The sequence below is a fragment of the Heterodontus francisci genome, chromosome 9 (genome assembly GCF_036365525.1).
Source record: "Heterodontus francisci isolate sHetFra1 chromosome 9, sHetFra1.hap1, whole genome shotgun sequence".
NCBI classification, from domain to species: domain Eukaryota; kingdom Metazoa; phylum Chordata; class Chondrichthyes; order Heterodontiformes; family Heterodontidae; genus Heterodontus; species Heterodontus francisci.
Genome location: NC_090379.1, coordinates 12,676,951 through 12,749,039, shown reverse-complemented (window position 1 = coordinate 12,749,039; position 72,089 = coordinate 12,676,951). Strand labels below are relative to the sequence as shown.

General features: G+C 43.5%; 2 protein-coding genes across 2 annotated transcripts in view; one reads left to right on the top strand and one right to left on the bottom strand.

Moving 5' to 3' along the window:
• The window catches only part of nrde2 (NRDE-2, necessary for RNA interference, domain containing), a 94,613-nt gene extending 87,881 nt beyond the window's left edge, over positions 1–6,732 (bottom strand). The window contains exon 1 of the mRNA XM_068038569.1: positions 6,628–6,732. Within this exon, the coding sequence (XP_067894670.1) occupies positions 6,628–6,700 (73 nt within the window). The 5' untranslated portion in view covers positions 6,701–6,732. The remainder of the gene's footprint in view (positions 1–6,627) is intronic.
• A 22,039-nt stretch (positions 6,733–28,771) lies between these two features.
• On the top strand, positions 28,772–51,809 carry LOC137373584 (calmodulin-1). Its single transcript, XM_068038568.1, has 6 exons — positions 28,772–28,882; positions 32,394–32,424; positions 36,956–37,099; positions 44,925–45,031; positions 47,147–47,282; positions 50,953–51,809. Exons 1-6 carry the CDS (start codon positions 28,880–28,882, stop codon positions 50,979–50,981), a joined length of 450 nt encoding a protein of 149 aa, XP_067894669.1. The 5' UTR covers positions 28,772–28,879; the 3' UTR covers positions 50,982–51,809.
• The last annotated feature ends 20,280 nt before the right edge of the window (positions 51,810–72,089 follow it).

Genomic DNA, 72,089 nt, shown 5'->3' with positions numbered 1-72,089 from the left:
TCACTTTCTTACTAAGTCCCATTTGAGTGCCTCGAAGCTGCTTGTCCAAGTCCTGATGTTTCTGCCTCTCCCCGTGTATAGTTCAGGGACAAAGAGGTGCAGCAAGAAGAACAAGGAGGAGAAGAAAGAAAAGGAAAAGTAGAAAGCTGGTAGGTGAGAGAAACAGAAATAGAGCAAAATAAAGGTTAATTCAGTACGCAAGACTTTTCATGATTTTTTTTGGACATTTTTTGCAAAGATTCGCAGGATGAAATCATAGTGACAAAGCACAGGTCTCCCAAGCAGACTAAAGGAAACCCATCTCCAAACATGGAGCAGACAACTAGCAAACTGCAGATACAGCAGGACAATCTGACAAAGAATAGGAGCTACAAAAGTGAAACACTGCAGGTGCTAGAAATCTGAAATAAAAACAGAAAATGCTGGAAATACTCAGAAGGCCTGGCAGCATCTGTGGAGAGAGAAAATCAGAGTTAACGTTTTAGTTCTGCAAACTTTCATCAGAACTAGAGTAGGAACTGACCCTTGCTTCCTTACAATTGGGTTATGACAGGAGGTGGGGAGTTTCCTAGCACAGCGAGAGGTGAGCTAGTTGGATTGATAGGCCTTCTTGATGCTGCATTCCTGAGATTTGTGAATAGAGTATTTTTGACCCATCCTGGAGGCTGCGAAGGGCGTTCTGCATATGCTGTTACGAGATTACTTGTATTACTTTTAAAAAATGTTATGGACATTGATTCATCTGGAATCTTGAAGAAGCTGAACTTTGTATCTTTTTTTCAAAAAAAGGTCACCAGAAGGTTTGACCTGAGAGTAAAGTGTTACTGGAAGACATCTGTTTTCAAAGAATCCATCAGGAGTTGTTTTGGCTTGAGATGTTTGCAGAAGAGTGACAAGCCAAGACTTACAGATGCCACAGTACTTGCTTCTGGAAAAGTTTTAGTTTCATTTTGAACTGTTAAAAAAGCCAGTTGGTGTTTGGCCTGAAACAGAAGTTGGCCTTTTGATGTGCTAGGAGACTACCAGCCATTTCTCTCGTGACAGGAATCCATATCAAGGGTGTTCCAATTTCCTCCTGTAGTTGAAGAAAGCCTGCACGACTAAAGAACTTGCATGTCAAATGTGTGGAACTAAAACCTTTGTTGCTGCATTTCTGCTTTAAGACCTAACTGAAGCCTTCTATAGCTGCATCTCTTGGAAAGCCTACCTAAACTGAAAGAACTGTTTTAGGAAGATCCCATTGTCAGCCGTTAATGCTTTTTGGACACTTCACCGAAACAAAGGACATATTTACATACCTTCTTTTCAGCCTAAGTGTTTTTTTTATTCCTTCTATTTCTTTATAACAGCAGTAAACAAAAATCCATTTTTATTTTTTCCCGGTTAACCAGTTGTGTATGTAGGTGTGGGGGCATGACAGCTAGGATAAATATGGGGGTTTAATATTTCAATTTGTGTGAATGTTTCACTTTATTATTGGTTAAGACCATTTATAATAAATTAATAATTTTGTTGTTTATTGAAGAAACCTGGTTGGTGTGCTTTATTATGGGGGAAAAAAAAATAGAGTATCTGATTGACTGTTTTGGTTATTGTGAAAATTTAAATATAAAGTTGTGACCTTTGGAGAAGTGGGACTGAATTAATAGTGCACTCCTCCCGCCTAAGTTGAACAATGCTGAGGGAGTGAAAAGCTTGAAAGCTGTGGCATTGCCTTTATTTTCCCTTTGAATCTGTCCGGGTTACTCAACACTACCCCAATCACTGCAAAAGACAAGTGCTGTTCTGTGATACCAAATGCACAGAAAGTGCCTTTTCTTTTCTGTTTGCTAATCTCACCTTCAGGTGTCCACATCAAAGTCCAAGGGCTCCCCCGCAAAAAAAATGGGACAGTTGGACATCATTTTTAAAATTATGACTAAACTCTCATATCCAAATCCCCCCATGACCTTACGCCTCTCTATTTCTAACATTTTCCAACCCTAAACCTCCATAACCTCCAAGATCTCAGCATCCTCCAATTCTGGCCTCCCACGCAGCCCCAATGTTCATCATCCACCATTGGTGGTCGTGCCTTCCGCCTAGGCCCTAAACTCTGGAATTTTCTCCCTAAATCTCTGTCTCTCTTTCTTTGTCATCCACAGTTCAGTCATTAACACTCTCTTCTGAGTCAGAAGGCTGTGGGTTCAAGTCCCACTCCAGGGCTTGAATACAAAAATCCAAAGCTAACACTCCCAGTGCAGTACTGTGGGAATGAGACGTTAAACCGAGGCCCCATCTGTCCTTTCAGGTGGACGTAAACGATTCGATGGCACTACTGTGAAGAGCAGGGGAAGTTACCCCACGTGTCTTGGTTTTCGTAATGTTTATTGAGGGATTATATTATAGCAATGTAGAGGGGCATCTGTTGTTCACGGCATTTCTCCTGTATCTGACGAAGGGAGAACAGCATGTCAACGGTCGATCTCTCTGCACGAAAGCCACACTGTGCCTCAGGGTAGACGCGCTCGGCCAGCTTCTGGAGCCTGTTCAGAGCGACTCGAGCAAAGACTTTCCCCACTATGCTGAGCAGGGAGATTCCACGGTAGTTGTTGCAGTCACCGCGGTCACCTTTGTTTTTATAGAGGGTGATGATATTGGCATCGCGCATGTCCTGTGGTACTGCTCCCTCGTCCCAGTACAGGCATAGCAGTTCATGTAGTGCTGAGAGTATAGCAGGCTTGGCACTCTTGATTATTTCAGAGGTAATGCTGTCCTTCCCAAGGGCTTTTCTGCTGGCTAGAGAATCAATGGCATCACTGAGTTCCGATTTGGTTGGCTGTATGTCCAGCTCATCCATGACTGGTAGAGGCTGGGCTGCATTGAGGGCAGTCTCAGTGACAGCATTCTCCCTGGAGTACAGTTCTAGGTAGTGCTCAACCCAGCGGTCCATTCGTTTGTGTTGGTCAGTGATTATGTCCCCTGATTTAGATTTGAGGGGGGCGATCTTCTTGATGGTTGGCCCAAGAGCTCTCTTCATGCCATCATACATTCCTCTGATGTTTCCGGTGTCTGAAGCCAGCTGAATATGACTGCATAGGTGTTGCCAGTAGTCGTTTGCGCAGCGCCTAGCTGTTCTTTGTGCAGTGCTTCTAGCTGCTTTAAGTGCTGCGGATGTTAAATCGCTGGGGGCTTTCTTGTAGTTCAACAGTGCAATGTGCTTAGCGGCTATGACAGGTTCCAGCTCTTCATTATGAGATTGAAACCAGTCTGCATTTCTCTTCGCACTTCTCTACATTGCTTTCATTGATCTCACCAAAGCCTTTGACCTCGTCAGTAGACGTGGTCTTTTCAGACTACTAGAAAAGATTGGATGCCCACCAAAGCTACTAAGTATCATCACCTCATTCCATGACAATATGAAAGGCACAATTCAACATGGTGGCTCCTCATCAGAGCCCTTTCCTATACAGAGTGGTGTGAAACAGGGCTGCGTTCTCGCACCCAGACTTTCTGGGATTTTCTTCTCCCTGCTGCTTTCACATGCGTTCAAATCCTCTGAAGAAGGAATTTTCCTCCACACAAGATCAGGAGGCAGGTTGTTCAACCTTGCCCGTCTGAGAGCGAAGACCAAAGTACGGAAAGTCCTCATCAGGGAACTCCTCTTTGCTGACGATGCTGCTTTCACATCTCACACTGAAGAGTGCCTGCAGAGTCTCATCGACAGGTTTGCGGCTGCCTGCAATGAATTTGGCCTAACCATCAGCCTCAAGAAAACGAACATTATGGGGCACGACGTCAGAAATGCTCCATCCATCAATATTGGCGACCACGCTCTGGAAGTGGTTCAAGAGTTCACCTACCTAGGCTCAACTATCACCAGTAACCTGTCTCTAGATGCAGAAATCAACAAGCGCGTGGGTAAGGCTTCCACTGCTATGTCCAGACTGGCCAAGAGAGTGTGGGAAAATGGCGCACTGACACGGAACACAAAAGTCCGAGTGTATCAGGCCTGTGTCCTCAGTACCTTGCTCTATGGCAGCGAGGCCTGGACAACGTATGCCAGCCAAGAGCGACGTCCCAATTCATTCCATCTTCGCTGCCTCCGGAGAATACTTGGCATCAGGTGGCAGGACCGTATCTCCAACACAGAAGTCCTCGAAGCAGCCAACATCCCCAGCTTGTACACACTACTGAGTCAGCGGCGCTTGAGATGGCTTGGCCATGTGAGCCGCATGGAAGATGGCAGGATCCCCAAAGACACGTTGTACAGCGAGCTCGCCACTGGTATCAGACCCACCGGCCGTCCATGTCTCCGCTATAAAGACGTCTGCAAACGCGACATGAAATCCTGTGACATTGATCACAAGTCGTGGGAGTCAGTTGCCAGCGTTCGCCAGAGCTGGCGGGCAGCCATAAAGACAGGGCTGAAACGTGGCGAGTCGAAGAGACTTAGTAGTTGGCAGGAAAAAAGACAGAGGCGCAAGGGGAGAGCCAACTGTACAACAGCCCCGACAAACAAATTTCTCTGCAGCACCTGTGGAAGAGCCGGTCACTCTAGAATTGGCCTTTATAGCCACTCCAGGCGCTGCTTCACAAACCACTGACCACCTCCAGGCGCGTATCCATTGTCTCTCGAGATAAGGAGGCCCAAAAGAAAGAATATTATAGCATAGTGGTTGCCATGTCTCCTGCATGACAGCTGTTCTTCAAAAGCACTTCATCAGTTATGAAGCACTTTGGGACATCCTGTGGTCATGAAAGGCACTATATAAATGCAAGTCTTTTCTTTCTTTCCTCAATTAAGTTGCTCCTTAAAACCTACCTCTGGCAAATTTTTGGTTATCTGTCATAACATCTCATGTGGTGCAGTGTAAACACCCTGGGACATTTTACTGTAGTAATATTGCTATGTGGGTCAATATTGAGTGCGCACAGATTTTAAGTGATTTACAAAAGAACCAAATGCAACAAGAGGAAAAGCTTTCTCACGCATTAAGTGGATAGGATTTGGAATGCACTGCCTGTTAGCATGGCAGAAACAGATTTGATAGTAGCTGTCACAAGGTAATTGTATAAATATTTGAAGGAGAAAATACTGCAGAGATATGGGGAAAGAGCCAGGGAGTGGGAATAACAGGATTGCTCTTTGAAAGAAAAACAAGAAATGCTGGAGATACTCAGCAGGTACGGCAGCATCTGTGGAGAGAGAAGCAGAGTTAACGTTTCATGTCAGTGACCTTCATCAGAACTGCTCTTTGAGTCTGTGCCAACTCTTTCAACGGGCTGAATGGTCTCCCTCTGCTTTTTTCTATGATTCTATATAAATGCAAGTTGTTTACATTATGTAGCCACAACCACATTAAACCGAATTCAGCAGCTCATTCCTACCAAAGACTAGACAATGCTGCTGTAAATCTAGCAGTAACACTCATTTGTTACAGACAAAATTAAGAAAGACTGCAGATGTTGCAGACACATAGCGGATTAGTCAGCACTTCCAGAGAGAACAGAGTTAATGTTGCACACGTAGACTATTCTCCCCACAGGTGCTCACTTACTAGTTTCACAAGATACTTACAGATGGGGAAGACCATTCAGCCCATCTTAATTCATCCATCCAGAAGAGGCCTACATTCCTCCCATTACTGGATCTAGTTGCTTCTTAAATCATTCCACAAGTTTTCACCTCCATCACTTTGCCCAGAAGTGTCTATTAATATCAGAAATTAGTGCTTCACAGAGCAATCATAAAGTTATCTATTAACAGTATGGATCCACATTCCTTTGACCTACACCTGTGGTTTACTTGACATTTTATACTATCTGGAAACAATTAATTCAGACTTACTAGAACAGTACCAGGGATGAGGGACTTCCATTATGTGGAGAAACTAGAAAAACAGTTGTTCTCCTGAGAGCAGAGAAGGTTAAAAAGGAGCTGGCGTAGACGCAATGGGACAAAAGGCCCATTCTGTGCTGCATCACTTTATGAAACAACTTTATATTAGACTGTGGGGTTAGGACAAGGGGACTTTAAGGTAAAGAAACAAAGACTTGCATTTATATAGCACCTTTCACAAATTCAGAATGTCCCAAAGTGCTTTACAGCCAATAAAGTACTTTTGCAGTAGAGTGACTGGTGTAACCCTGGAAACAAAGCAGCCAATATTCACACAGCAGACCCTGACAAACAGCAATGAGATAACAACCAAATAATGTTTTTTGCGATGTTGATTGAGGGATAAATAACGACCAAGACACTCTTCTTTCATCTGAAAGACAGCTTTGACAGCACAGCACTCCCTCAGTACTACACTGGATTGGGACATGAATCCATAACCTTCTGATTCAGAGGGGAGCCACAGCTGTCGTCCAAAAATACCAACCAGTATTCCCACAGTAAACTCAGCTGGCCCACTATCACCACATGATCCTGGATTGTAAACCAGGTACAGGGCTGCATGAAGGGAAAGAAAATGTCAACAAGGCCCAGATGACTGTCAAGGGCCAAGCCTGGAATAGAGTGAACAGGTTGCTCAAGGCTTCCCTGTAGGAAAAGGCCTTTAAATTGAAGGCACTCGTCCTAGCCCAGCAAACACGCAAATAGGGTGGCCAATAATCCCTCATTTTATTCCAAGCGCCTACCTTCGGAACCGCTTCCACAAGGTACTTTCCACTCATCAAACGCCGGAAATAAGGAGCCTGACACCGGCTCCATCCTGTGGAGGCCGCGCTCATTCCGAACTCGGTCGCCGCGTCCCCTGAATATGACGTCACGCACCAACGGAGGCGCATTATGGGAATTGTAGTCTTTAAAGGGGCGGGTCTTCATTGGAACAAATGGCAAGCCATGGAATCAGGGACTACAATCTGTAGGAAAAACCTGAAGTGCTGGAAATACTCTGAGAGCTGTTTCTTATTTAATCTTTCCTGCCCTCTTCCCCACCACTTGCTTAAAACCTAATACTTTTCTAACTTTTGCCAGTTCTGATGAAAGGTCACAGACCTGAAATGTTAACTCTGCTTTTCTCTCCACAATCTCTGCGTGACCTACTGAGTATTTCCAGCACTTTCTGTTTTTATTTCAGATTTCCGACATCTGCAGTATTTTGCTTTTATTTTACTACAATCAGTAGCACTGCTAGTCTTCAATTTTTGTACTCCTCGAGCAATATGCTGCTAATGTATTGTAATAATATACTCGCAGAGCAGAGACTCGCATAGAGCCATAGAGTTATACAGCACAGAAACAGGCCCTTCGGTCCACTGTGTCTGCGCCGGCCATCAAGCCTATCTATTCTAATCCCATTTTCAAGCATTTGCGGCCAAATTATGATCTTTATTGCAACAGTACTTTTTAAAATACAGGATTTTTAGTTATTTAGGTGCCAGCTGTGACTCACTGGATAACAGTCTGGTCTTTGAGTCATAAGGTTCTGGGCTTAGGGCCCACTCCAGGGATTGGGCATAGATCAAGGCTGACACTCCAGTACAGTATTGAGGGACTGCTGCACTGTTGGAGGGCCGCCTTTTGCGTAAGACGTTAAACCAATGTCTTATTTGCTCGGGTGGTTGTAAAAGATCCCATGGCACTATTTTGAGGAAGAGTTGGGGAGTAAGCTTCGGTGTTCTGACCAGTATTAATTCCTCGATTAACATCATGAAAACAGATTATCTGGTCGCTATCACATTGTTTTTCTTTATTCTTTCGTGAGACGTGATGGTTGCTGGCCAGGTCAGCATTTATTGCCCAATCCCTAATTGCGCTTGAGAAGGTGATGATGAGCCGCCTTCTTGAGCCACTGCAGTCCATCTGGTGCGGGTGCGCCCACAGTGCTGTTTGGGAGGGAGTTCCAGGATTTTAACCCAGCGACAATGAAGGAACGGTGAATGTAGTTCCAAGTCAGGATGGTGTGTGGCTTAGAGAGGAACTTGCAGGTGGTGGTGTTCCCATGCATCTGCCGCCCTTGATTGGAAGATGCTGTTGAAGGAGCTATTGCTGCAGTGCATCTTGTAGATGGTACACACTGCTGTCACTGTTCATCGGTGGTGGAGGGAATGAATGTTGAAAGGGGTGGATGGGGTGCCAATCAAGCAGGCTGCTTTGTCATGGATGACGTTGAGCTTCTTGAATGTTATTGGAGCTGCAGTGTGGTGGGGGGTGGGGGCGTTGGTGGGGAACAAAAACAGCAGAAGTTAATGGGAGAACAACAACAAAGTTACCCTGGCTGGAGAGACTGTTTCCATAAGGGAATGGATGGGATTGAGGGGAGGGATGGCGATTGCAAGAGCAGGATGAGGATGCATGGGAAGGATGAAATACCATGGGATGGGGATGCCATGGGAGGGATGGATGAGATGATGGAATTGATTAAGTGTGGCAAAATGGTGGGGACAATTCTTAGATACAACTGATTATTCAAAAGCTTTTGTTTGTGCTAAAAATGAAAATTCACTAGATTTGAATGAAAATGTTTTAGCAAAGCTGTCAGATGAATTGAAAGTATATATCAGTGTTGATTCTATAGATGAAGAAGATGATAACAGACTATACCCTCCACAGTATCTACACAGTTTAACTCCAATGGGCATGTCACCGCACAAACTTAAACTCAAAGAAGGAGTATTTATAATCTTGCTGCAAAACTTAAAACCTGTATAAGGACTTTGCCATGGAACAAGATTGGTAGTTAGGAAGATGTTTTCTTCGATGATAGATGCTGAAATTACAAAAGGCAGATTTCAAGGAAATGGAGTTTTTATTCCTCAAATAAGATTGACCCCCATCAGATGTAAACCTGCCTTTTCAACTCAGGAGAAAACAGTTCCCAATTAAACTTTCATAGTCAATGATTGCAAGCAAGTAACAAGGTCAGACTCTTGACACAATTTTTATTTATAACAATAGGCCTGTTTTTACAAATGGACAGCTTTATATAGCTTTTTCCAGAGTTAAAGTCTTTGGTGAAAAAAAAACTTGCATTTATATAGCACCTTTCATAACCACCAGATGTCTCTACGTGTTTTACAGCCAATTAAGTACTTCTTGAAGAGTAGTCACTGTTGTAGTAAGGATACGCAGCAGCCAGTATGCACACAGCAAGCTCCCATCATAAGGTCAGAGGTGGGAATGTTCACTGATGATTGCACGATGTTCAACACCATTAATGACTCCTCAGATACTGAAACAGCCCATGTCCAGATGCCACAAGACCTGGACAATATCCAAGCTTGGACTGTAACAAATGGCAAGTAACATTCGCGCCACACAGTACCAGACAATGACCACCTCAAACAAGAGAGAATCTAACCATCTCCATTTGACATTCAAAGGAACAGTAATATATTTCCAAGTTAGGATGGTGTGTGCCTTGGAGGGGAACTTGCAGATGGTGGTATACCCATGCGCCTGCTGCCATTGTTCTTCTAGGTGGTAGAGGTCGCCGGTTTGGAAGGCGCTGTTGAAGGAGGCGTGGTGAGTTGCTGCAGTGCATATTGTATATGGTACACACTGCTGCCACTGTGCGCCATGGTGGAGGGAGTGAATGTTGAAGGTGAAGGATTGCATGCTGGTCAAGTGGACTGCTTTGTCCTGGATGGTGTCGAGAACAAAGAGTACCATCTCTAATAAAGGAACCCAATGAAACATTAACCTTTCAGCTGCTGTCTGGTCAATTCCTGCATTTTTTTATTTAGATTTCTAGTACAAGGTTTCTGTTTATTCTTGGTGAGAATAGGATTTCTTTTATTAAGAAGTCAAGGCCATAGTGTAGGGAAATGAAAAACAGAAAATTCTGGAAACACTCAACAGGTCTGGCAGCATTTGTGGAGAGAGAAAAACAGAGTTAACGTTTCAGATCTGTGACCTCTCGACAGGTTCTATTTTTATTTCTGATTTTCAGCATTGGTGGTATTTTGCTTTTGTATTGGTATAGGAACCAAATACAATTAAAAAGAATTAAGAGATTTTAACTTAATTGGGAAAAAATCCAGAGGGAATGAAGAGACATTTTTATGCAGCATGTTGTTACAATCTGGAATGCACTGCCTGAAAGGGGGTGGAAGTATATTCAATAGTAACTTTCAGAAGGGAATTGGATAAATGCTTGAAAAGGAAAAACGTGCAGGGCTATGGAGAAAGAGCAGGGGAGTGGCAATAACTGGATAGCTCTGAAAGAGCTAGGATACGCACAATGGGCCGAATGGCCTCCTCCTGTGCTGTGTAGTTCTAAGAGTCGATGTGTTAGGATCTACAGCTTCTCAGATCCCCAAGACCTGCACTGTTAGCATAGGAAATCACACAGCCATTTCTGTACCCCTGCAGTAAAGTGTTAAAGTTAAGGCCCCTGTTCATAATCGTGGCTGAGTAACCGTTCTGTAACTATTCAAAGGTTACCTTTTCTTTTTAACCTTGAGAGCACTTGCTTGACAGATTGCACAGAATTAAAGAATTTTTATATGAACACAGGAGTAAAGAAATGCTCAGTGAACAACCCACACTCAATAAACACAGGATCAGAGCCAGAACAAATCAAACAAGTGAAATCAGGTCTGCAGAAAACAAGTCTCCTGCAGTGCCTTTCCACCTGATTTCGACAATACAAATTATGCTACTCTCCTCAGTGATTCTTGGAAACCCTTTCAATAGAAAAAATTAATTTGCCTTTATATAGTGTCTTTCTCAAGCTCAGGATTTCTTGAAACGATTTACAGCAAATTATGTATTTCTGGAGTGTAGTGCTTGTTATAACGTAGGAACCTTTTAGAAAAGGCTTTCTAATATTCCATCTTAAAGGTGCATAATCAAGCTGGTTCTACACCTGGCAGCACCACACTGTCGCCTCACTCCAAATGGACATTTTCATGTGTGAGCTAACTGACTGTGATGGGCATCACAACCAAGTGTGAATCTGTCCTCACCTGAAGTCCAAACTTATTTTAAAGAGTCAGTGGGTAACACTTTAACCTCTGAGTCAGAACATCATGGGTTCAAGTCCTGGTTCAGAGACCTGAGCACAAAATCTAGGCTGACACACCAGTGCAGTACTGAGGGAGTGCGGCACTGTTGGAGGTGCCATTTTTCAGATGAGATGTTAAACCAAAGCTGTACCAACCGTCTCAAATGGAAGTAAAAAATCCCATGGCCTTATTTGAAGATGAGCCAATGTTCTGGGCCAATATTTGCCCCTCAATCAACATCACTAAAACAGATGATCACATTGCTGTTTGTGGGAGCTTGCTGTGAGCAAATTGGCTGCCGTATTTCCTACATTACAACAGTGACTGTGCTTTAAAGTACTTTGGGAGGTTACGAGCAACGTTTTCTTGAAGCTGCACGAATCTGCAGCCACTTCACAATCTAGAACATACATGCAAGGAACAAACAGGTCGCGCACAACCAAAGTTTCCTTTAAGGTGTGCACATGCACTCCCCATGTCAATCTTAAAGGGACCGTGCAGTGCAACAAGCAGGATGCGCACAATAAAGAGAAATTTGAGAGAACATAGGTCCTGAGGTCGCGATATAAATGCATTTTCTTTCTTCCTTTACCTCACTGGATGTCCACTGATGCGCTCACCCCAACAGGAACCATGGATGATTTATCGTTACCTACACCCAGGAGCATTCACATATTATAGTTCTCAACATAACACTTTAAAGAGCTGATTGACCCAGAAGGACATTTATTGAGTTCAATTAAAAGGTCTGTAGCACAACTGATCTTCAATACATTTTTTTATCTGACCCAATCTATTTTTTTAATGCGTTCATGGGATGTGGGCATCATTGGCTAAGCCAGTATTTGTTGCCCATCCTTAATTGTTCTTGAGTGGTTTACTAGGCCATTTCAGAGTCAAACACATTGCTGTAGGTCTGGAGTCACATGTAGGCCAGACCAAGTGAGGATGGCAGATTTCCTTCCGTGAATCGACAATGGTTTCATGGTCACTATTAGACTAGCTTTTTTTTTTAATTCCAGATTTTTGTTATTAATTGAGTTCAAATTTCACCATCTGCTGTGGTGGGACTTAAACCCATGTCCCCAAAGCATTAGCCTGGGGGTCTTGATTAATAGTCCAGTGACACTACCACTATACCACAGCCTCCCCATATGCCTGTCTTGTTTCATTAGCTAGCATTCCGATACACTCATATAAGCATCTTACCAGGAAGGGGTTGAGTTGTTCACTAAACAGTGATGTTATAGAGTCATAGAGTTATACAGCACAGAAACAGGCCCTTCAGCCCATTGTGTCCGTGCCGGCCATCAAGCACCTAACTATTCTAATCCATTTTCCAGCACTTGTCCCGTAGCCTTGTATGCTATGGCGTTTCAAGTCCTCATCTAAATACTTCTTAAATGTTGTGAGGGTTCCTGCCTCTACCACCCCTTCAGGTAGTGCGTTCCAGATTCCAACCATCCTCTGGGTGAAACATTTTTTCCTCAAATCCCCTGTAAATGTCCTGCCCCTTACCTTAAATCTATGCCCCCTGATTATTTATCCCTCCGCTAAGGGAAAAAGTTTCCTCCTATCTAACCTATCAATGCCCCTCATAATTTTATATACCTCAATCATGTCCCCCTCAGCCTTCTCTGCTCTAAGGAAAACAACCCTAGCCTTTTCAGTCTCTCTTCATAGCTGAAATGCTCCAGCCCAGGCAACATCCTGGTGTATCTCTTCTGCACCCTCTCCAGTGCAATCACATCCTTCCTATAGTGTGGTGCCCAGAACTGTACACAGTACTCCAGCTCTGGCCTAACTAGCGTTTTATACAGCTCCATCATAACGTCCCTGCTCTTATATTATATACCTCAGCTGATAAAGGCAAGTATCCATATGCCTTCGTAACCACCTTATTTACCTGTGCTGCTGCCTTCAGTGATCTATGGACAAGTACACCAAGGTCCCTCTGACCCTCTGTACTTCCTAGGGTCCTACCATCCATTGTATATTCTCTTGCCTTGTTGGTCCTCCCAAATGCATCACCTCACACTTCTCAGGATTAAATTCCGTTTGCCACAGCTCTGCCCATCTTACCAGCCTATCTATATCGTCCTGTAATCTAAGGCTTTCCTCCTCACTATTTACGACACCACCAATTTTTGTGTCATCTGCAAACTTACTTATAATACCCCCTATATTCATGTCTAAATCAATGTTCAATGGAAGAAAATCTCACATTGTTTTCTCCTCGTTTACCTTGGATCAGCTGAGATGATCAGCAAGCTCCAAGATCACTTTATAACAGTGTTGTCCAATAGGATTTTGACGCTCACCAAACCTGTGGCAATCAGGTCACCATATTCACCACATGATACAAAATATATGCAATACTAATAAAACAAATGCTCAATCTTTTGAAAATAGGTTTGAGGTTTAAGGCATCAGCAATCAAGACTGATACTCTCACTGCCAGAGCCAGGAGACCAACCTCAAAAGGATTTTGCAATCCAAATGGCCTGTATAGAAAGCCTACTATATACTCTCTCAAAGGGTGGTGCCAATCTGTTATCTAAAGTGTTTTCTTTCTGACAGTGTGCCCCAGTTTCAACAGACCTATTAAGATGAAGGCTGAACACATTTGGATGTTGCTGCACTGCCCCAACTTGCCAAAACTGTACGTTTCAACCTTCATTGGCAGCCATGCAACTGAACTGTTTTGCGAAAGCCACCAACTGCTAGCAAAACAAAACCAAATTCTTCAGTTAGCATTCCCTGTGTCACTAGATTCCCCAAGCATTTCAAGAGCAGGACCACTATCCTTCCGACGGCTGGTTCTGCTTTCACAGCGCTTCATAGAATGGTCCGATAGAACTAAATGTATCATCATTTTAGAGGCACTTAGAGAGAACAGGAACAGTGAACAACAGTAACAAACGGCGCTTATTTCATTGAGCAAGTGCCCCTTCAGCTTCCAGGTCACGAGAAACCCAATAACTGAATGATATTCTGATAAACATAGTCGCAGTCTGACCGAGGTGACTCCTGGCTAACAGCAATGTGGTTGATTCCTCCTTTCTCAATTAGGGACAGACGACAAATAGCGGTCTAGCGAGTGACACCATACTCATATCCACCACTTCACCTTTAACACAACTCAGTATTGTGTGGCTCTAAAGATGAAGAGCATCAATTCGTCATATGTCTGTGGTTGATTCACCACATGTGGCGAGTGTATTGGACAACACTGCTCTGTAACCGGCACTAGATGTATGAGACCTACCTGGAGTGATTTACCCTCCCCCACTCAGCCCAACTTGCATGATTGGTAGGTCATGCTAGACACCACCTGTGTCCTACCTTAGTTCCCTGTCCAGCAACGGCTCAATTTTAAAGTTGATGCAGAACCACACAACAGACTTGTGAGCAAAGTTATAGCTCATGGAATAAAAGGGAGAGTAGCAACATGGATATGAAATTGGCTGAGTGATAGGAAACAGAGAGTAATGGTTAATAGATGTGTTTGGACAGAGGATGGTTTGTAGTGGAGTTCCCCAGGATTCGGTGTTGGGACCTTTGCTGTTCCCAGACCTTGGTGTACAGGGCACAAATTCAAAACTTGGAAGTATTGTGAGCTGTGAGGAGGATAGTGTAGAACCTCAAAAAGACATAGACAAGTTGTTGGAATGGATGGGCAAGTGGCAGATGAAATTTGATGTAGAGAAGAGTGAAGAATGCAGAGAGACAATATAAAATAAAGGGTACAATTCTCAAGAGGGTGCAGGAGCAGAGGGACCTTGGGTGTATATGTGCATAAATCATTGAAGGTGGCAGGACAGGTTGAGAGAGCAGTTAATAAAACATACGGTATCCTAGGCTTCATTAATAAGGGCATAGAGTACAAAAGGAAGTTATGTTAAACTTGTATAGAACACTGATTTGTTCTCAACAGGAGAATTGTGTCCAGTTCTGGGAGCCACACTTTAGGAAAGATGTGAAGGCATTAGAGAGAGTGCAGAAAAGATTAGTGAAAATGGTTTCAGGGATGAGGAACTTCAATTACGTGGATAGATTGGAGAAGCTGGGACTGTTTTCCTTGGAGAAGGTTGAGAGGGGATTTGATAGAGGTATTCAAAATCATGAAGGGTCTGGACAGATGAGATAGGGAAAAACTGTTCCCACTGGGGGAAGGATCGAGAACAAGAGGGCACAGATTTAAGGTGATTGGAAAAAGAAGCAATGGCAACATGAGGAAAAATATTTTCACGCAGCGAATGGTTAGGATCTGGAATGTACTGCCTGAGAGTGTGATGGAGGCAGGTTCAATCGAGGCCTTCAAGAGGGAATTGGATCGTTACCTGAAAAAGAAGAATGTGCAGGGTTAAAGAGAGAAAGTGGAGGAGTGGCACTAGGTGAATTGCTCCTTCGCAGAGCCAGGGCAGACACAATGGGCCGAATGGTCTCCTTCTGTGCTGTAACAATTCTGTGATTCTGTGAAGCTCTCATCCTTTTCTTTAAAACCCTTCTGTTTGTGCCCCTCCCTACCTCAGTAATATCTTACAGCCTTACAACCCTTTGAGATCTCTGTCTTCTGTTGCATCTCCAATTTTCTTCATTTCACCATTGGCAGCCGTGAGTTTAGCTGCCTGGGCCCTAAGCACTGGAATTTTCTCACTAAATCTCTCTGCCGCTCTCTCTCTTCCTTCAAAATTTGCTTCTTTGTCCAGGTGTCCTAATATCTCCTTGGGAGGGATTTTATATAGGCGACAGAAGTTTCAGCCACCAGCTGAAGAGCTGGCGAGAGCCCTGTGTCGCCTCTTTTGCGGAAGGCCTGCCGCATTACATGCCAATTGGGCACTTGAGTGGACAGCGGCGGGCCTTCCCTGGGATTAAGGACCCCAGCGACGAAAGTCTGCCCCCTGAAAGCTGCAGGTAGTTAGAGGCCGGCAGCTCTTTAACTTTTTTTTTCTCAAAAACGTACTTTATTCATAAAAATTTGCAAAAATACATTACAAAACATTTAAAATTTCACATTTCAGGAAGTACAATAGAGATCAGATTTCTTTGATACGAAACATGAGTTGCCTCACAACTCTTGCCATTCCATTTTATATGCAATGCACATTGGCATTACATAGCAAAAAACATTTTGACGCATACAGCCCGAGGGGTTTAACACAGGTTCCAGACCCTCGGTTCACTATGGCTTACTCTCGCCTCTGAATCAGAGGGTGGTGAGTTTGAGTCCGACTCTCAAGATTTGAGCATGTAATGCAGGCTGACACTAAGGGAGCGCTGCACTATCGGAGGTGCCATCTTTCTGATAAGATATTAAACCAAGGCCCTGTCTACCCTGTCAGATGATGTAAAAGATCCCACAGTCACTATTTCAAAGAGCAGGGGGATTATCTGGTAATTATCACACTGCTGTTTGTGAGATCTTGAGCACAAATTACCTGCCATGTTTCCCCATATAAGTGACCATGCTTCAGAAAGTGCTTGCGGATTTCCTGTGGTTCTGAAAGGTATTAAAATTGTTTATGTTTTGCAGAAGGTTACATAATTCCAAGTCTTTCTTTTTATCCATGTGGCCCCATCACCTTTTCACTGCTATGACATTCAGCTCAGGAAGCCAGTCAGTTGGGAACTGTTCCTCGCGAATCACACACTGTAAAGTCTGTGCTGTAGCTCCAGTAATACCATCAGGGGGCAGAGCTCATCTTGCTCAGAATCATATTGGTGGCTAAGCAGAGTTTACTGAAAAAAGGGGCTACTTGTGCTTTGAAAATACTGTTTTCTTTTGAAGTCTAGACACGTCGATAGACATCTGCTAGATCAGTAAACAGATCATAAATCACCGAGGTGGAAATATTTTCATTTATACAGTCCCATTACACAATTCACAAGATACTTATGGATGAAGGTGGCCATTTGGCCCCTCTTACTGAATCCATCCAGATCAAACCTACACTTCCTTTTTTTTTATTTCCAAAATATACTTTATTCATAAAAATCTGTAAAAATTACATTGCCAAACACTTTCCAAACAGCACCAAAAAATACAAACATTGCAAGGGAGATCAGTTTCCTTCAATACTGTCATGAGTTTCTTCCCAACCCTTCCGTTTCACAATTGTCATGTCAATTACAGTTTTACATTTACAGCAATTGAGAATATTAACGATACAGTTCGAGGGGTTTCCCATGGATCCAGCCCCTCAGTCCAGCTTGTTGGGGGAACCTTACACTGTGGTCTTTCCCCATTGAGCCTTTGCTGCGGCTGCCCCAAGCTTTAGTGCGTCCCTCAGCACGTAGTCCTGGACCTTGGAATGTGCCAGTCTGCAACATTCGGTGGTGGACAACTCTTTGCGCTGGAAGACCAGCAAGTTTCGGGCAGACCAAAGGGCGTCTTTCACCGAATTGATAGTCCTCCAGCAGCAGTTGATGTTTGTCTCGGTGTGCGTCCCTGGGAACAGCCCGTAGAGCACAGACTCCTGTGTTACAGAGCTGCTTGGGATGAACCTTGACAAAAACCACTGCATCTCTTTCCACACCTGCTTTGCAAAGGCACATTCCAGGAGGAGGTGGGCGACCGTCTCTTCCCCACCACAGCCAACGCGGGGGCACTGTGCGGAGGGGGCGAGACTTCGGGTGTGCATGAAGGATCTGACGGGGAGGGCCCTTCTCATCACCAGCCAAGCTACGTCTTGGTGCTTGTTTGAAAGTTCTGGTGATGAGGCATTCCGCCAAATGACTCTGACGGTCTGCTCGGGGAACCATCCGACAGGATCCACCGTTTCCTTTTCCCGTAGGGCCTTGAGGACATTCCGTGCAGACCACTGCCTGATGGACCGGTGGTCAAAGGTGTTTCCCCGCAGAAACTGCTCCACGAAGGATAGGTGGTACGGCACCGCCCAACTGCACGGAGCGTTCCGCGGCAATGTGACCAGGCCCACCCTTCGCAACACCGGGGCCAGATAGAACCTCAGCACGTAGTGACACTTGGAGTTTGCGTACTGGGGATCTACACACAGCTTGATGCAGCCGCACACGAAGGTGGTCATCAGGATGAGGGCCGCGTTGGGTACATTTTTCCCGCCCTTGTCCAGAGATTTGAACATCGTGTCCCTCCGGACCTGGTCCATTTTAGATCCCCAGACGAAGCGGAAAATGGCTCGGGTGACTGCCACGGCGCAGGAGTGGGGTATGGGCCAGACCTGCGCCACGTAGAGCAACAACGTGAGCGCCTCGCACCTGATGACCAGGTTCTTACCCACAATGGAGAGAGATCGCTGCCCCCACATGCCCAACTTTTGTCGTACCTTGGCTACTCGCTCCTCCCATGTTTTGGTGCACGCCCCGGCCCTTCCGAACCATATCCCCAGCACCTTCAGGTAATCTGACCTGACGGTGAAGGGGACAAAGGATCGGTCAGCCCAGTTCCCAAAGAACATGGCCTCGCTCTTGCCGTGGTTAACTTTGGCTCCCGAGGCCAGTTCGAACTGGTCGCAGATGCTCATCAGTCTGCGCACGGACAGCGGATCCGAGCAGAAGACGGCGACGTCATCCATGTACAGGGAGGTTTTGACCTGAGTGCCTCCGCTGCCTGGGATTGTCACCCCTCTTATGCTCGCATCCTTCCTAATAGACTCAGCAAAGGGTTCAATACAGCAAACAAATAAGACCGGGGACAGAGGACAGCCCTGTCTGACTCCAGATTTGATCGGGAAACTTTCAGATTCCCACCCGTTGATTGACACTGCGCTACTGATGTTTGTGTAGAGCAGTTGGATCCAATTGCAGATTCCCTCCCCAAACCCCATTTTGGAAAGCACGTCCATCATGTAGGTGTGCGATATCCTGTCAAAAGCCTTCTCCTGGTCCAGGCTGATGAGGCAGGTGTCCACCCTCCTGTCCCGTACGTAGGCGATCGTATCCCTGAGTAGCGCGAGACTATCAGAGATCTTCCTGCCGGGTACAGTACAGGTCTGATCGGGGTGAATCACCAACTCCAGAGCAGACTTGACTCGACTGGCTATGACTTTGGACAGAATCTTGTAATCTACATTAAGCAGTGAGATGGGTCGCCAATTTCTGATTTCTGCCCTCTCCCCCTTCTGCTTGTAAATGAGGGTGATGATGCCTTTTCTCATGGATTCTGACATGCTGCCGGCCAGGAGCATACTCTCGTATACTTCCAGCAGGTCCGGGCCGACCCAGTCCCACAGGGCCGAGTACAACTCGACCGGTAAGCCGTCGCTCCCGGGGGTTTTACTCGTCTCGAAAGACTCAACGGCCTTTGTCAGCTCGTCCAGAGTTAGCGGCTTGTCCAGTCTCTCCCTCCTGCTGTCATCTAGGACCTCTGTGATAGATGACAGGAAGGACTGGGAGGCTCTGCTGTCTGTGGGCTTCGCGTCATACAGCCCAGCATAAAAGGATTTGCTGATCCTTAGTATGTCGGACTGCGAAGACGTCACCGAGCCATCTTCTTCCTTCAGGCTGCTGATAACAGAGCTCTCTCTGTGTACCTTTTGGAAGAAGTAACGCGAGCACGTCTCATCCTGCTCGATGGAGCGGACTCTGGACCGGAAGATGATCTTGGAGGCCTCCTTGGCAAAGAGCGAGGCCTGCTGGCTCTTCACCTCTTGGAGGTCCTCCTTGACCTCGACCCCCATTGACTGCAACCGGAGTAGATTTTGCATAATTTTCTGGAGTCGGGACAGTTCCCTCTGTCTCTCTCTCGCCTTCTGAACACCGGGGAACCTTACACTTCCCCCCTCTATATTCATTAAATCACAGTATTGTAATACAGTTGTGCCTTGAAGGTGAGAGGAGGGCTTGTGTGTTCCACCTCTTCAATGTCATGATGTTTTCACCAGGTTTCCACATTCTGCAAAAAACAGAGGGCGAGTTTTCTCCGATAATTCCCATGGTCAGATTCATAATAGGACTCTATTCCAACAAACTACTCCTGGTAATTCAGGGAGAGATTCCTAGCTTAGGAGATAATTTGAGAAGGTTGACTAGGGAAATATCAAACCTTATTATTGACAGATACAAGGAAAGATTTCTCCCAGTGGATCGTGTATAGCAGACTCTGTCTGAAAAAAAACACAGGAGGTTGTTTATTCACTGAAAAATAGACAGGGCAAGTCTGACGCTCAGAATATAGAATCATAGAATATTACAGCACAGAAAGGACATCTGGCCCATTGAATTTGCACTGGCTCTTTCAAAGAGTGATCCAGTTTGTCCAACATTCCTGCTCTTTCCCCATATCAATGCAATTTTTTTCTCCTTCAAGTATTAATCCAATTCCATTTTGAAGGCTACTATTGAATCTGTTTCCAGAATCTGTATAAGGCAGCACATTCCAAATCCTAACCACTCACTGCATAAAATAGTTTCTTCTTCTGTTGTCTCTGGTTCTTTTGCCAATCACGTTAATTCTGTGCCCTCTGGTTATCGATCCTTCAGTCATTGGAAACAGTGTCTCTTTATTTACTCTAACTAAACCCATGCAATATATTATTGTTTGAGCATGTTGATGATTGTATCTTTTTATGTACAGCTTTATGATGTTCCACAGTGAACATTTTTAACTCAATTTTTGCCCTTCCTCTCCTGAAGGTATTGAATCCTTAAAGGGGTCACTTCACTGGTTACCCTCCCCCACTCCCAAAGTTACCATTCTAACAAGGATCAGCAGGCTGTTTGCCTGCAGGGACTGTCACCTCCTCCTGGAATGTGCCTTTGCAAAGCAGGTGTGGAAAGAGATGCAGTGGTTTTTGTCAAGGTTCATCCCAAGCAGCTCTGTAACACAGGAGTCTGTGCTCTACGGGCTGTTCCCAGGGACGCACACCGAGACAAACATCAACTGCTGCTGGAGGACTATCAATTCGGTGAAAGACGCCCTTTGGTCTGCCCGAAACTTGCTGGTCTTCCAGCGCAAAGAGTTGTCCACCACCGAATGTTGCAGACTGGCACATTCCAAGGTCCAGGACTACGTGCTGAGGGACGCACTAAAGCTTGGGGCAGCCGCAGCAAAGGCTCAATGGGGAAAGACCACAGTGTAAGGTTCCCCCACCAAGATGGACTGAGGGGCTGGATCCATGGGAAACCCCTCGAACTGTATCGTTAATATTCTCAATTGCTGTAAATGTAAAACTGTAATTGACATGACAATTGTGAAACGGAAGGGTCGGGAAGAAACTCATGACAGTATTGAATGAAACTGATCTCCTTTGCAATGTTTGTATTTTTTGGTGCTGTTTGGAAACTGTTTGGCAATGTAATTTTTACAGATTTTTATGAATAAAGTATATTTTGGAAATAAAAAAAAGAAGACTGTCACCACCAAACCTGATCCTGTTTCCACCTGATGGCCACACATGCACTCCTCAGTAGGAACCACTCACAGTGATCAGGAGTGGACTTTCCTGTTCCCTGGCCCAGATTATTTCTTTCTTGGTGCTTTGACAACTGTAATTTTCTTTTTCTTTACTCTTTATGATTCTACACAGCAAGCTTTTTACTTTTTGATTCATTAGTCCCTTCCCTCCCCACCCCTTATTTGTAATCACCACGGAAACTGTTCCTATTGGTGGAAGGGTTGAGAACCAGAGGACACCGAGATAAGGTGAATGGCAAAACAACCAGAGGAGATGAGGAAAACTTTTTTACGCAGTGAGTGGTTTGGATCTGGAATGCACGACCTGAGAGTGTGGTCGAGGCAGATTCAATCATGGTTTTCAAAAGGGAATTGGATAATTATCTAAAGAGGCAGGGAAAAGTGAGGGGAGTGGGACTGAGTTGCTCTCGCAGAGATCCTGCATGGACACGATGGGTTGAATGGCCTCCTTCTGTGCTGTAACCATTCTATATCACATGGTGTGCAGGTCATTTATTCCCAGGCTTCTTCTAATGGCCAACATAGGTCATGATTCTGCAATGGACTGACAAAACATGAGTAAGAACAATGTGGGCTACATAAGAATTTTAACGAACAGGATAAAGGCCTTTGGGCCTGACATTCCTGCCCCCTCTTGACAGGGTTCAACACCACCTATCCACCTTCTCACTATGACTCTCAATCATTTCTCTTTTCAGATGTCTCCCGAATCTATGTACACTTCTTTCTCTGGTGAATTATTCTACGACACTACTGCCTTGATACTAGCTCCTCTTACCAAAGATAGGAAGGAGAGGGTCGGGGTGGCATTTTTATGGTGGTGCATTTTGTGATGTGCAAGTATCTTGCCCTCAAAAAGCGAGACATTTCATTAACATATCTATATTGGGCTCCGATTGTGCAACTGGGAGTCTGATTTAAATTTCATAGTTGTGGGTTTCCCAGAGCTTGGGGAACCCAGCATCGATAGGGAGGCAGGAGATGCCAGACGATAAGTGTCTTTTACAGCACTCGTTGTGCACCAGGAATGCTCTCCACCCCACCCCCGCAGCCCCAGCACCTCAAGGAAGTCTTCAGCCTTCCCTCTGCCGATTGCTAGATTGGAACAGTGGGAAATCAAAAATGTAAAGTTATCAAGAAAGTGTTTAGACTGACTTTGTCTCTCGTTTTTCACTTCCATCCCATAGTCAGCACTAGCCACCTACCCTGAAAGACCACCTCTGTATTACTACTCTGACTTTACTGTGACCCACCTCAACCCATAGACACTTCAGCTGAAGATTACCTCAAACTGATCTCAAGGAATAGGGCGGCCGAAGGATGGGCCTGGTCACATTGCCGTGGAACGCTCCATCTAGTTGGGCCGTGCCGTACCACCTATCCTTCGTGGAGCAGTTTCTGCGGGAAACCACCTTTGACCACCGATCCATCGGGCAGTGGTCTGCACGGAATGTCCTCAAGGCCCTACGGGAAAAGGAGGCAGTGGATCCTGTCGGATGGTTCCCCGAGCAGACCGCCAAAGTCACTTGGCGGAATGCCTCATCACCAGAACATGCAAACAAGCACCAAGATGTAGCTTGGCTGGTGGTGAGAAGAGCCCTCCCCGTCAGATCCTTCCTGCACGCCCGAAGTCTCACCCACTCCGCACAATGCCCCCGCGGTGGCTGTGGTGGGGAAGAGACGGTTGCCCACCTCATTCTGGAATGTGTCTTTGCAAAGCAAGCGTGGAAAGAGATGCAGTGGTTTTTGTCGAGGTTCATCCCAAGCAGCTCGGTAACACAGGAGTCTGTGCTGTACAGGCTGTTCCCAGGGACGCACACCGAGACAAACATCAACTGCTGCTGGAGGACTATCAATTTGGTGAAAGACGCCCTTTGGTCTGCCCGAAACTTGCTGGTCTTCCAGCGCAAAGAGTTGTCCACGACCGAATGTTGCAGATTGGCACATTCCAAGGTCCAGGACTATGTGCTGAGGGACGCACTAAAGCTTGGGGCAGCCACAGCAAAGGCTCAATGGGGAAAGACCACTGTGTAAGGTCCCCCCATCAAGCTGAACTGAGGGGCTGGATCCATGGAAAACCCCTCGAACTGTATCGGGAAAATTTTGTCTGCTGTAAAATGTAAAAATGTATCTGGCACGACAATGAATTGGAAGGGTTGTGAGGCAACTCATGATTGTATTGAAGGAAACTGATCACCCTTGCACTGTTTGTATTTTTGACTTGGTGCTGTTTGAAACTGTTTGGTAATGTATTTTTTTTTTACAGATTTTTATGAATAAAGTATATTTTGGAAATTTTTTAAAAATCACTTAAACATACGTGCTGAGGGACGCACTAAAGCTTGGGGCAGCCGCAGCAAAGGCTCAATGGGGAAAGACCACTGTGTAAGGTCCCCCCACCAAGCTGAACTGAGGGGCTGGATCCATGGGAAAACCCTTGAACTGTATCGGGAAAATTTTAGTTTGCTGTAAAATGTAAAAATGTATAGGGCATGACAAATGAAATGGAAGGGTTGTGAGGCAACTCATGATTGTATTGAAGGAAACTGATCACCCTTGCACTGTTTGTATTTTTGACTTGGTGCTGTTTAAAACTGTTTGGTAATGTATTTTTGACAGTTTTTTATGAATAAAGTATATTTTGAAAATAAATTTTAAAAAATCATTTAAACATTAAATAAATAAGGTTGAAATATTTGCTTTGTTAAAATATGTAAATTAACATCAGTGGGCAATTTGGTCACCCCACAGAGTACTTGATTTTGAGGCACATCAGACTTTGAAAACTTTATGTTGTCTCATTAGGTCATTTTTTAGGCAGGTGACAAGTTGTATAATCTAACACTGTTTCTAGTTATTAATGGCATCATCTGCTAGGTGAATACGCTGTCAGTAATGTTTTAGTACAAACATAATCAATGACGTAAATGCTCAATAATAAAATCATTATACTGAACTGGCTACTATCATCCCTCTCTTGCTTTCATTGTTAACTCAATGTGACACTGAAGAAATGGAGATAGAGGGGTCAATAATTGCTCCAACAATGTTGTATATAGTCTAGAAAAGGATTCTTTTTTTCTTGCATAGTTTTTGTGAACATGTCTTTAAATTACAAGTGTCTATTGGCTTGAACTGTTAAGCTGACGTTCTTTCATGGCACGATGCAAAGTTTTCCTGGTGTCCTGGGCCAACATTCCTCTGTCACCCAGCACCACTGAAACAGATTAACTTGTCATTCATCTCATCGCTACTATGTTTGCCTTCATAACAAGTTGCTGCACTTCAGAAAGCAATTTACTATGTGAAGTGCTTCAAGATGTTTTTCAATGACATGCAATAAAAATGCAAGGATTCCTTAAAAAAAGATATAAACAAATAACTTGAAGGGTGGCTTAATAGTAAAGGTAGTGCAGAGCTGGACTATTATTATTTAAGGATTCTCCAACTTCAAATCCTAGTAATCCTCAATGGGCAACTTTTATTAATTCTTACATTGAGCACTTGTATAAGACTGTTATATTATATAACCATTATAATAATAATTAATAATTAATCATTATTAATAATTAATTAGTATTGATTTAGGATTACATTAATGCTTAGTAACATTAAACAGTGTTATTTAATATATAATATTTTAAATGTATTTATATTTAATTATAGGTGTTTTTTCTATTACTGCCGTATTTTGACATGTTGGTCGAGCTTTCTACAAATGTGCCTCTCCCAACTTTATTCCTGAAGCTGAAAGACAAGTCTTCTGAAAGCTTAATGACAACAGAAAGAATAAATGCCTGAATTCAAATTACTAGTTCCTCGCTGTGAATCATTTTGTTGGCGTAGGTTGTTGTATCTCAGGAGGGTTGAAGGAAAAAACCATGTCTTGCACTTGTTACAGATCATCAGGCAGCTGTGATTATGGCCCTGATGAAGTCTAGACCACCAATTAAAGTTGTGGGAGATGGCACTAGTGGGGTTACAACAGGGAAGAAAGGGGTGAACATTCTCAAAAGCAAAATCATGTCACAGACTTCTCCCTAAGTTTCTAGAGGCCATGCACATTTCATTTACGAACTATAACTGAACAGAAAATGTAGAGGTGTCTATTATTCATTATAGTCATAAATGACCAGGAGTACAGCCAGATTGTCATAAAAACCCAGCTGTTTCACTTATGTCTTTCAGAAAAGAGAACCTGCTTCCCACAGTCCCTGGTCTGGCCTGCATTTGACTCCAGTTCCACACTATGTGGTTGACCCTTAATATCTTTCAAAATGGCATGGCAAGCCAATCAGTTAAACAAACAATTGCTGTTACCATGTTCTCAGGGCAACCAGGGCTGGGTAATAAATGTGGCCTCACAGCACTGCTTATGTCCCTAGAACAAATTTAAAAAAAGCTTTGTGTGTTCTTATGGAAAAACTGTGATGTCATGAAAGACCGAGTCCTTATCAACAACAAGTTGTCTTCAACATAGCAATACGTCCCAAGGCACTTCACAAGTGGGAGAGGAGGGCAGGCACTGAACAGGAATTTGGAGAAGAGTTATGGCAGTGACCAAAATTTAATTGTAGAGATTAGCTTATGAGGAGTCTGTTATAGGTGAGAGAGATGTAGTAAGGCAGTGGTGGGGTTGGAGTCGAAGGAGGGAATTAACAGAACGCGATAGTTGAAAACTCCATCACTGGTAAAAAGAACTTGCATTAGTATAGAGCTATTCACATCCTCAGGACACCTCAAGGTGTTTTATAGCTAATGAAATACTTTTGAAGAGTAATTGCTGTTGTACTGTAGGAAACTCAGACACCCATTTTGCGCACAGCAATGTGAAAATGACCAAATAATCAGTTTTTGGTGATGTTGGTTGAGGAATAGATATTGGCCCAGGACACAGGCGAGAACTTCCCTCCTCTTCTGCAAATAATGTCATGGGATCTTTTATATCTACCTGAGAGGGCAGACTCCATTCAGGATCTCATCTGAAAGACAGCAACTCCAATAGTACAGTACTCGCTCCATAAAGGGTTATGTGCTCAAGTCTCTGGAGTAATTTCCTGATCCTCAACAAAGATGCCAATTGTAATGTATCTCCTGCCATCAGTCAACTAATCGGAAACTAGGGATTGAATGTAGACCCTTCACAATCATCATGGCTGAACTACTCTCTGCATAAACTGAGAGAGACATTTGGGAGAACCTGGAAAGGATGGTGATAGTTTATTTCTGGAACCCGATTTCTTTGGTTCCTGAACTCACATTTACTAGTGGATAAACCACAACTTAGCTCCTGGTAAATCAGATGATGTAGAGTCATAGAGTTATACAGCCTGTTCTGTGTGATATCTAATGTATTATTTTGCTGCTAAGGTGGAACTGAGTCTAATATGGTTTGTCCCTTTAACAGTACGAAATTGCTGTGACTATGTTGACACCAATTATAGGTTACCTGTGTTGGTGAGCGTGTTTCACAAATTGACAAGCAATTGTAAATTTTCACACCAGGCGAAACCAGCATAAGATGATGGTCTTTTTTTCTTTTACTATTTTCCGACTTTGAAGTGTGGCAGATGTACTCAAAAAATAGTATATTCATTGCACGGTACATATCCAGGAAATTAGTCTTTAAATGTTTCCTAACTGGTAAAGTTTAATATTTGCTGCATCCACCTCCTGAGGATTATTGATTCTACCCCTCCATTGTGCTCAAACTCACTTTACAAAGGGCTCACTGTCACATAACCATATAATAATAATGATTCTGCACTTCAGACCATTAAGGTGCATTCTGCAATAGTACACCCCCATGAAATAAAGTTATTATGTTGTCTCACTGTTTAAGGGAAAGCTTAAATTAACTCAGAAAATCAATGTGCAGTATAGAGGACTTTGTGATTTGTGTGCCCTCCATGTACAGCACATGGTTTCGACAAATGTCAGTGTCAGTTTGATTTTCATTGATTCAGGGCAAATCAACCACTGTTTCAGTGCTGGTTGTGTTTCCACTGCTCCCCAAAGTACCTCCATACCTCTTCATCTCATCCAACTATCAGCCTGTACCCTCTCCAGATCATTACTTTTCTGTCCAAATGTACCCCCCCACCACCACCACCACCACCCAACTCCAATTCCATCTCCCAGCAGCTCCTGCAACTGATGACAGTACAAGACTGATCATTGATGTTAACTACAGTGTTGCATGGCCTCTTCACCTACTGCCATATCTCTGTTGTCTGCTTGAGCAAAGAAATTGTGCCTAGAACAAGGCAATTACAAGAAGCTTGTAAGCTGCAGTATAATAGCAGAAGACTCGCCTGATTTATGTTTCATGGCTTAAATGTGTCAATTTACGTGACCCACCTAAATCAGCCTGTGCTGTATTATAACATTCATCTACTGACTCAAATATTCCATTTCCAAAAGCCTCATAGTTTAGCAGAAGTATTTCTACTAAAATGTGAGAGTTTGGTAGATTCCACATTACCTCCCTTGGTACATAAAAACAGTAGTTGAGGGGGTGGATGTAGAAGGAAACTTTCATAGAATGACAGACCACAGGAGGCCATTCGGTCCATCATGTCTGTGCTAGCTCTGTGGAAGAACTAACTGTGGGAAAATTATCCAATTACTCCCACTCCCCTCCTCTTTCTCCATAACCCTGTATTCCTTTTTTCCCTTTAAGGATTTATTTAAGTTACTATTGAATCTCATTCCACCATTCTTGCAGACACTGCCAACAAACAACTCATTGTTAAAGTTTCATGTTGCCTCTGTTTTAAGTTAAAACAGAAACTAAATAAGAAAAAAAAAGTGTTATAATTAGGCATTATTTTTATCTCTCTGTTCCAGTGTTTCGGTCTCTAGGTTTAATTGTCAGCGTTTCCACCTGGACCAATAACAACCAAGACCTGCAATTCCACAACACTTGCATCCACTCTCACTTACCCCCATCGCAAGCATCATGACTTGACGCATTGCAGGTACCTGGCAACCAATGGCAGAGCGCGACACATCCGCTCCCCCATTGCAGGTACGCCTGGGCCAATCACAGCACGCGAGACAAACCCGACGGGACTTCCCCTGCCCCTCCCCCCTCCCGTACACAGAGCCCCCTCCCCCACCCCGTCCAACGCCAACCAGGCAACCGAGTCTCACACAGCGCCACCACCCCAACCACCAGTAACCTTACGCCTTGGCGATATAAGTCCGAGTTGGCCACGCACAATTAATAGAGACGCCGGTTACTCCATAGTGATGATTGATTTCGATAAGGGGGGGGGGGGGGAAAGAGTGAGGGAAGCTCGGTACCGGCGGACTGGTTTTATTGCAGATTCTTCCTTTCGCGCAGCACTCCGCCCATCCCCCCCCCCTCCCTCTCTAACTCCGCCGCGGTTGCTGAGTGCGGCGGAGGGATACACAGTATATATGTAGTGGGCAGTGGAGGAAGAGCGCGGTAATCGGCGTCAGTGGGATCGCGGAGTGTTGGACGAGTTGTTGGTGTGTGCGGTTAGCGCGCATTCTTTCCCCTCTTATCAACTCGACATGGTGCGTATGCTCGGCCGAGAGGATGCCTGACTCTCATCATAATCTGCTTAAAGAAATTTCTTCATTTAAAAAAAAAAATGTGGTCCTTTGACGATTGTGTGTGGGGGGGGGGGAGAGAGAGAAAGGAAAAGGCGATCAAAATGGCGGCATGGGGCGCGAGCGACTGTCATGCGGCTCGCCCCGCTTTGTGTTCCCTTATTTTAGACAGTCACTTTTTTGTTTGGTGTGGTTGGGGGCTGGTTTAAGGGGTGTGCGGCGGCGGCGGCAGCAGCGGGGGAAGGTGACCGGTGCCGCCGCGCTGTCGGCGGCGAGTGACGGGCGCTGGAGCGGGAGAGGGCGCGAGCTCTTCCTGCTCCCCGCTGCACCGACCCCGACCGGCTGGGCTGCAACTTGATGCTCTATCCCCGCGGCGTTGTTACTACAAACCGGGGCTCTTGCAGTGCCAAGATAAAGGGAGGGTGGCGGAAGAGACGGCTGCATTCCGCTGGATGCACTAAAATGTTTCAAAGTGCGCGGGCGGCGGAGTTGGGTGTTATACCTTCACTTGATCTTAGATGCATCTTCTCTTTCGTCTACTTTTTTTTTTGCTCCTGTATATCTGGCCTTGGAACGAAACTCGCATTTTTGTTTAATCGCAGCGATTTTTTTTTTTTGTTGCTTCCTCTTTTCCACCCCTTTTCTCCCCCAATCTCCGGTGTCTTTTCTTTTTAAATTTAAAACGTCCAGCGCCCAAAAGGGTGCGTAACCCTCAATCAGTTTTTTTTTTCTTTTTGCAAAGAACGAAATCCGGTTATGTTTGAAAGACTATTTTGCAATCTTAAGGTTACGACGAATTGCACATTGTTGCTCAGCCTTTTTTTTCTGATGTCGTTTGTTGAGCTTGAAGGGCCCATAAGCTTAAACGGGTTCTTAGTTTGCTATTTGAATTCCTTGCACATTCAGGAGTAGTGGTATGTAATGAATTGAACAGACTTCTAAATATTTAGTAATGTGCACAGAACTGCCTTTGACAAGTACATTACGTAATTGCAGGTTTTTCTGCTTCAAGTGGTGAATCATTGTTTTGCCACTGGAATGTAGTTTAAGTATCTTGTCTCTAGCCTACACGACCTCTGTTATGTTGTCAGTGTCTTGTCTGAAGGATGTTACTGCACCAACATGTAAAACTACTAATTTAAAACAATGTTTAAAGCCTTCGGGTAATAAATTTGACCTGGATGGTGGCTTGTTTTGTATGTGACTGTGCTTAACTTTTGGATGCTGTAAGTATGCCTAAATGTTGCAATTAATCTGTGGTGTGTTTGACCTATTGAAATGGTGAAATTTTATATAATGAAATAATTTCATTATATGAAACATACTGAGTGAAGTCAATTATCTAATTTTAGAGCTTGTAATTTAAAAAAATTTGTGGATTTAGAAAATGTGTTCAAAGATTGCAGGTTTTGAATTGAAGCCTAGCAATTAGTGTGAATTAATTGTAAAGGATGTAAATTAGCAATTTTTCATGGTCCTGCATTAAAAGGGTATTTAGATATTGATACTGACCTCGAGTGGCAATGAGATATCTAAAGCTAAATTGGATAGCTTTAATTGTGGTATGATGGGAATTGTGATGTAACTTTATATTTGGATCTGAAGTTAAAATAAGTTGGGCATAGAACAGCAGAAAGTATAGGGATCAAGTCAGATACAGTTTCAGTAGATGAAACAGTGGCTTATGAATTCTAAATGTTCTGTCTCCATAGAACACATTTTTTTTCATGGGTGATTGCCAGTGCTTTTGCTCTGTTGTATGCCCAACTTTTTCCACTTTTTTCAGTCCAGTTAAAATGCACTTCCCCAGCTTAGTGGGTGGACCCCCAACTTTCAGAACTGTCACTGTTCGAAACTCCTAATGAAGATTCAGTATAGCCTGCAGAATAGGGAAAATTACTGCCCCCTCCTGGAGAACAAACACAGGAATTGATTACTCAATTTTCCTGTATACTCCTCCATGGCATTAACATTCTCTTTTTTTTAAGTTTTGTTTTTCCCTCAGTTTTTAAAAGCCTAACTTTTTTCAAGTCTCATGTTTAATCCTTTCAATGTCACTATAGTTTAATTTGGCCTGACCACTGAGAAGTGAGAAGGAAACTAGAACAAGAAGCTTGATTTTGAATTTGTATGAAGCAGAAGACCAGTCACTTGGCTGCAAATTTTTCCCTTCAATTGTCTGCATAGTGGATCAAATCAGGCCCACAAGTTTAGGAGAAACCAAGCTCTTGTGGCCACGATCATGATTCTGGCAGAGAAAATGGAATACAAGCTTGCCATGATGGACAGTGTCAAGCTGAAGGGTCGATTTGGTGAAAGTCTATCCCAGTAACATGAAAACAACGTATCAAGCATTTTGAAGCTCAAGATGTATTGGATTATCTGTCTTTGACTAAGTGGTTGATTCTGGTTTGCAAGCAAGTGGTTCTTGTCACATTAGTGGTGACATTGGCCCAGTATGGGAACTGATGGGGTTCAGCATCATTAATTCCTGTACATGACCATATGCACAAAAGTAGTTCTGAAGCAAATTTAAGGTATATGTGTCCACCTTTGTCTCCGAGACAACCTGCATTTTTTATTTGAGGAATGTGGGCATCGTTGGCTAGACATTAGGAACTGAAAGATGAAAGTTCTTTCTGGTTGTCTTTTGAAGTGGCCTCTTGCACTAGGATTCAGGTATATTTGTGAATTACTAACAGTACCACACCAATAGGTGAACTTTAACTAATGTTGACTCCGCTTCTCTCAGCAGATGCTGCTTGACCTGTTGAGTAATTCCAGCACTTTCAGTTTTTATTTCAGAATTCCAGCATCTACAGTGTTTTGCTTTAAATTTTTCAAGGATGGATCATATTGCCAAAGTATGGAACATGCACTTGTGGCTTTGTTTAATCTCAGCAGATACTGCCTGACCTATTGCCAGCACTTTGTTTCCTTGCAAAATTTATTCCCGTTGACAGAAGCTGGAACTGCCAGAGATTTATAGTTTGGCAAATTTGCCCTTTGTTCTCCATGCCATGTAGTTCTGATAAATGCACATTCTTAAAACTTGACTGTATTAAGGATGATCATGACTTAAACTTGGGCCTGAGAACTTAAGACCACTAAAACTTGATTGTACCTTGGTTTTTAGTGAAGTGTGTGGAGTTCCTTCCCTGATGAGTTTGTCTTCACTTTTAAAATTGAGCTTTAATGGTCACAAACTTTACTTTTTACTTTGAATGCCCAAGTTTCCATTGGGTGACATGGATCTGCCTTTTATACTGACAGTATTGGAAAACGCTGACTTTTTGAGTGGTATTCACCAGTAACATGTTCCTGTTAATTTTTCTGTCTCTACCAGAAATGGAAGTCAATAGAATTGAGCAAATTTCAAATTATTGCCTTATAAACTTCACCCACTTTAGTAACTTAATACTGTAGTGCATTTGTCAAAACTAAACTACATTTAATGCTTTACCTTGTCTTACAGGCTGACCAACTTACTGAAGAGCAGATTGCTGGTGAGTGACAATATTTCTGTACAATTAATAGTTACTGGAATTGGTCCAGATGTCATAGATACGAACTGCAAACTAATTTGTACAAATGCAGAAACTTTTTTGTAACAAGCACATCAAATTATGTTCCAGCAGAATAAAATGGTAATAGCTGTTTTCCCACAATGAATTGGATGTTTTGAGAAGGCTTTGGCTTTTTCTCTCGGGGGAAGGAGATCAAGGTTGAGGACCTTGTGGCTTAATGTATGCCCAGGAATTTGTGTTCTCTACCAAGCTGGTGCCTGGTCAGAACATAAGAAATAGGTGCAGGAGTACACCATATGGCCCATTTGAGCCTGCTCTGTTCAGTATGATCAACTCCACTTGCCTGCTTGCCATATCTGTTGACTCCCTGAGAAACCAAAAATATCTGTCCCTGCCTTAAATATATTCAACGATGGAGCATCCACAACCCTCTGGGATAGAGAATTACTAAGATTTCGCCAACCCTTTTGAAGAAACTTCTCATCAGTCCTAAATCCTTATCCTGAGACTGGTCCCTGTGTTTTAGATTCCCTGACCAGTGAAAATCTGTCTACCCTATCCAGCCCCTTTAGAAGCTTATGTTTCAATGCAATTACCTTTTTCTCAAACTCCTGAATACAGGCCCAATTTACTTGGCGCCTCTCAATAGGGCCCCCACCCTGCCCAATCCCAGGGACCAATCTAGTGACTCTTCACTGTACTGCCTGCAGTGCAAGTATAGCTTTTCTTAAATGTGGAGACCAAAACTGCACACTACTCCATTTGTGGTCTTGCCAAAACCCTGTACAATTGTAGCAATACTACTTTATTCCTATACTCCAGTCCCTTTGCAATAAAAGCCAACGTGCCATTTGCCTTCCGCCTTCCTAATTGCTTGCTGTACCTGCATGCTAACTTTGTTCCTTGTACAAACACCCAAGTCTCTGAACATTGACACTTACAAGTTCCACACCTTTTTTAAAAAAAAAAGCTGTTTCTATTCTTATGGCCAAAGTGAATAACTTCATACTTCCCTAAATTATGTTCCATCTGCTATCTTGTTTCCCACTCACCTCACCTGTCTATAATCTCTTTGCAGCCTCTGTCCTCCCCAAAACTTACCTTTGTATCTGCAAACTTGGTTACATTACTCTGGCTTCATCTAAGTCATTAATAGAGATTGTTAATAGCTGAGGCTCCAGCACTGGTAGGCTCATTCAGAAAGTAAGGAGGCATGGGATACAGGGAAAGTTGGCTGTCTGGATACAAAATTGGCTGGCCCATAGACAGAGGGTGGTAGATGGAAAGTATTCAGCCTGGAGTTCGGTGACCAGTGGTGTTCTGCAGGGATCTGCTCTGTGATTTTTTTATAAATGACTTGGATGAGGAAGTGGAAGGCTGGGTTAGAAAGTTTGCTGAAGTTGTGGATAGTGTGGAAGGCTGTTGTAGGTTGCAATGGGACATTGACAGGATGCAGAGCTGGGCTGAGAAGTGGCAGATGGAGTTCAACCTGGAAAAGTGTGAAGTGATTCATTTTGGAAGGTCGAATTTGAATGCGGAATACAGGCTTAAAGACAGGATTTTTGGTAGTGTGGAGGAACAGAGGGATCTTGGGGTCCATGTCCATAGATCGCTCAAAGTTGCCACCCAAGTTGATAGGGTTGTTAAGAAGGCGTATGGTGTGTTGGCTTTCATTAACAGGGGGATTGAGTTTAAGAGCTGCGAGGTTATGCTGCAGCTCTATAAAGCCCTGGTTAGACCACACTTGGAATACTGTGTTCAGTTCTGGTCGCCTCATTATAGGAAGGATGTGGAAGCTTTAGAGAGGGTGCAGAGGAGATTTACGAGGATGCTGCCTGGATTGGAGGGCATGTCTTATGAGGAAAGGTTGAGGGAGCTAGGGCTTTTCTCATTGGAGCGAAGAAGGATGAGAGGTGACTTGATAGAGGGGTACAAGATGATGAGAGACATAGAGTGAATAGTCAGAGACTTTTTCCCAGGGTGGAAAGGGCTATCACCAGGGGGCATAATTTTAAGGTGATTGGAGGAATGTTTCGGGGAGATGTCAGAGGTAGGTTCTTTAGAGTGGTGGGTGCGTGGAATGCACTGCCAGCGGTGGTAGTAGAAGCAGATACATTAGGGACATTTAAGCGACTCTTGGATAGGTACATGGATGATAGTAGAATGAAGGGTATGCAGGTAGTTTTATCTTAGAGTAGGTTAAAGGTTCGGCACAACATTGTGGGCCGAAGGGCCTGTGCTGTACTGTTCTATGTTCACTGATGCTTGCAGCACTCAACTATTTTCTGGCTGCCAACTTGAAAATGCCCTGTTTATGGCCACTCTTTGCTTCCTGTTTGTATTTAATGAAGTAGATAGATTTTTGAAATATTGGGGGAGTTCAGGGCTATGTGAAGCTGGCACGAACGAAAGAGTTGAGTTCTGGGGCAGATCAGCCATGTTAAATGTCGGGGCAGGCTTGAGGGGCCAAATGGCTGCCTCCTATTTATGTTCTTCTAACCAATCATCTAGCATTCAGACTGAAAGCTTGTGTATACAATGGTTAAGCTTAGTCTATTGGGCAGCCAGTCTACATGATTAAGTTTGTACAAGGTGAGCACATTCAAAAGTAAATGGTATATATTGGGACATGTTAACATGTCAGGCTAGTCTTTGTGGAAAATTATACTCTAGGAAGGAAAGAGTTAGTACAAGATAAACCTGGATTTTTGTCTTGTAGGATAGGCAAAGTAGGCTGCTGGTAGGTCCAGCTACTGCACTCTATTGTGACCGTGTGCTAGTGTTTTGATGTGTCTTGTGGAGAAGGATGGGGTTGCCAAACCTTGAGGGGCTACTGCACTTGGGGTGAAGAAATGGATCTATCAAATTGTCAGCTGATGCTAGCCAATCCGGCTAAGGATTTAACATGATATTTTCCAAGCGGTCTTCAGAGGGCTGCTGTGAATTGTAAATGTGGTGCAGTAAAGTGTATTCTAATTGTTCAGAGGCAGTAAGGAGGAGCTGAGTTCTCTAAAATGTGGAGAATATTAGTCATGGTAGACTGAGTCTCAGAGGAATTTTAATAAGTCATGCCCTGGGTTGGACTTCCTTTTAATCATGGGGAAGTGGTATGGATATTTACAAATTCTGACAACAGTAAATTTAAAAGGAATTCTAGAAAGGCACAAAGGAGGCAACCAGTGAACATTGCCTAGAATAGGGCCCATGCTGTAAGGACTTTAAGATGAGCCCCACAGTGCTGTCCATTTGGGTGGATGCAAAAAACAGCTGGTTCTCCAAACAGTGTAGCTTTTTAAAACATTGAGAAATTGGAATGCACTTTGATATATTACAGGAGGGCTAGAAGGCATAATTAAAACATCTTTACTCCACCTGCAATTTTCTGTCCTAATCACTCTTTCCCTTCTGTGGATTTCCACTTAACATTGAGTTGATACAATCATGTAGGTTACAAGGTAGAGTTGCTCAAAGACAGCAAATACTAGTTCTGGTAGAGTACCCAGCTTATTCTGTTTCTAAATTGACATTCACCATTGGCCAAAGTGCCTACTTAGCTTCCTGAATAGAACTATCTCCATATGCCTGTAATTTGCATCAGTGGCTGTTGCAAGAGGAAATCCAAAGTAAATGTGTAATTACATTGATCTATGCATTTAATGGTTTTCCCAAGTTATTCAATGTGTTGCAGTACATTCTTAAGCTTGTTTCAGGGTGTGTGGTTTGAATAACTTTTATCAGCTGCTTGATTTGTAGAAGAAATTTACAGAAATGGACTAATGTACAGTTTGAGCAGTGAATTAAAAGGTTCTGAATCTTCATGAATGCATTGGAGAATTCTCATATGCATGCAACTTGACCTTGACTATCTTTCAAAATACTGGAGCATTGGTTTGCAAAACTTGCATAAATCTTTTTCAAAAAGTGCATCTGCTCTTATGCCAAAGTTGATTTCCTCCTAGCAGTAACTAATTTTGATTAGATGTCTTCAAGTTGCTAAGAAACAGTATACATCAATTCCATCTGTGCTGTGGGTGTTTGGTTGCAAGTCTGAACATGCTGGCACTGACTGAATGCCTGACCAGATTGATTAGGACATTGTCACAATTTTATGACCTAACCAGTGGGTTGAAGCAATTGTCAGTGTTTAGCCACTGATGAAGCATTAGTAGAATGTGGCAGTGTTAGTGGCACAACCTGAATTATTCATCCCATGATAGAAAAGGGATGGGAAGAATAGACTTGCCTTCAGTGGCAAATTTAAATCCTAAACATTTGTCCTTGTTTTTAGAAGGCAATTTCCAGTGAATCATGCGCATTTAACTACTGCTGTAATGTTAGGAAGTTAAATCTGTTGTGCCTACTGGCACTGTTGGCATATCAAAAAGTTTTACTTTGTGCAATGCAAATCCTTCCTGGATAAATTGCTTTAATTTTGAAGTGCCAAAATTTGCAGGCTTTGTAATGTAGTTTTCTCCCATGTCAACCTACTCATCTCTTTTGTTCCTTGCAGAATTCAAAGAGGCATTCTCCCTCTTTGATAAAGATGGCGACGGCACCATCACAACGAAAGAGTTAGGGACTGTAATGCGATCTTTGGGGCAGAATCCTACTGAAGCGGAGTTGCAGGACATGATCAATGAAGTTGATGCTGATGGTAAGTTTTTTGAGTTGATTTTTCATTTTGCTTCATGAAGGTAGCCAGATTTGAGTCCGTTGTTTACTCTCTTTTCCCCCCCCCCCCCCCCCCCCGCTCAAAAAAAAACCCTGTCACGACTGATCACATGCTGACCTAAACTAGACTGCTTTGAATGCCAGAGCTAGAATTTTGAGTTAATACTTATAAAACTGTTTCAGATGTAGGTGTGATGCACAAGTTTTTCCAGTGGTGAGTGAGTTCTTGCTGTGAGTAAATACAATACTGTTTTTGGAGAAATTGCTTTACACTACCAGATCACAGCCTAAAGCAAACATTGAAAAAAACTTCAGCAGCAAACTGCTAGTGATCAAATGAACAAATCAAACACTAGCATTTGCTAGAATGACCTGGAGTGGGAAAGTTTGAAGTGTTTGTCCTTTTGTGGTGTTGGAGTAACTGACTCATTATATCCTGCAACACGCAAGAGGATTTAGTTAAACTGTAAAGGTTTCATAAGGCAGTGTTCAACATCATGCCTATAGGTAGTTTTAAAATATGTAGAATTAAAAGGTCTTGAGATTGAAATATTCTATTTTAACTGTCACTGACTATGAAAGTCAGTCTACTGAGTGGCGACAATGAGTTTAAAAAAAATAAATAAATTGAGACTTGTTTTTGTTTATCACCTGACATGCAGCTGAGTGCAGTGTTCTGATATTTAGCCCTTTTGGTTTCTCGGACTCCCGGGATTATTTTTTCCCAAAGGTGTACATCTCTTTTCTAAGTGTATGCTCATCAGAAAAGGCCTATTCCAAGTCCCACTTGAGTGCAATTAAATTTTTCTGCATCCCAAAGCTATATGCATTCCTTGAAAAACTTGGCATTCCAGTGTACTCAAGTTATTAATTGTCAGTTGATCGTGGCTAGAATGGCAGTGGAAGCTATTGACTTCCAATAGTTTGGAGGGGATAAAATCTGTTTCCTGCTCCAGATTGCTATGGATATTGGGCCTCAACCTCACAATGGTTAAACAGAGTGCTTTCTGCAGAAGCACACAGTGACCAACCAGTTGGGAGCTTCTGGTACCCTTTGAGAACATCTCAGATCAGTAAGGTTGAGGGTAGGCAGAAGTAACAAATCAACTGTCAAACATAATTGATAAGCAACTTAACCAGAGTCCAAGAAAACACTCACTCACAAGGAAGACTGGAATAGCGAAAGGAAATTCAATAGTTAGGGGAACAGGCAGGTGTTTCTGTGGCTGCACATGTGCATCTTTGTCTTTTTTTAAAAACCTAAAATGTAATTAGCATTAAGTCTTTTAACGCTACTGCTTTAGGACATATTGCATGCCTGCACTATTAGGATTAATGAAATTACCAAATTTTTCATTTAATTATTGGTCTCCAGTTCATGCAATTTGTGTAGGAACATGTCAATTTTTGCAGTTCTGAAGTTATACCTAAATTGGTGTTCTCAAAAGTTTGTTAAAGTAGAAAACAGGATATAATCTTGCAGGTTGATATAATTGAATTCCCAGCCAAGTAACATGTTTCTGCCCCCTAATGGCTGAGAATGTCCTGATGTACTGAGCTGTACAGTAAAGGTCTCTGGTCTGAATTTGCTGACCTTGACTATAGTGTCCCAGCTGTTGGGAGTTCTGAGAAGATTGCTATTGGTCACTGTACCTGCATCTGACAGTCAAGTCCAACAATGCTTGATTTAAGGAATGGTGTGGTGAGCTATTTAGAAATTACTTATCAAGATTTCATTTTACTTAGAATTTAAGTTTCAAGCCTTGATTGCCTTTGGATGTGGCTATATTTGATTGCACACTGAACTTGGGTGGACCAAGGATATACTGCATGCTGGCACATTGAGTTTTACATTGCTTTTCCTTCACCTCTGAATCACTTCCCGTGTGTAATAGGAAGCTGGGAAAATTTAGTGCACCCCTATAGCATAAATTCAGTTTGAGGGCAAGAAGCTGGAGTCCCACATGAGTGTTCTGGCGTTAAACAAAAGTAATTATATAGGCATGAGGACAGATTTGGCCCTAGTGGACTGGTAGGAAGACTACAAGGTAGAGCAGTTGACTAGTGGCAGATGTTTAAGGAGCTATTCAATTTATCCCAACTAAAATATCTTCCAGAGAGGATGAAAGATTCTAGGAGGGGGATAAAACATACACGGCTAAGCAAGGAAGTTAAGGATAACATAAAGACAAAAACTAAGGCATGTCATATTGCAAAGACCACTGGCAGGATGGAAGATTGGGAAACTTTTAAAGATTGACAAAGGGTTACTAAAAAAAGTAATAAAAAGGAAAGGTAAATTATGAAAGAAAACTAGTGCAAAATATAAAAATGGATAGCCAAAGCATCTAAGTATATAAAAGGGGAAGAGTAGCTAGTGAATGTTCATCCATTGGAGGATGAGACTGGGGAGTTAATAGGGAACACAGAAATGGCAGACACTAAATCAGTTTTGCTTCAGTTTTCACAGTGGAGTATACTCGTACCCCAATAATGCAGAGGTTATAGAAAGGGAGGCACTTAGAACAATCGTCACCTAGAGAAAAAGTATTGGGCAAACTATTGCGATTGAAGGCAGACAAGTCCCTGGGGCCTGATACATCCTAGGGTCTTAGAGGAAGTGGCAGTGGAGATAGGGGATCCATTGGTTATAATCCAAAATTCTCTGGATATGGGAAAGGTTCCAGTGGATTGGAAAAAGGCTAATGTAACATCCTTATTCAAAAAGGGAGGGAGGCAGAAAGTAGGAAACTATAGACCAGTCATTGGGAAATTGTTAGAATCCATATTAAGGAAGTAATAGGATATTTAGAAAGTCAAAACTTAATCCATCAGATTTAGAATGGTTTTATGAAGGGTAAATTATGTTTGACTAATTTGCTAGAGTTCTTCAAAGCTGTAACAAGTGAAGTGGATAATGGGGATCCTGTAGATGTAGTTTATCTGGACTTCCAGAAGGCATTTGATAAGGTGCCGCACAAAAGGTTAATACAAGGTATGTTCACATGGGGTTAGGGGCAATTTATTAGCTTGGATAGAGGATTGGCTAACCAACAGAAAACCGAATCGGGATAAATGGGTCGTTTTTCTGGTTGGCAAGATGTAACTAGTGGGGTGCCACAGGGTTTGGTCCTTGGGCCCTAACTCTTTACAATCTACATAAATGACTTGGATGCAGGAATAGAAGGCACTATAGCCAAATTTGTAGATGACACTAAAAGATGGGACAGTAAGTTGCAATAAAGAAATAAGAAATCTACAGATGGATATAGATAGGTTAGATAAATGGGTCAAAATTTGGCAGATGGATTTTAATGTGGATAAGTGAGGTTATCCATTTTGGTCTGAAGAATAGAAAGGCAAATTATCTAAATGGAGAAACTTCAGAGTGCTTCAGTGCAGAGGGATCTGGGTGTCCTCATGTATGAATTGCAGAAAACTAGTTTTCAGGTGATAAGGAAGGCAAATGGAATTTTGGCATTTATTAAAGGAATGGAATATAAAAGTAGGGAAGTGTTGCTGCAACTGTACAAGGCATTGGTGAGACTGCATCTGGAGTATTGTCTACAGTTTTGGTCCCCTCAAGAAAGGATGTAGTTGCATTGGAGGTTCACTAGATTGATTCCAGAGATGAGGGGTTTGTTTCATGAGTGAGCAGTTTAGGCCTTTACTCTAGAGTTTAGAAGAATGAGAGGAAATCTAATAAGATGATCAAGGGGATTGCCAAAGTAAACAGAGGATGTTTCCTCTTGTGTGGCAATCTAGAATGAGAGGTCATAGTTTTAGGATAAGGGGTAGCAGATTTAAAACCGATGAGGAGAAATTACTTCTCTCAAAGGGTCGTGAATCTGTGGAATTCACTACCCAGAGTATAGTGGATGCTGGGACATTAGGTATATTTAAGGAGGAGGTACAGATTTTTAATTAGAAATGGGTTGAAGGGTTATGGAGAACAGGCAGGAAAGTGGAGTTGAGGCAGAGATTAGATCAGCCATGATCGTATTGAATGGCAGAGCAGGCTCGAGGGGCTGAATTGTCTACTCCTGCTCCTAGTTATGTTCTAAATGGCCACTTACCAACAAGAATGTGCAAGCAAAATACTGCATGTGTTGGAAATCAAATTAAAAATTCAAAGCTGGAAATACTGAGCAGGTCAGGTGACCTCCGTGAAGAGAGAAGCAGTAACTTTTTGGTTCGATCCTTTGTCAGAACTGGATAAGAGTGCTGACTCTCAGCTTTCTTGACTGTACTGCCTAATTCATCTTGCCCTGCTTCCTATAAATAGCCCATTCTCCCAGTTTTTTCAGCTGTCGCAAATGCTTGATGTCCTTTTTTCCTTAAGCGAGGATTTCCCTTGCCATGCTTGGGGCCCTAAACAATGTTCTATTTTTCTTGCACTTCTCTTGCCCTCTTCCCCCTCTGTCAGCCTTCACATTCAGCAGATTATCTTCCACCATTTCCAGCACCTCCAGCATAATGCCACACCTTCCTTGACACATAATTCCACTCAATTGTCTTCTCCCCTCCCTTTCTGTGGCACATGCTTGCATATTTACAGGAGATACAACTCCTGCCAGAGGCGGCACAGTGGCGCAGTGGTTAGCACTGCAGCCTCACAGCTGCAGGGACCCGGGTTCGATTCTGGGTACTGCCTGTGTGGAGTTTGCAAGTTCTCCCTGTGTCTGCGTGGGTTTTCTCCGGGTGCTCCGGTTTCCTCCCACAAGCCAAAAGACTTGCAGGTCGATAGGTAAATTGACCATTATAAATTGTCACTAGTATAGGTAGGTGGTAGGGAAATATAGGGACAGGTGGGGATGTTTGGTAGGAATATGGGATTAGTGTAGGATTAGTATAAATGGGTGGTTGACGGTCGGCACAGACTCGGTGGGCCGAAGGGCCTGTTTCAGTGCTGTATCTCTAATCTAAATCTAATCTAATCTTAACCTCCTCCCTTTCCACTGTCTAGGGCCCCAGACACTCCTTCCAGTTGAAACAGCAATTTACTTGCGTTAACAGTTTCAATTTAAGTATACTGTAGTTCCTACTTCACAATGTGGTCTCCTACAATGGGGAAACCAAACACAGATTGGGTGGCCACTTTGCAGAACATCTCCATTCAGTCACGTGCATGATCTCCAACTTCTGGCTGTCTGCCATTTTAATTCTGTATCCCACTTAGTCTGACCTCTATCTCCTACACTCTTCCAAAGAAGCTCTTGATAAGGCACTTTGCAGCCTTCTAGACTCTACCTTGTTCAGCAATTCCAAATGATAACCTCCTGCTGTTCCTATTTTACCTAGACTATCTTTTGTTCCTTTACTTGTCCCATTACTATCTTTTTTCTTTCCTTGCACCGAATCCCTTTTGTCACTTAATCTCTCCTGCCTTCCACCCTCAGACCTTCCCCTTTTGTTCTTCCGTCCCTGCCTCTAAAAACCTGTTAAAGTGTAATTTTTTTCTTTTCTGATGAAAGGTCACTGACCTGAAATGTTAACTGTTTCTATCCACAGAAGCTGCCTGACCTGAATTGCCAGTATGTTTTTAATTCCTTTTTAATGTGGCTGAATGAGGTTTTTAGATTGTTGTTTCATTTGAATCCCTACCTAATTGACTAATTGCAGGCTTCTATTATGCTTATTAAAAATTAAATTATTCCTGCCTCCTGGTAGCAATGAAAATTTTGTTCAGCTGACCAACTGTTAGGTGGCTGAGTTTCAAATGAGGCAGTGATGAAAATTAAAGGGGGGGTAAATTCTAGGAATTAAGTGACTTCCACAGCCTGGTAAAAGTGTGAATTACCAGTTCTTGGGCTTAATGTAATTCTTCACAGCTGTCATACCACTTCCTTAGCTGTTTTGTAATTGTTGCATGTCCCTGCTTCTAGTGAACAATGCAGGTTTAGCTAGGCAAATAAGCAACCCTGCTCCTGTCAATGGCCAGATGGATTTTTTTTTAAGAATTTGGGTATAGCAGTAACTGGCACCTAATGCCACAATTACAAAGATCCTAACGCAGATGTTAAAATCGAATGCTTTTGGACAATTGAAGATTCAGTTCTCAAGGGGCTTGCATGCATCCCTAGTCTGGTGCTTGTGGGTCCCAGATCTTTTTTCTTGCCCAATTAGATTGCTACTGTTAGCTAGTGACTGGGTGGGGGAAATGTAAAATAGTCATGGTTCCTGCTGACATGTACATTAAGGTTTCAGGTAGGGTTTCCCTAACCTGAGGGGGACAGTTAAGGAAACTTAAGTGCTGAGATGCAGTGTTCTGTTTTGAGTTACTAATGCATTATTTCTGTTGTAAACAATTTGTTAGTATATAACAATGATGGCATTGTTTCCCTTTTTCGTAATCCGAATTGTCTTGGGCAGTTGTGATGGGAATCCCTAGAATTGTGCATATTGATGAAGACTGACTATAAATGTGATACATTTGTGCTAAAATGTTTCTTTTTGTATTTACCCCTTCCACAATGAGGCATATACATAATTCTTTGATAATTGTTAGTTTCAAAAAAGCAAGTGACTCAGCAGCAAACTGGCTTGGTTTAAAATAGCCTACACAGACTGCAGTGGTGATATACAACAATCTGTTCAGTAGCTGGCATTAACACAATGGTCTGAATGGCCTCCTTTGCGAAACAATTCTGATTCTATGGTTCGAGTTGTGTTCTAGTGCCCAAACTGACAGCTTCCTAAGCGGGATGAGATTCAACCTGGCTGTAGCCAATTCAGAAACTGCTGCACCTTGGAGAACAAGTCTTTGGTCAACTTTGCCATTCCCATGGTGTCAAACCAGATCTGAAGACTTGGCATGCATTGCTAGTGGTGGTATACTGGGTTTCTACATTGGTGATATTTAGGTATAAATAAAAATGTAGGAAGGTTGTATAGGAAACAAGGTACTACTAACTTGCTTCCGAAGGTAGTATTTGAGTATAATCCAAATAGTAATACAATGGAAACTTCATAATTGAAGAGCTCTCATAACCCTGAATAACTGTGCCCCAAACTTGGCCTTTGGCATGGCAGTTCTCCAGGCATTGAAAATGATTTTGAAGGCTTTGTACTTGATCTATCCAGAGCTGTGGTTGATTCCTGTTGGACAAGTTTGACAATCTGTGCGCAGAGATAAAAACTTTTGTCTTGCAAAAACTGATGAAATATCAGCAAGATGGACAATTGGAGCACAGAATACAGTTGGCTCCCTAGTATTGTAGTTAATTACAAGGTGAAAATTGTGCTGTAAGGTACAATTGAAATGAGCACAATGGAAGCTATTATAGAGCATAATTAAGTATAAACATTGAAGTTTCTCATTAACTTGGTGTCACCATGAACCTGCTTAGCTGGATAATTTCAGTAGGATCTATTTATGGTTTAATAAGATTGGATCACAGCTTTAATTAGGTCAGTAGAAACTGTATGGGGTCGCATCCTGATTTAGAAAATTGAGTAGTTGGCTCTTGAGCAGCTTTTAATTGTAGCTTTGACCAGCATTCTTTTAACTCCCTACAATTTCGATTTCATAGTTGCATGTAAACATTGGCTAAGTTCTTTAGCCTCTTGGATGTAAGTATACAAAACAAGATTACCAAGATGGGAGATGTGCTTTGCCGCAGTTCTTTTTGCATTTAGATCTAAAGGTTCATCAACTGTTCCGCTTACTACCTAGAAAACTGGGTGTAGCTTGTTTAGAAGTTCTAAGACTTTTTGGGGGATTTTTGAGTTCCTTTTGTAGATGTTGCTTGAGCCTTAAATGTCATAATGGTTCTTTCTCCTGAATGTTACTTTTTTCTGTTTTTTAGGTAATGGAACTATTGACTTCCCTGAATTCTTGACCATGATGGCCAGGAAAATGAAGGACACAGATAGTGAAGAGGAAATTCGTGAGGCGTTCCGTGTATTTGACAAGGTGGGCATTTTAAATAGTGTAATATTGCAATATAGGTTTAGTGGCCCTTTTTATTGGTTTGCTTTTGAGCAAGGGGATGAAAAATTATTGGGATAGGTGGGAATGTGGAGTTACGGTTACAATAGATCAGCCAGGATCTTGTTGAATGGCTGAGCAGGCTCGAGGGGCTGAGTGGCCTGCTGCTGCTCCTAGTGTGTATCTTTATAACTCTGCAGTTTCCTAACTTGGTTGGGACAATATTTAAATGGCAGTATGTGGCTTTGTTTTGAAGTGAATCACTATCCTGAGGCGTCTTTATAAGACTCAAAGCCGCTGTTCATATTTTGCTAGTTCTTAGTGCTTCATTTAGCAATGCAACTAACAGCGGAGGTTCTTTTGGAAGTTACGTGGCTACATGTCCATGGGACAGTCTTATCAGACTACCCATTTGTTTACTTTGGCTATGGCATTAAGCATGATACAGAAGCTTCTTTGTAGGATACTTAATGCTTAGCAGAAAAGTGTTCCCAGTAGGGAAAACTTGCATTGCAAAGGGTGTGGTCTCTACTTTTCTCTTTGCTCACGACAGACTCTGCATCAATCATTGGCATTACAAGTACTTGGTGACCTTAAAGAATACACTTTCCCTCTCCCTCTTTTGATTTGTGGGTTCAGTGCATGTGTCATGACCCACCTTGTCCTGAGCATATCAGTAACTTCAATATGGTTACTACTTTGGCCTAATTGATTTTTCTAGCTGAGTTAATAGCTAATTCCCTTTTTCTTTACAGTTTTGCTTGCAAGTGAAGGCTGAAGTATTGATGCATTTCGGGCAGATCCAACTGCTTTTATCCAGCATTCCTTATCTCTAGAGAAGGTTACTTTTAAATGTTAGTTCTTTCCCATCCAAGAGCAACCCAATGAAAACAGGTGATGCCTGTTTGTACTTGCCTCAGTGCTAGGTTCATGGTCTGTTATGTGATTCAGTATGATGTATTTGAGAATTTAGATAACTAAGGGGAATGGAATAGAGCTATAGGGCAAGAGGAAGTAGAGTGGAAGGAGACTCGTGGAGTGTAAATGCCAGCAGCAACCTGTTGCAGCAATAGGCTATTCACTACATTAATTCTATACAAAAGCTGGAGGTAGTCAGGTTTGAAGTGCTGAACAAAGTGCCTTTTGAAGTAAGGTGAATGAGTATTTCTGAAATATATAGGGGGGTTTCTTGGGACTTGGAATTCCCTCATAGTGATTGCTTTATTAATTTGCATTACTGATCAAAATATCAGTGGCGCAGTGGTTAGCACCGCAGCCTCACAGCTCCAGCAACCCGGGTTCGATTCTGGGTACTGCCTGTGCGGAGTTTGCAAGTTCTCCCTGTGACTGTGTGGGTTTTTGCTGGGTGCTCTGGTTTCCTCCCACAGCTAAAGACTTGCAGGTTGATAGGTAAATTGGCCATTATAAATTGCCCCTAGTATAGGTAGGTGGTAGGGGAATTGAGGGAAGGTGGGAATGTGGTAGGAATATGGGATTAATGTAGGATCAGTATAGTTGGGTGGTTGATGGTCGGCACAGATTCTGGCTGAAGAGCCTGTTTCAGTGCTGTATTACTATAAAATAAAATTAAATTTGTTACCATTTAAATTTCTATAATGTGCAGTTCCAAAGTGACACTGCTCGATCAATTCTAGGCATGGTCCAATCTCTTAAACTTCTTTATTGATAACTACTATAAATTCAGGTAGTAATTCCCACTAGTAGTGGGTGTCATGGGGAGGTTAGCATTATTGCGGATGCTGCCTTCACCTTGAGTGGTGGTGAGCTGCTGCCTTGAACCACTACAATCCATGTGGTGAAGGTACTCTTATAATACTGTTGGGAAGGGAGTCCCAGGATTTTTGACCCAGTAACTTGTGAAGGAGCAGCTGAAAAATGCCCAATTCAGGATGGTGTATGACTTGGAAGTGGTGGTAGTTCCACATACTTGCTGCCCTTCCCTTTCTAGGTGGGACAGAGCCATTGAAGGAATAGGTTACTATTCATTAAAGTTTGCAAAACTCTTCATAGGAGAAAATATTTGGAAAAGAATTTAAACTTTTAAAAAAATTTATTTTGGGATCTGATTTTGAATTTCAGGATGGTAATGGTTACATCAGTGCGGCAGAGCTGCGTCACGTTATGACAAACCTAGGTGAGAAATTGACAGATGAAGAAGTAGATGAAATGATTAGAGAAGCAGATATTGATGGTGATGGCCAAGTCAACTATGAAGGTATGTCTGTTTCCTGATTTTTTTAAAATCTCTGGTATAAATGGGAAGTCGTTAACAGAAGCTCATGTATTCGTGTCAATTTGTACAATAAATCTAGTCAGTCATTCGTCAAATCACTATTTAATTTGAGGCTCTTGCCTGTAATTGGTATAAAGCTGGATGCTGCAAAACAGTGCTTCCAAGTGATGCAATAAAGAATTGCATTTTGAAGTTATAGTATCAATAAATTTTATGAACTTGAGCACTAATCAACTTCTTCCACAGCACTTGGTCCTTAAGACATGAATAAGGGTTGGCTTGTTTAAATGCTTTGCTTTGAGAACCATGTGCCAGTAACACCCTGAATGAATTCATCCCTGCATAACATGTTTTATTTCCCTGTCAATTTCTCAGTCCTGCCCCTTGAAGTTGTTGACTCTCATTATTGAGTCTTCCAGTGTCTTGCCTGTGGCCATTTTTATGTATATTGAGGCCATTCATTTGTGGGGTGGCTGAGAGCTCAGTCCTGTCCAAGTGCACTTTCAAAGTGGTTGGGAGCAGAACCCTTGGCCTTTCCCTTTTAGCTTAGAAATGCTGATAATACATTGGATTAAATTGTGCACTGGCTGAAGTTTCCTTTTACCAGAAGGATTACCTTGGGACTTGCTTTTTGCAAGTGCCCACAGATGAAGGGAAAGGAGACTTCAACTTGACTTTAATTTGCAATAGCAAGGTTAAAATCCTAGCAGGACAACCTTTCCAGTCTTTAAATTTAATAAACTGAAGATTAAAGAACAGTCATCTAGAAGAATGGTAAATTTATTTCTGCTTGGGCTAGATTTCAATTAGATTTATACATTTTAGTTTTCTCAAATGCAGTTTATAGTGCTACATGGGTGATTTTATTTCCCCTCTCCCGGTGCATTAGAACTGGTAAGGAAATTAATTGATTCTATCTGATAGCCAGCTACATAAATAAGATTCAAAGTTTGCTTTCTGATCTGAGGCTGACCATCTTAGATGAAGTTGCTTAGGTTTGCAGTTGCTTTTGGCATTTGGGCTAGTGACATTTTTAAAAATTGGCCAGAGTTGTGGTTCCTGATCACAAATGATCTATGCTGGCAGTTATATTAGACACCTGGTAAGATTAGGGTTGTGCTTGGTTCTGAGGACTTTTTGTGGCTCATTTAACCATCTAATTCTGCAGTTCATGCAGCAATTGGCCTAGAGTATTGCAAACGTGGCACTTAGTAGAACTGGAACAGCATGAATAAGTTTTTGCATGTTTTCCTGGAAAATGATCATGTTTTTACAAGGAGTGTTTATCAGATCTCTTAAATTAGTCAGATACAGCACTGAAACAGGCCCTTTGGCCCACTGAGTCCGCGTTAACCATCAACCACCCATTTATACTAATCCTACATTAATCCCATTTTTCCCCCTCATCCTCACCTTCCCTCAATTTTCCTACCACCTACCTACACTAGGGGTAATTTTTTTTTTACAGTGGCCAATTTACCCATCAACCCGCAAGCCTTTGGCATGCGGGAGGAAACCAGAGCATGCAGAGGAAACCCACAGTCGCAGGGAGAACTTGCAAACTCCGCACAGGCTGTACCCAGAACCGAACCTAGGTCGAACTGTGAGGCTGTGGTGCTAACCACTGCCACCAAAATTGCACTTAATTGAATTTAAATTCCTCTAGCTGCCATGGTGGGATTTGAACCAATGATCCCAGGGCATTGGCCTTTATATTACTGGTTCAGTGACATTACCACTACACCATCTCCCCTGGTATGCCTAATCTGGTCACCAGCCTCATGTGATATCTACCATCTCATTTGGCATCTTCGAGGTTGCTTGGTCTGGGTAGCTTTTATTTTAAGTAATTAGGTTTACCCATCTCACATTTTTCTGTAGATTGAGAAGTTCCCTTTCTCCCCTCATTTTTAGCTCCATTTTTCTAAAGTAGGCAGTGAGTTCATGCACCTTTTTCTGTCAGGTTATACATTTACCCTTTTTTGCAATCTCTAATCTATTGTGACTACTGTAACCCTTTTAACCTCCAGCTTGTACTGTTGTGACAACATATCAATATTCCAACTTTGGAAGTGACAAATCCATTTAATTCTAGGTCACTATTCTCTGAATTCTATTCATCATTGCATACTTAGACATTTTTTAACCTAACAATACTTTATACTTAACTGGCCCAACAAATGAGAACACATGCAGTGGGCCAACATGCTGTGAAATCTATATCGGCCATTTTATATATAAATGAGCAGTCTCTACACCAAGACTGAAATTCCTCTTCCCTTGCCCCCTTCCATGTCCAGTCCGATACTATACACTTGCAAGTAAAGGTTTAATTTTTAAAATGGTTTACTTTGATTTGCATTCTAATGCATACTGAAACCAAATTCAAGCTTGACAAATTTGCCCACTAAGATAGATCCTAGAAACAGAAGGACCAGTTATAAATTGTTACGACAAGTTGGGGTGGCCTTCCATTTGCCCCACTCTACCTAGTTGGTTCATCTCTAATGAATCTGTGGGGCTCCTTATTTTTGGACTTTGAACAACATTTCCATTTATGACTTGTATCTCTGGCATCTTGCACATTTCTCCCCTTCATCTTGCTGTTAGTGGCTCTGCCTTCAGTCAAAGGCCCTACACATTAACTCCCTTAATTTAAAAAAAAAACTTGGCTTTTGCTCACCCCATCTAATATTGCTTTTGCCTCTGTCATACCTTGGTGTTCTTTTACATTAAGTGATCTAAAAATGCAATTCTCCACTGACAGTTGGATTCTAAGGAGTAAATCTGGTACCAATGTTGCTGTCTTTGGGTGAATTACTTAGAACTTGCTGTGAATGTTCAGTTGAGCACAATACTAACACCTTTTCAATATGAAATGTTGCAGCAGAGTAAAAGTTAGCAACTAGATCACTTAAAGGAACTATAGTAAAGCTAGGTCTGCTGCAAGTGGTGAACTTGTAAATTTGACCATATCGAATTCTGTAAGTTGCTGGTAAATACTGTTGTGCACTAGGGTGGAGTTGCAGAGCAAGGTGTTTGTAAGGACTATATTAGGCAGACTGGGAATTTGGATTGTCTATACACTATAACAATCTGTCCATGCAGGACAGACTTTTCACTGGCTAGGGTAACTTGAACTATGTTCTATGTGGCTGCAGATGTGTATTGCTTCAGATTGGTCTATCATGTTGAGCATAACTGCTGAGTAATGCAGGGCAAGACTTGACGGTGACTATTGTCTTCTGCCTTTCCCCATACTAAATGGCTTGATGGCTTTTGGCAGCACTGAAATGTGACAATTGGCTCACTTTGCCATTAGGAATAATTTGTTAGTTCTAAAACTTTATAATGAAGGTCACTTGAAATATTAGTCTGTTAATGCCTCTCTTACCAGCAGTATTTTGTTTTTAAATCAGTTATGTGCTGACTCCTTTAATTTAGCGGTAACTATGAAAGTGGGCTGCTCAACTTGGTCTGTAGATTGAAATGAGACACCAGAAATGTATTGCTACTGTGGCTATTAACATGTTCAGCAGCAACCATCTTTCCTTGCTCTGTGCAAGGAGGAAAATCTGAATTGCTGATATTGATCTGTAATCAACTATTTGAAAGCAAACTTCAATTAAATTCTCATCCTTGTTTTTCACAGAATTCGTACAGATGATGACTGCAAAATGAAGACTTTTACTTTCCCCTTCCTAGAAAAAAAAGTTGAAATCTTTTACTTACCTCTTGCAAAATGTTCATTTATTCATTCTGTTTCTGTATAGCAAAAGTTGCTGAATGTCAAAAGAAAAAAACCTGTCCACAAACTCTGCATGTAATGATCAGTGGTCCTGTCCCCAAAGATCTTCAAGCCATGCATCAGTAAAACTTGTACTACCTTAAAAACAAAGGCAATTGGACTCTATGAAGTTCCATGCTAATAAATACACTGTTTGGGCTGGCCAGTTTTTCATGCATGCAGCTTGACAGTTGAGCACAGCCTGGCTCTTAATTCCACTTTATGTTCTTCGTGGGAATAGTTTAGTTTTTCCAGTTTGTATATTGTACCAGGATGATTATTCCTGATGGGTTGATTAATTTTGAGTGCTAAAGCAAGCAAAAACTACAATCGAAGGTTGGAATTGTATGACTGTCCCTGGAGTGGAATTGTTTTCATACTTGTGTGCTCACAAAACAATTACCAGGATTGAAGATCTTGATTTGAAAAAAATTAAAGATGGCATGTCTGTATAAAACTTGGTTAACGTGTCTGCATTGCACTATAGTGAAACGGATGTCAGGCAATTTACCGTTCACTGAATTTTTAAAGTTACCTATGATGAGGGAGTGTCTTGGACTCTCGTTTATCTTCTGTTCTGTACCATAACTTGGAGCCGTCAGAGTATATATCTACATAGGACTTCAGCACAATGACGACATGGCTGTTCAGCAAATTACAATTATGTCCATTCCAAGTTGTAAATGCTAGTCTTTTTTTCCAATAAAAGACCATTAACTTGAGTCTCTTGGGTGCCAAATTTATTTATCCACTATCAGTTATTCATATGACCTGTAGGTGACCTCAAATTATTCTGATTGGTTTCAACCAATGATTGCTGTGTTTCAGCTTGTGTAACATCATAACCACTTGTCAGTGGGTGTTTGCAAGAAATATTTTTGAAATAGGCCTATTGGTTCCCATTTACAATAAAAATTGAATACACCAAAACCCCAGTTCAAGACCACTTTACCATGGCATATGTTTAACTTGGGTATATCCTGATTATTTTGCAGTTAAATAATTTGCTTACTAAAACTTGTCTTTAATGTTGCTGCAATCTACAATAAATCCATATCAAACCAAGCAATTTCTGACCAACTTTTATATTGAAAGATTCTAAAACTGGTGTTCCTGCTGTGTAAAATTGAAAAGTTTGAAAGCTGAATTAATTGAACACTAAACTACTCCAAGGGGCATGTGGTTTAATATTTCTGGGTAACGTTGCAGATATTTGCACCTTGGCCTACCTTTTCTAGTCACAGCTGACTGCCGAGGCTGATTTCCTCCCATTGGGCTGGGGTATCCAAATGTTTTGGAGCTGGAGAGTGGACATGCAAGTAGGCTGCACATGATACAGAATGCAAGCCTCCATATGCACCAAAGCAAGGTCTAACCCTCCTTTTCAGCCACAATCGCTCCTGCTATCCTCTACTTGTACTTCCTAAAGCCTAGTTCTTTTACTCTCATGTTCCCTTCAGCCTGGACAAGCTTGGAGAATTGATGGTTGCTCCCTGATTGGGGAGCAGGGTCCAGGCCCAGGAACTTTCCACAGCTCTTGGGTGCTGTAGGTTTCGTGCACAAACTCCAATTTGATAGGAGCATTCCTGGTCACATAGATTCTGAGCTTCCTAGTGGAAGTTTGAATTTGTATCATGGCCAAGAGCTGGCACTTAACTCCTGTGTTTAATGAGGTGTAATCCTTTTGGGAATTGATGTGATGGGTCTATATACTGGTAGCTTGTATGCTGATACATTGCAACTTATAATGCTGTGTTTAGATGTGGGAGATACCAGTTTCTCGTGTGTGCATCAGATGAACAAAAGTTTAAACTTAATGAAATGTTACTATGTTGTAAATATACAGACCAAACTTAATGCTTTATGTATTATGAAGTTTAAGCAAAAAGCTAACAATAAACAATAATGCTAATTGTGAATAGCATTGTGCATTTGTCACATCTTTCCCAACTTGTAAACTGAAAGGCAACTTGGAAGTTGAGTATCAAAAGATTTCAATTTATAGATTCCATAAATTGGAAAATGGCATTCTGTAGATCAAGGTTAATGCATTAATCAGCCCCTAACCTATCCACTTAACTAACTCTTCTTGATAGATGGTTGCAAGGTTTTGGGTATAAATGTACAACTTGGAGAAAAACTCAGACTTTCACATTTTGTAGTTTCAGTTGGCCTTTTTGTTGTGCAAGAGCAAAGCATTGCAGATCCAGGAAATCAGCTGGTCTGGCAGTATTTGTGGGGAGAGAGACTTAATGTTTCACTGACATGCCAAACCTGAGTATTTCTAGCTTTTTTTTTAGTACATGTATACAGCTGTCATATTTGTTTTATAAATATATTCTAATTACATGGCAGCATTCTCCACAATTTCTAGGAAGTACATGGAAAATTTGAAGTTGTCAATTATTGTAAATTCTATATTGGGGGGGCAGGTTTGTAGGAGCTTGTGAACAGTGCAGCTTACCATAAAATGAATGAGTTATCCATTTGGTCATTGGTTGACTTGAGGTGTGGGAGTTAGCAGGATCTGCTGCTACACTCCTCCAATTGGGGTAATGGTGAATAATAATTCTATTTGTGTGCTCCTTACACCAGCTGTTCTCAAGTTGTTTTCTCATCACCTATACAATGGATAGTTGCATCAATGACAACTTGCAATATGCCACCCAGCTTCCTGTATCATAGATTACTAAGAATATACAGCTCAAACAGGCCATTTAGTCCAACTAGATTGTTCAGACGTTGAGCCTTTCTCCATTCCATTTACCTTTTCAGCATGTCATTTTCTTTTCACTTTTTGGCTAATTTCCTTTTTGAAGGCATCTAACCTATTTGCCTCAACCACTTGCTAGGGTAGCAAGTTCCACATTCCAGTCAGTGAAATGTTAGTGTACAAGGGATCTTTTGGCCTATCCACCTGTGCCAGCTCTTTGAAAGAGCTACCCAATTAGTCCCACTTAACCTGTTTTTGTTCTCCATAACTCAGCTATTTATCCAATCCCCTCAAGTTGTAACTGAATGCTGCCACCACCCTTTCAGGGAATGCATTCCAAACTCATACCTTGCTTTGTTTTTTCAGTGATTCCTAGAGTTATCCACAATACTCCAGCTGGGGCCCAACCATTAAAGGTTTAGTATCACTTTGCTTTTGTACTCGGGCTTTATCTTCTTCTTTGGCCTCCTTATCTCAAGAGACGACGGATAAGTGCCTGGAGGTGGTCAGTGGTTTGTGAAGCAGCGCCTGGAGTGGCTATAAAGGCCAATTCTAGAGTGACCGGCTCTTCCATAGGTGCTGCAGAGAAATTTGTTTGTCGGGGCTGTTACACAGTTGGCTCTCCCCTTGCGCCTGTCTTTTTTCCTGCCAACTACTAAGTCTCTTCGACTCGCTACACTTTAGCCCTGCCTTTATGGCTGCCTGGGCTCTATAAAGTCAAGAATTCCATATAGCTTTTTGACTGCCTTCTTAACTTGCCCTTCAAAGACATACCATCAGCTCTGTTCCTGCATCCCTTTTTAAGCTGGCATTTTGTTCATATTAACCCTCCTTGCTCTTCCTACCAAAATTAATCACGTCACAGTTGTTAAATTTCACCAGTCATCCAAGTCTGTTACTATCTTCACTCTACTACTTTTGAGTTTTGTTACCTGTAAACTTTGAAATTATGCCTTGTCTACTCAAGTCAGGTTATGATGAAAAAGCAGTGGTCCCAAGAGCTGACCCCTGGGGGCCATTGCTGCACATTTCCCTCCAGTCTGGAAGAACAGCCATTCACCACTACTGCCTAGGTGTTCATGTCTAGTTACTGGGCTCAACCCTTTTCCTGCATTCATGTGGTATGGGCTTCACTGGCAAGGCCAGCATTTATGGCCCATCCTTAATTGCCCTTGAGCCACTTTCTTTAGGAACAGGAGGCTACTTCGCTGCTCCAGCTTGTTATGCCATTTAAATTAGATGATGGTTGATCTGTATCTTTACTCCACGTACCCTTAATACCCTTACCTAACAAAAATCAACCAATCTCTGTTTTGAAATTTTTCATGGACGCCGCACTACGCTTTTCTGCTCAGTAGCTTTCTGGGGAGAAAATTCCAGATTTCCGCTAAAATAAAAGCAAAATGCTGTGGATGCTGGAAGTCTGGAATAAAAACAGTGCTGGAAAAACAGTGCTGGCAGTATCTGTGGAGAGAGAAACAATTTCACGTCTGTGACCTTCCATCAGATGTGGCAAGTTAATAGGTTTTGAGCAAGTGATGGAATGGGGGGTGGTGGAGAACAAAAGGGAAGGTATGTTCTATGTCTGTGATAGGATGGAGGGCAGGAGAGATTAGATGACAAAGATATCAGTCTATTACTACTCCCTTTGCCTTTTATTCCATGACATCTTTGTCCTTTAATCATCTTAAACACCACAATTAGAACACAATCTTTTATGTTCAAGGGAATGTGACATATCCTCATAATTAACACTTTAACCTGGGTAACATTCTTAAGAATCTATGTTGCAATCCTACTAAGATCAATATGTCCTTCCTGAGGGGTGCCCAGAACTGAACTTGGTCCTCCGGATCGGGTCTGACCAGTGTTCTGTACACCTATAACATAACTTTCACCCCTTTGTATTGCAATGCTCTCGAGATAAAAGGCCAATATTCCATTGTCCATTTACATTATTCTTTGCACCTGTCCACCTAGTTTTTAATGATTTCTATACTTGACCTGTAAATCTCTGCTCATCCACAGTTTTATACCTAGGAAACTGGAATAAATAAGAATGGTTTGGCTGACTTGGCTGCAAGCTTAACCTGTTTTGATTTCTATTGGAAACAGATGGCGAAAACGAGAGTGCTCTTTGCAGTATTAAGCGACAAGATTCTGTCTAGGCTAAAGGTGGTATCCCTCTAGTATTCATGAACCAATGGTGCGGATCAACTACTACATTAAACAACCAATTAGTTGTATAGTAATTGGCACTCCCAAGAGCCATAATGGATTTTGTGGTCAGTGAGGCTGTTTGTTGCACTTGCATGTATTTTATGGACTTTTGAATTGGAAGTTGCTGTCAACCAACAATCAAAAAAAGCATAGAGCTTACTATAGGACATCTGGGACCTATGTGCATAGAGCAAGCAACAGCGTATGTATCTCTTTAATTAGATTTGAGAATCGTTGATGGGCAGTGCAGGGTCTGAACCAGGGAGAGCCCATTAGAATAGTGACTGCAATGCCAAAGAGGTATAGAAACAATGTCGAGACAGAAAATAAAGATTGGATCCAGAGAGAGATTAAAGAGACAGAAAAGAACACTTTCTGGTGCGTTTAATAGGTGTATATCACATAGCTTCAGCAATTTCACACTGTTCATTGCATTTCAATAGAGTCTCAGATACTGTCCCCATACAACTTATGAAGGAGCAGGGTCAGCAACTTTCTGATTTATGAATTTATCTGTGTGTGGTCATTGAGAGTTGCTGTCCTGTTTACACATTAAAGGAGAGTTCAACTGCCAAATCGGGGCCCATTGCAATTGAGTAGAGACCTAGGTGAGTGTCAATATCATCTTCAAGAAAGAGCACTGCAGTTCTAGGCAAATGCCTGTAAGAGATGCTGAAGCTATCCAATGCATTGAAGACACTGAATTAAATAGGTGATAATCTATAGCCTGCCTTCACTCCTGGTAAGATTGATTAATTGGGGCTTCCAGATGCTCTTTTATTGATCTTGGAACCAATGTATCTTGGATAAAATCACATTACTCGAGGTTGGGGAACTCATTTTACATGGTATTTTACAGATATGTAGAAAGTGTTTTTTGAATATTTGACTAATAAGACCAGAGCAGCTAAGTGCTCACAAGTTCAGTAAAATTGCAGAAAATAGAGATATGTTGTCGAAGCTTTCTGTCTTGCACTCATCAAGACAATGCAAGAATAACCAATGTAAGGGAAAACAACAAGTTATACTGCATGAGAAGAGAGTGCTAATTGGTTGGCAAGTGAACTGTAATTGGTAGAGGTGTTGCCATACAGAATGCACCAGTTTACGTTGACTCACAGTTAACTGCCAAGCTTTGTTTGAAATTTAAGCCAGGCAGCTTGACTGTGATTGCAGCACGCCCCCGGTCCCCCATAATTGATCACCACTGTAGATTTGTGCTCCAGAGCTAGCTGCACCCCTAGCCAAGCTGTTCCAGTACAGCTACAACACTGGCATCTATCCGACAAATTGGAAAATTGCCCAGGTATGTCCTGTCCACAAAAGGGAGGACAAATCTAATTCAGCCAATTACTGCCCCATCAGAAGTGCTATCAAGCTGCATTTACTCAGCAATAACCTGCTCACTGATGCTAAGTTTGTGTTCTGCCGGGGGCACTCAGCTCCAGACCTCATTGCAGTCTTGGTCCAAACATAGACAAAAGAGCAAAATTCCAGAGGTGAGGTAAGAGTGACTGCCCTTGACGTCAAGGTAGTTTTTGAGCATCAGGGAGCCCTAGTAAAATAGGGGGAAAGCTCTCCACTGGTTGGAATCATACCTAGCACAAAGGAAGATGGTTTTAGTTGATGGAGGCCAATCATCTCTGCCCCAGGACACTGCTGCAGGAGTTCCTCAGTGTAGTGTCCTAGGCCCAACCATATTCATCTTCAATGACTTTCCCAAAATCATAAGATTAGAAGTGGGGATGTTCACTGATAATTGGACAGTGTTCAGTACCATTTGCAACTCCTCAGGCACTGAAGAGTTTTGCCTGCATGCAAAAAGACCTGGACAACATTCAGGCTTGGGCTTATAAGTGGCATGTAACATTCATGCCACATTGCCAGGCATTGATCATCTCCAACAAGAGAGAATCTATCCATTACCCCTTGATATTCAGCAGCACTAGCATTGCTGAATCCCTCACTGTCAACATCCTGGAGGTTACCATTGACCAGAAACTGAACTGGACCAGCCTCATTAATGTTGTGATTACAGCAGGTCAGAGGCTGGGAATTCTGCAGTGAGTAACTCATCTCTTGACTCCCCAAAGCCTATCCATCATCTACAAGGCACAAGTCAGAAGTGTGATCAAATACCCCCAACTTGCCTGGATGAGTACAGCTCCAACAACGCTCAGGAAGCTTGAGACCATTCAGCACAAAGCAGCCTGCTTGACTGGCACCCCATCTACCACCTTCATCATTCGTTCCCTCCACCACTGATGCACAGTAGCAGCAGTGTATACCATATACAAGATGCACTGCAGCAACTCACCAAGGCTCCTTCGACAGCATCTTCCAAACCCGCGTCCTCTACCACCTAGAAGGACAAAGGCAGCAGACGCATGGGAACACCACCACCTGCAAGTTCCCCTCCAAGTCACACACATCCTGACCTGGAACTATATCACCGTTCCTTCACTGTCACTGGGTGAAAGTCCTCAAACTCCCTCTCTAACAGCACTGTGGGTGTACCTACATGGACTGCAGTGGTTCAAGAAGGCAGCTCACCACCATCTTCTCAAGGGCAATTAGGGATGGGCAATAAATGTTGGCTTAGCCAGCGATGCCCACATCCCATGAACGAATAAAAAAAACTAACATAAATTGTCTTTAAAATTGGAATGCCCAAGATGATGTCCTCAGATTTTATTTATTTAGAGATCCAGCACTGAAACAGGCCTTTCGGCCCACCGAGTCTGTGCCAACCAACAACCACCCATTTATACTAACCCTACAGTAATCCCATATTCCCTACCTAAACTAGGGGCAATTTACAATGGCCAATTTACCTAACAACCTGCAAGTCTTTGGCTGTGGGAGAAAACCAGAGCACCCAGCAGAAACCCACACAGTCACAGGGAGAACTTGCAAACTCCGCACAGGTAGTGCCCTGAATCGAACCTGGGTTGCTGGAGCTGTGAGGCTGCAGTGCTAACCACTGTGCCTCCCTCTTGTTGGAGATTGCTTGACCTCTGTTAACTACTATGTCTTGAGACAAGGATGGGACACTCTTGGTAATCTAATTTCTTCCCTGTACTTTCAATTATCAAAAAACAAGGAAGAGGTGACCTTGGTCAGGCCAAGGGGAGGTCATGCCTAACAGACTTGATTGAATTTTTTGAGCATGTGACCAGGTGTGTAGATGAGGGTAGTGCAGTTGATGTAGTTTACATGGATTTCAGAAAAGCCTTTGACAAGATCCCACATGGGAGACTTATCAAGAAAGCAAATGCACATGGGATACAAGGTAACTTGATAAGGTGGATTCAAAATTGGCTTAGCTGTAGGAGACAGAGAATGATGACAGACGGCTGTTTTAGTGACTGGAAGCCAGTGTCCAGTGGCTTACCACAGGGATCTGTGCTGGGTCCCCTATTGTTTGTCATTTATATAAACGACATAGATGACTATGTGGGGGTGGGGGGGGGGGGGGTGCGGGGGTAGGATCAGTAAGTTCGCGGATGACACAAAGATTGGCCGAGTGGTTAACAGTGAGGTTGAGTGTCTTAGGTTACAGGAAGATATAGACGGGATGGTCAAATGGGCAGAAAAGTGGCAGATGGAATTTAATGCTGAAAAGTGTGAGGTGATACATTTTGGAAGGAGTAATGTGACACGGAAGTATTCAATGAATGGCCTGACCCTGTGCCTGATGGAGGGCCACCCCAACCACCCCCAACATCCAGCATGTCCCCTGTACCCCAAATTGACTCCCCCTTGCCTTACCTGACTGATCACCCCTGGCAAGGCCCCAAAATCTCACCTTCGTATCGGGGCCATCCTTCCTCTTCTTGTGGAAGCTGGATTGCAGTCCCAGCAGTGGCCACCGCTTCTAGTGGCGCTGTTGGGACTATGAGCTGCTGGCACACTGATTAGCCAGCAGCTCCATTAGGCGGGACTTCCTTCCTCAATCAGGTGGAAGTCCCGCCTAAGTCCAATTAAAGGCCTGGGGACCGTAAAATCCAGACTGGATCCCCAGGCCTGGTGAGAGCGGGACACCCCCGCCTTTTCGGTCGGTGGACGGCTCCCGTCTGCCAAGGGAAAAATTCTGGCCATTCGGTCAGATGACCAAAAGCTTGGTCAAAGAGATAGTTTTTAAGGAGCGTCTTAAAGGAGGAAAGTGAGGTAGAAGCGGAGAGGTGTAGGGAGGGTATTTCAGAGCTTGAGGCCTAGGTAGTTAAAGGCGCAGCCACCAGTGGTGAAATGATTAAATTCTCCGAGGATTGTGGGGCTGGAGGAGATTACAGAGAAAGGGACGGGTGAGGAATTTGAAAACAAGGATGAGAATTTTAAAATCGAGGCTTAACCAGGAGCTAGTGTAGGTCAGTGAGCACAGGGGTGATGGGTGAAGAGGAATTGGTGTGAGTTAAGACATGGGCAGCAGAGTTTTGGATGACAACTTTATGGAGAGTAGAATGTGGGAAACCAGCCAGGAGTGTGTTGGAATAGTCAAGTCTAGTGATAGCGATGGCATGAATGAAGATTTCAGCAGCAGATGAGTTGAGACGGACAAAGTTGGGTGATGTTACAGAGGTGGAAGTAGGTGGTCTTAGTGATCTGTCCATTCTCCCCACCCCGTAATCTCACCCCGTACTCTGTCTAACACCCCCACAATTTCCCCCCTACAATGTGTCCGACCCCCTCCCAATCACCTCAACTGTGAGGGCAGACGGGGCCCTCAGTTTAACTTCTCATTTGAAAGACAGCACCTCCGACAGGGCAGCACACCCTCAGTACAGTACTGGACTATCAGACTAAAGCCTGGCTCGGGTATAAAATTAAAACCTGAACCGGACCTGACCCGCCCACAGCCAACTCGAACCCAACCCGGGCCTGACCCGAGCACAGCCAACTTGAACCCAACCCGGGCCTGACCCGCCCACAGCTAACTCGAACCAAACCCGGGCCTGACCCGCCCACAGCCAACTCGAACCCAACCCGACTACAGCCAACTCGAACCCAACCCGGGCCCGACCCGACCACAGCCAACTCGAACCCAACCCGGGCCCGACCCGACCACAGCCAACTCGAACCCAACCCGGACCCGACCCGCCCACAGCCAAACCCAACCCAACCCGGGCCCGACCCGACCACAGCCAACTCAAACCCAACTCAGGCCCGACCCGACCACAGCCAACTCAAACCCAACCCGGGCCCGACCCGACCACAGCCAACTCAAATCCAACTCGAACCCAACCCGGGCCCGACCCGACCACAACCAACCCAAACCCAACTCAGACCCGACCCGACCACAACCAACTCGAACCCAACCCGGGCCCGACCCGACCGCAGCCAACTCGAACCCAACTCGGGCCCGACCCGACCACAGCCAAGCCCAACCCAACCCGGGCCCGACCCGACCAGAGCCAACTTGAACCCGACCCGTACCCGACCCGACCACAGCCAAACCCAACCCAACGCGGGCCTGACCCGACCACAGCCAACTCAAACCCAACCCGGGCCCGACCCGACCACAGCCAACTCGATCCCACCCGGGCCCGACCCGACCACAGCCAACTTGAACCCAACTCGGGCCCGACCCGACCACAGCCAACTTGAACCCAACTCGGGCCTGACCCGACCACAGCCATCTCGAACCCAACCCGGGCCCGACCTGACCACAGCCAACTTGAACCCAAGCCGGGCCCAGTCCTTCACTTTTTTTCATGCCTGACCCGACCCGAAAATATCAAACATGTTATTAGTACAGAACAAAAATCGCATCAAAACGTAGATTAAAAATAAAACAATACAAAACAAAACCTGACCACAGCTAACCTGAACCTGACCCGACCCGAGCCCGAATGCTGGACACAGAATATAGACCCGACCGAACCCGAACCCGCCACATATAGTCGGGTTTGGTCGGGTTCGAATCGGGTTGCCAGGCTTTCCATCAGACTGGATTTGTGCTCAGATCTCTAGAGTGGTTGGCATTTTTCTCCTTTTGCCTGTTTGGTCTAACACAGCCTTCATTGCTAAGCTCTTCACAGGACCTATGTAGCCTGTAAATTCTTTATGGCAGGGTAATAAGCTGCAGGGCAATACTTGCTCAAATGTTGCCTCTGCTTTTCCTTCACCTTCTGTGGTTCCTCTGTTAAAATTGCCCATTCCCATCCTAAGGCACTCAGAGCCTAATACAATATAAAATAAAAACAGAACTGCTGAAAGGTTACAGACCTGAAATGTTAACTCTGTTCTTCTCTTCACAGCTGCTACCAGACCTGCTGCTGTGTATTTCCAGCACTTTTTGTTTTTATTTCAGATTTCTAGCATCTGCAGTATTTTGCTTTGATTTTACTCAGTCTCTTACTGTGGAGTGGGGGGAAAGGTTTTCTTTGTGCTTTCAGAAGCTCTCAGTCAGAGGCAAATCCAGCACAATCCAGGCGAAAGGAGGAGCTTTTTTACCCAGAGAGTGGTTAGAATGTGGACCTTGTGAAACAAGGAGTCGTTGCGGCAAATTGTATAGATACATTTAAGCAGGAGCCAGATAATCGCATGAGGGAGAAAGGAATAGAGGATATGTTGATAAGGTGAGATGAATTAAAGTGGGACTATGCTTGTATGGAGCATAAATACTGGCACAGCCCAGTTAGGCATAATGGCCTCCTTCTGTGCAGTACACCTTCTATGTAAATTTGCAGGGCCAAGCACCACTTCATTCTTTAAGTACAAAGTCTGGGCCGACACTCCAGGCAATGCTGAAGCCTTGTTTAGGTGACTATAAAACTATTGGAAGAAGCATGTGGAGTTTGTGTGGTGGTCTGACCAACATTGCTCACTCAACAAAAAAAGCCCAGATTATCTTGACCACTATCTCTTTCACTGTGTGTGGGATCTTGCTGTGTGAACATAACAGCAGTGGCTACAGTTCAAGGAGAGGCCCTTTGTGACGTCCTGTGAATGTGACGAGGTGATATATAAACATGCTTTCTTTTATTTCTTTATCTCCTGATAAAAGGCTGTGGGCATTTGTTACAACAACTCATTCTCCCCAACCCCAGCCCTGTTCCACGCTTGCAACAATGTCCAAAAAATTAAAAGAAAGATTTGTCTTTCCTCAGGCCATCCCAAAACACATTACAGCCAATGGACAACTCCTGAAATGTAGTCACTGTTGTTATGCAGGAAATAACTAATATGAAGAATAACTTCTTGAAAGGGAAAGAAATTAATGGATAAAAAGTCCTTTGAAGAGTTGACAGTTTATTTTTGTTAATTATTCTACTGAGCCTATCCAAGGCCTCACCACTGCCTAAGTCTGTAATCCCCTCAGCCCTAACAACTCTCTGAGATCTCTGTGCTCCTCTAATTCTTGCCTTTTGCGAATCGCTGATTTCTATTGCCTCACAGCACCCCATATTCGGAAGTCCCTCCTCCAAAAAGTGAGGAAGCTGGGCCAAGATTGAGGTCGATAGTCTTTAGTTGATTAAGGTTATCGAGGGATGTGACCAAAGCGGGTGGAGGTACATGATCAGCTGTGATCTAATTGGATAGTGGTGGTACATACTGGAGGGCTGAATGGCCTTCTCATGTTCCTAAGCAGAGACAGGGGATCAAGCTTTGTCCCTTCCTGACTCGTGTGCCTTGCCTCAGCATGGAACAATGTACTGTTTATCTGAACTCCATTTTACAATATAAAACAAGGGAGTTAAATGTTTCAAGGGTGGGATTTGAGGGGGAGTGGGTGGGTTGCAGGAGAGGTGCAGGGATCAGGAGGCGTGTGGGGAGGGGAAGGATTGCAGAGATAGTAGTGGTGTGGGGACGGACAATTGCAGGAATGGGGTGAGGGGGGGGAGTGGGACGGGGTGGAGTGCAGGGAGGGGGAGGGGAAAGGGTTAGGGGAAAGGGTTAGGGGTGTGGCAGGTGAGAGGGGGAGGGCCGCGGGGAGTGAGAGGGGAGGGGTCCGGTGAGGGAGAGACGTGTGGGGAGATCGTAAGGCTGCAGGGAGGGGAAGGAGGAGTGAGAAGGTGAGGAGGGAAGTGGAGGGCTGTGAGATAGGGGTGTGAGGAGAGGGCATTTAGACTCTTCACCAGAACTGAAAACCAAATAAATCTACCTTTTAACATTTAGGCCAGCAGTGGAATGAACAGCTGCCTCACCTCTACTCTCATAGATTCCTGATAATCTAAAGCTAGCTAAAATTTCAGGATCAGCTCTATTAGATTTTATTGCCTAATGCTCAAATCGGCTTGTGGAAATCAAGTTACTTAGATTATGACTACGTTGCAGATGAATAAATCAGATTGGTAAAGCCAAGGTAATATGGGGCTTGGTGTCTCTGAGTGCACTCAGTGGGGGAGGTGGGGCTGATACAACAGAATGGAAATTGCAACACAGGTTTATTATGGTGGAAACACGAGAGGGAGGAGAGAGGCAAATTGGTTGATAGATCAAGAGAAGCTGTCCTAAGTTTCCTAGGGGAGGATTCCAGTTACTCTGCGTGGAAATCTGTTGGAAATGGTCTGACCAGAGGCGTCTGATTGCCTCCATGATATCTCTGTTCTGTCTTATCAACAAAACTTGAATTTATTTTGTGCCTTTAATGTAGTAAACCATCCCAAGGTGCTTCACAGGAGTAATCAGACAAAAAACAATTTAACACCAAACCAATCAAGGAGGTATTCGGACAGGTGACCGAAACCTTGGTCACAGAGGTCGTTTTTTTATTATTCATTTCATGGGTGTGGGCGTCGCTGGCTAGGCCAGCATTTATTACCCATCTCTAATTGCCTTTGAGAAGGTGGTGGTGAGCTGCCTTCTTGCACTGCTGCAGTCGATGTGGTGTAGGTACACCCACAGCGCTGTTAGGGAGGGAGTTCCAGGATTTTGACCCAGCGACAGTGAAGGAATGGCGATATAGTTCCAAATAAGGATGATATGTGACTTGGAGGGGAACTTGCAGATGGTGGTGTTCCTATAGACCTGTTGCCTTTGTCCTTCTAGGTGGTAGAGGTCGTGGGTTTGGAAGGTGCTGTCAAAGGAGCCTTGGTGTGTTGCTGCAGTGTATCTTGTAGATGGTTCACACTGCTGCCATTGTGCATCGGTGGTGGAGGGAGTGAATGTTTAAGGTGGTGGATGGGGTGCCAACCAAGCAGGCTGCTTTGTCCTAGATGGCGTTGAGCTTCCTGAGTGTTGTTGGAGCTGCACTCATCCAGGCAAGTGGAGAGTATTCCATCACACTCCTGATCTGTGCCTTGCAGATGGTGGACAGGCTTTGGGGAGTCAGGAGGTGAGTTACTCGCTGCAGGATTCCTAGCCTCTGATCTGTTCTTGTAGCCATGGTATTTATTTCTGGTCAATGGTAACCCCCAGGATGTTGATAGTGGGGGATTCAGCAATGGTAATGCCATTGGAAGCACTTCAGAGAAGATTTACTAGACTAATACCTGGAATGGGCAGATTGTCTTACAAGAAAGGTCAGACAGGCTAGGCTTGATCCACTGGAGTTTAGAAGAGTAAGAGGTGAATTGGTTAAAGCATAAAATTCTGAGGGGTCTTGACAGGGTGGATATGGAAAGGATATTTCCTCTTGTGGGAGAATCTAGAACTCGGGGTCACTGTTTAAAAAAAAGGAGTTGCCCATTTAAGAGATGAGGAGAAATTTTTTTCTCTCAGAGGGTCGTGAGTCTTCAGAACTCTCTTCCTCAAAAGGCGGTGGAAGCAGAGTCTTTGAATATTTTTAAGGCAGAGGTAGATAGATTCTTGATAAGCAAGGGAGTGAAAGGTTATCGGGGTTAGGCAGGAATGTGGAGTTGAGATTATAGTCAGATCAGCCATGACCTTGTTGAATGGCGGAACAGGCTCAAGGGGCCGAGCAGCCTACTCCTGCTGCAAATTCGTATGTTCGTCTGTATGTTCGTATGTTGAATGTCAAGGGGAGATGGTTAGATTCTTTCTTCTTGGAGATTGTCATTGCCTGGCACTTGTGTGGCGCAAACATTACTTGCCACTTATCAGCCCAAGTCTGAATGTTGTCCAGGTCTTGCTGCATATGGACATGAACTGTTTCAATATCTGAGGAGTCACGAATGGTGAACATTGTGCAATCATCAGCGAACATCCCCACTCTGACCTTATGATTGAAGGAAGGTCATTGATGAAGCAGCTGAAGATGGTTGGGCCGAGGACACTACCCTGAGGAACTCCTGCAAAAATGCCCTGGGACTACGATGATTGTCCTCCAACAACCACAACCATCTTCCTTTGTGCTAGGTATGACTCCAACCAGCAGAGAGTTTTCCCCCCAATTCCCAGTGACTACAATTTGGCTAGGGCTCCTTGATGCCATACTGGGTCAAATGCTGCCTTGATATCCAGGGAAATCACTCTCACCTCACCTCTGGGGTTCAGCTCTTTAGTCCATGTTTGGACCAAGGCTGCAATGAGGTCAGGAGCCGAGTGGCCCTGACTGAACCCAAATTGAGCGTCATTGAGCAGGTTATTTCTATTTAAGTGGTGCTTGATAGCACTGCCACTGACACCTTCCATCACTTTGCTGATGATCGAGAGTAGACTGATGGGACAGTAATTGGCCGGATTGGATTTGTCCTGCTTATTGTGGACAGGCCACACCTGCGCAATTTTCCACATTGTCAGGTAGATGCCAGTGTTGTAACTTTTTAAAGAAAGTAGGATAGATAGAGAAGTGGAGAGGTTTATGGAGGGAATTCCAGAGTTTAGAGTCTAGGCAGCTAAAGGCACAGCTGCCAAAGGTGAAGTGAAGGAAATCAGGGATGCTCAAGAGGCCAGAATTAGAGGGCACAGATATCTCGGAGGGTTGTAAAGAAGAAAAGGGATACAGAGGTAGAGAGAGGCAAGGCCATGCAGGAATTTGAAAACAGCCTCAGCAGAATAATTAGCAAAGAAAAAACCTCAGCTCTTCCAAGGACATTTTCACCCTTAATTTCATTCCTTCCCAAGTAGTCATTTTGACAGGTGAAGTTTGTACAGGTTTGAATGGCCTTGGAAGGATATTATGGAGTGGCAAGAATGAGGTGTTACAGCAAATGCCCACAGCTTTTTATCAGGAGTCACTGGGTAACAATAAGAGTGGCAATTCCTGACTGATTTTCTTCCTCTGTCCAATCGGGGGGCAATCTGGGCAATTGTGCTATTTGCAATATGAAGGTTTCATGTGGGATGAAATCTGCTAACGCAGCACAGAACAGGGATCAAAGCTGGGAATCACAGGGAGAATTGATGTATTATGTGATGTTAGTAGTGACAGTGTTAAAATCTATAGCACCACTGGAGACGGCGGTACGGGATTCGGAGGCCCTCTGAGTGGGGCGCATTCCCCTTCCAGCTGTGTCCAGTGCAGCTTGCACTGAGCCACATGCTGGGAAGGACATGACATCACTCACCCCTATTGGCTAATGTGATGTCCTATTTGCAAACTTGGACCATGCAGTTCCATTCAATGTATTCGCTTGGCACTCACCAGACAAGATGTGTTCAGGGGCCCAGCACCAGTGTTATTTAAAGGACCAGGCACCCAACTTGCAGGTAAGCTTATTTTCAATAACCTCTGCTATTGCAAAATCCCTGGAACTACTGTGGAGTGTTTTTGGAGGTGTTGTGGGGATGGGCTGGTTGTTTCATGAGGAACGGTTGGACAGGCTAGGCTTGTATCTGCTGGAGTTTAGGAGAGTAAGAGGCGACTTGATTGAAACATAGAAGATCCTGAGGGGTCTTGACAGGGTGGATGTAGAAAGGACGTTTTCCTTTGTGGGAGTATCTCGAACTAGGAGTCACTGTTTAAAAATAAGGGGTCGCCCATTTAAGACAGAGATGACGAAAAAAAATTTTTCTCAGAGGGTCGTGAGTCTTTTGGAATTCTCTTCCTCAAAGGGCAGTGGAAGCAGAGTCTTTAAATATTTTTAAGGCAGAGGTAGATAGATTCTTGATAAGCAAGGGGGTGAAAGGTTATTCGGGATAGGTGGGAATGTGGAGTTGAGGTTACAATCAGATCAGCCATGATCTTACTGAATGGCGGAGCAGGTTCAAAGGGCTCAGTGGCCACTCCTGCTCCTAATTCGTATGCTAGAATGGTCGTATGTTGGTATGTTCCTAGATTTGACAGGCAGTGTTGCTGCATCCTCACAGGGAGGAAAGAGGATTTGGTGGCCTGTCCACACAAAGGCTGCAACAGGTATGGGGGGGTGGGTAGCAGCGGCAGTGTCTCTGTTCCGGCAAAATGACAGGGTGATGGAGCAGAGGCTGTGGAAAGGGAAAGCTCTGTGCAATGTCCTTTGATGAGTTAGAGCCGGACCCCTCCATGCTCCTCGACAGTGATATGAGGTTGTCTGGCAAGCCAGTCAATGCACCCAGCATCTCAGTGTGCATGCCCATCAGTGTTCTCCTGTAGGCCACCCCATTGATGTCTTCATCGAGCCCCATGTAGCAGAACTCATCTGTGACCTCGTCCTCCTGTGAACTATCCTTTCCCCCTGGAATTCACATGTGCCTGGTAACTCACCACATGCAGATCCCAACTCTATACTAGCCTCTAAAATATATGCAATGGCAGTACCTGAGCTGGTGGCTGTAATTGTCAGATCAAGTGATGGGGCTTCTTCATTGGTACTGTGTTGTTGTTCTCTCTCTTACTCCTGGGTATGCTGTGGCTGAACAGGTGACAGTTCATAAGTATCGAAAAGCAGGAAATCAGGAAGGGGAAGATTGGGATGAGGGAAGCAGGGTTGTCCATGGTTACACCTTCTGCAGCTTCTTCAGCAGGCTAGATATAAGGATGAGGGTGAGCTAAAGGTTGAAAAGGGGCATAAGGCAGGAATATACCATCATCCTTAATATTGTTGCTATTACAGAGACTTGGTTGAGGGAAGGACAGGATTGGCAGCTAAATGTTCCAGGATTTAGAAGCTTCAGGCGGGATAGAGGGGGATGTAAAAGGGGTGGGGGAGTTGCATTACTGGTTAAGGAGCATATCACAGCTGTACTGCGGGAGGACACCTTGGAGGGGTCATGCAGCGAGGTAATATGGGTAGAGCTCAGGAATAGAAAGGGTGCAGTCACGATGTTGGGGGTTTTGTACAGGCCTCCCAACAGCCAGCGGGAGATAGGGGAGCAGATATGTAGACAGATTTTGGAAAGATGTAAAAGCAACAGGGTTGTAGTGGTGGGTGATTTTAACTTCCCCTATATTGACTGGGACTCACTTAGCTAGGGGCTTGGATGGGGCAGCATTTGTAAGGAGCATCCAGGAGGGCTTCTTGAAACAATTTGTAGATAGTCCAACTAGGGAAGGGGTCGTACTGGACCTGGTATTGGGGAATGAGCCCGGCCAGGTGGTCGAAGTTCCAGTAGGGGAGCATTTCGGGAACAGTGACCATAATTCCGTGAGTTTTAAGGTGCTTGTGGATAAGGATAAGAGTAGTCCTCGGGTGAAGGTGCTAAATTGGGGGAAGGCTAATTATAACAATATTAGGCAGGAACTGAAGAATTTAGATTGGGGACGACTGTTTGAGGGTAAATCAACATCTGACATGTGGGAGTCTTTCAAACGTCAGTTGATTAGAATCCAGGACCAGCATGTTCCTGTGGGGAAGAAGAATGTTTGGCAAGTTTTGGGACCCTTGGATAACGAGGGATATTGTGAGCCGAGTCAAAAAGAAAAAGGAAGCATTCATAAGGGCTAGAAGGCTGGGAACAGACAAAGCCCTTGAGGAATATAAAGAAAGTAGGAAGGAACTTAAGCAAGGAGTCAGGAGGGCTACACGAGGTCATGAAAAGTCATTGGCAAACAGGATTAAGGAGAATCCCAAGGCTTTTTATACGTATATAAAGAGCAAGAGGGTAGCCAGGGAAAGGGTTGGCCCACTCAAGGGCAGAGGAGGGAATCTATGCGTGGAGCCAGAGGAAATGGGCGAGGTACTAAATGAGTACTTTGCATCTGTATTCACCAACGAGAAGGACTTGGTGGATGATGAGTCTAGGGAAGGGAGTGTAGATAGTCTGGGTCATGTCGATATCAAAAAGGAAGAGGTGTTGGGTGTCTGGAAAAGCATTAAGGTAGATAAGTCCCCAGGGCCTGATGGGATCTAGAACATAGAACATAGAACAGTACAGCACAGTACAGGCCCTTCGGCCCACGATGTTGTGCCGAACATTTAAACTACTCTAATATCAAACTAACTACCTACCCTTCATTCTACTATCATCCATGTACCTATCCAAGAGTCGCTTAAATGTCCCTAATGTATCTGCTTCTACTACCACCGCTGGCAGCGCATTCCACGCACCCACCACTCTCTGTGTAAAGAACCTACCTCTGACATCTCCCCGAAACCTTCCTCCAATCACCTTAAAATTATGCCCCCTGGTGATAGCCCTTTCCACCCTGGGAAAAAGTCTCTGACTATCCACTCTATCTATGCCTCTCATCATCTTGTACCCCTCTATCAAGTCACCTCTCATCCTTCTACGCTCCAACGAGAAAAGCCCTAGCTCCCTCAATCTTTCTTCGTAGGACATGCCCTCCAATCCAGGCAGCATCCTGGTAAATCTAATACTAATTCCTTATGATTGAAGGAAGGACATTGATGAAGCAGCTGAAGATGGTTGGGCCTAGGACACTACCCTGAGGAACTCCTGCAGTGATGTCCTGGAGCTCAGATGATTGACTCAACAACCACAGCCATCTTCCTTTGCGCTAGGTATAACTCCAACCAGCAGAGATTCTTCCCCCTGATTCCCATTGACCTCAGTTTTGCTAGGGCTCCTTGATGCCATACTGGGTCAAATGCTGCCTTGATGTCAGGGGAATCACTCTCACCTCACCTCTTGAGTTCAGCTCTTTTATCCATGTTTGAACCAAGGCTGTAATGAGGTCAGGAGCTGAGTGTCCCTGGCGGAACCCAAATTGAGCATGACTGAGCAGGTTATTGCTAAGCAAGTTCTGTTTGATGGCACTGTTGATAACACCTTCCATCACTTTACTGATGATTGAGAGGAGACTGATGGGGCGGTAATTGACTGTGTTGGACTTGTCCTGCTTTTTGTGTACAGAACTTACCTGGGCAATTTTCCACATTGCCGGGTAGATGCCAGTGTTGTAGCTGTACTGGAACAGCTTTGCTAGGGGTGCGGCAAGTTCTGGAGCACAGGGCTTCAGTACTATTGCCGGAATATTGTGGATGCTCCATCATTGAATGCATTTAAAGCTGGGATAGCAGGTCTTGCAGGGAATCAAGGGATATGGGGAGCAGGCAGGAAAGTGGAATTGAAGCACAAGATCAGCCATGATCATATTGAATGGCAGAGCAGGCTCAATGGGCTATATGGTCTACCTCTGCTCCTATTTCTTGTGTTCTTGTGTAGAGAGAACCAATGTGACCAACCCTCTGACTCTCCTGTTGAGTCCTTCACTCCTTGCCCCCATGCCCCCTCACCACTACCTCACCACCACAAAGGTAGAAAGTCACTGGCCAGGAGACGTAAAAATTTTGAAAGGAACCTAAAATCAGGGTAGGCTGCTGTCGCTAACTCTGAGGTTAGGCCTCAGCTGGACTATTGTGGAGAATTCTGGGCACCACACTTCAAGAAAGACATAAAGGCCTTAGGAAGAGAATAGAGGATGTTTCCCAGAATGTTACCTGGGACGGGGAACTTCAGTATGGGGAGAGTTTGGAAACATTAGGATTGTTCTCCTTGGAATGGAGAAGGTAGAAGGTGACCTCATAGAGGTTTTCAAGATGATGAGAGGTTTTGACAGACTAGGGGGAGAAAAGCTCTTCCCTCTGGCGAGTGAGTCAATAACCAAAGATAATAGATTTAAAATCATTGGCAAAAGATCTAGAGTGGAGATAAGAAATGTTTTCGGAGTTGTCAGGATTTGGAATGCACGACCTGAAAAGGTGGGGGAAGCTGATTCCATAAGTAATTTTAAAAGGAAGTTGGACAGGTACTTGAGGAATTTACAGTTTTACAGACAATAAATGGGGATGTGGGACAAAGCACAACTGGTCTTTCAAAGAGCCAGAACTAGCATGATGGACTGAAT

Excerpts from the sequence above, each read along its gene's own strand:
- LOC137373584 (XM_068038568.1), top strand. Across the intron at positions 37,100-44,924 it reads CAATGAAGTTGATGCTGATG|GTAATGGAACTATTGACTTC; the intron begins GTAAGTTTTTTG and ends TCTGTTTTTTAG. Across the intron at positions 47,283-50,952 it reads TGGCCAAGTCAACTATGAAG|AATTCGTACAGATGATGACT; the intron begins GTATGTCTGTTT and ends TGTTTTTCACAG.